The sequence below is a fragment of the Leucopleurus acutus genome (genome assembly GCF_964270905.1).
Source record: "Leucopleurus acutus genome assembly, chromosome: 11".
In the NCBI taxonomy this organism is placed as follows: domain Eukaryota; kingdom Metazoa; phylum Chordata; class Mammalia; order Artiodactyla; family Delphinidae; genus Leucopleurus; species Leucopleurus acutus.
Window position 1 is genome coordinate 44069379 of NC_139152.1, and position 71524 is coordinate 44140902.

At 48.1% G+C, this 71524-nt stretch overlaps 2 protein-coding genes across 2 annotated transcripts; both read left to right on the forward strand.

The window, feature by feature from the left end:
• Positions 1 to 41859: 41859 nt before the first annotated feature.
• On the forward strand, positions 41860 to 48469 carry HOXC13 (homeobox C13; the record flags this gene model as incomplete). Its single annotated transcript, XM_082849269.1, has 2 exons — positions 41860 to 42595; positions 48213 to 48469. 2 exons carry the CDS (start codon positions 41860 to 41862, stop codon positions 48467 to 48469), a joined length of 993 nt encoding a protein of 330 aa, XP_082705395.1.
• Positions 48470 to 57898: 9429 nt separating this feature from the next.
• HOXC12 (homeobox C12) lies at positions 57899 to 59505 on the forward strand (the record flags this gene model as incomplete). Its single annotated transcript, XM_082849581.1, has 2 exons — positions 57899 to 58499; positions 59267 to 59505. 2 exons carry the CDS (start codon positions 57899 to 57901, stop codon positions 59503 to 59505), a joined length of 840 nt encoding a protein of 279 aa, XP_082705707.1.
• Between the last annotated feature and the right edge of the window lie 12019 nt (positions 59506 to 71524).

Genomic DNA, 71524 nt, shown 5'->3' on the forward strand with positions numbered 1-71524 from the left:
GGCCCCCGAACACAGGTGGTCACCTCAGGAGTCCCTGACCTACACATCATCTGAAGACCCTCCACGTCAGTGAATTATTTCTTAAATTCCTATTTAAGGTCTTGCTCTAATTCTGGATATGAAGCCAGCATTTGCCAAGAATAACGTTTTCTTGCTTCTGACATTAACTCAGGGTGACAGGGGAAGTGTGAGGGAGAAGAAAAATATGATTCTGGGGATGAACACAATTTCTTGGGCCAATTAACTGAGACAGTTCACATGTTTATTATGCTTAAACTATTGGGTGATTAATTAAGGGAGTTTTATAGGCAGTTTAATACTCTACTAGAATAAGGCATAGCTAGTTTACATAAAAGAAGAGAGAAACAGCCCTGAGATATATCTATATCTGATGATGACTATGACAAATGAAAGATGGGGACATTAAAGAAATTTCCATAAATGATATAGTTCAGAATGTGGGTACAAATAGTCAACTCTTTTTTTTTTTTTCTTTTGTGGTACGCGGGCCTCTCACCGCTGTGACCTCTCCCTTTGTGGAGCACAGGCTCCGGACGCGCAGGCTCAGTTGCCATGGCTCACGGGCCCAGCCGCTCCGCGGCATGTGGGATCTTCCCAGACCAGGGCACGAACCCGTGTCGCCTGCATCGGCAGGCAGACTCTCAACCACTGCGCCACCAGGGAAGCCCAAATAGTCAACTCTTAAACGTTGGCATGTCAATTATCTTCAGGAAATTTAAAAATCTAACTTGGGACTTCCCTGGGGCTCAGTGGTTAAGAATCCGCCTGCCAATGCAGGGGACACGGGTTCCAGCCCTGGTAAAGGAAGATCCCACATGGCGCGGAACAACTAAGCCCGTGGGCCACAACTACTGAGCCTATGCTCTAGAGCCCGCGAGCCACAACTACTGAGCCCACGAGCCACAACTACTGAAGCGCACGCGCCTAGAGCCTGTGCTCCGCAACAAGAGAAGCCACCGCAATGAGAAGCCCGCGCACCGCAACGAAGAGTAGCCCCTGCTCTCCGCAACTAGAGAAAGCCCGCATTCAGTAACAAAGACCCAATGCAGCCAAAAATAGATTTTTAAAAAACCACCTAACTTGACTGTTTCTTGCCTGTCAACATGCATCGTGGCTGCCCTACCAGTCATTCCTAAATCGGCATTGCAAACTCTTTCAAATGAATGCTTATATAAATTGTAATTGCTAATGTATAACTCCTTAGGCAAAACCAGGTAAAAAAATTTTTCATCGTCTACTTCATTTTTATTAGCACAATTGATCAAGAGTTTCCTTGGATTAAACCAAGAGTATTTATTGAGTACCTGGGATAGGTATGGCAGGAGTGGCAAGGTGAGGTCAGTTCAAGGCCACAAAGGAACTAAATCATGTTACTTGAAGATGTGGCTCTCTGGATGAGCCCCAAACCTTCCCTGTCTACAGCCTGAAATGCCCATTCTGTTCCACACCTTTTCGTCTGACACGTAGCTGGTTCAGTCTTTCTGACCTTGCCTTGCCTATTCTCTGCTTTTCCACCTCAGCCTTTTTGCGACTGCTGCACGTAACTACTCTCACGGAAAAAAGCTCTCTTCCTCCTCCCTTCTTTATTCCTCTCATTTGGCCGCTGGATATATGTGTATAATGCTAAAAGTGCCTTCTGGTGTTGTCAACTCTGTCATGTAATTGGTGATTTTAGTAGAAGGGAAACAGTGCTTTGGTTCAGGTAGCCCAACATAGATACACCATCAGCTTGCTTTCTCTGTATGCCTTTGTCCCTATTATTTTGTCTCTCTGTAACCTTTCATGTATTCAACAATTATTCGGTACTTACTGTGTGCCAAGAATTATATTATATTTGTGGTTTAATACTGACACAATATTGCTGTTTCTCTCTAATTACCAGATATTTTAAAAGCCTAAAGAGGGAAGTTATACTAGGAAAATAGCTATCAGAGGAAGTTGATTTCCCCCCTTATTCCTAGAGGTTTTATTATTTGGGGGGAAGGTAGTGGCGAGAGGGTCAATATCGCTGATCAGAGATTTCTTTCTCACCTTAGCTCCTGTCCTGGACCGTGAGGGTGGGGCTGGGTGGCCTGCATTCACTGTCCCCCCATACCTTCTCACCCTTATTTCTTGCCCCAGTCCTCCCACCCCCACCAACCAAGAGGAGTCTGCCACTGTAGAGGGTGCTAGGGAGGGTGGGAGGGAGACGCAAGAGGGAGGAGATATGGGGATATATGTATATGTATAGCTGATTCACTTTGTTATACAGCAGAAACTAACACACCATTGTAAGGATGTTAAGAAAAAAAAAAAAAAGAAAGAATGAGGCCAGTAATGCAGTGGGTGCTATTGATGGGGGATTAGTGAAACTCATGTGGTTTCCTAAAACTTTCCCACTTTCTGAGGAAGCGGGGGTGGGGGGGGTGGGGGGGGTGGAGAAACTGTTGACTCAGCACTCTTAGCATTAATCCCTGTGCTCTCCCCAACACTCCCAAATTAAACTCCATGCTGATGTTGGATGGGACACGGATCCACTGAGTATGTGAGAGCTTTGCTGGCAGGGTCACATCACAGTCATCTCCGTATACCCAGTGCTTGTACAGCGTCAGTGCCCAATAAATGTCCCCTGAGTGCTGGGAGAGGGTGGGCTGGTAGCACAAATTGAGCACAGGACCCAAGGGTCCTGCCGTCCTGCTCAAGACTTTCTCAAACAGACTGTGGCTCTGTTAGCATTTGGGTGAATATCATTGACTGAAAGGGCTCTTGGTACTAAGAACTATAGGCTCTTTTCCTACTCCTCCCATATTGAATCCTGCTTTTACTGTAATTACCTATATATGACGGCATAAGTCCTTGGAGGATACTGACCATTGCACACAGCCTTATATTGCACAGAGTGTATGTGGCGTGTTTCCAAGCCCCAGTAAAGCTCTCATGCTTACCTCGCAGCAGCAAGGATTGAGGCTAGAGGTATGGAAAAGCTGCCATGCCAGAAAGTCAAAGGAGAGATCCCCAGAATATCCCTTTCTATTAATTTCACTGAGTCCAGTGAAACAACAAAAGCTACACTGAGGACTAATCAATCTAGAAGTTCATGAAATGCTTTATGTGATCTTCTATGGCAAGGGAGCTAGCGCTGTATTAAGATATTGTTCATCCACTTTCCCAAAGTGAATTCCATGGAATCTAAAGGGCCTTCTATGCAGAGGCAGGAGAATGACCTCTCAAAACGCCTTTCAGCCCAAGGCTCTTAGATGTGCAACCTTAGCGTCTCTTGAGCTTGTAGTGTTTTTGCTTTTGTTTTTTTTCCCCCTTGGCCCAAGGATTAGAGCTGGGTGAGCCAATCAGGCAAAGATAGAAGTTCATGTAATTCATTCCTCTATTTTCACAATAGTGCCCCTAAGTTGTACAACCTCCTCTAAAGCAAAGAAAGAGTTTAAACTTCTTTCCAGGTAGAAAGTTCTTCTGCAGAAGGATACAGTATGAGGTGCTAGTTAAAGGCACAAGTTTTGAGTCACACAGGTCTGGGTTTCAACCCATTCTCCTGCTTAGTAGGGCAAGTTACTTAATCTCATCTCTGAAACGGTGGTAACAGTTCCTACCACGAAGGTTTGTGAGGATTAGAAGAAAAGAAAGATATAAAGTACCTCCTAGCATTGTGCCTGGCTGACAGTGAATGCTCAGAAATGGTTGTTAAGAAGAACAGAACTGGAACTTTCCTGGTGGTCCAGTGGGTAAGACTCCGCGCTGCCAGTGCAGGGGGCCTGCGTTCATTCCCTGGTTGGGGAACTAGATCCCCCATGCATGCCACAACTAAGAGTCCACACGCTGCAACTAAGAGTCCACACGCCACAACGAGGATCCCGCATGCCGCAACTAAGACCCAGCACAACCAAAATAAATAAATAAATAGACAAATAAATAAATAGAAGAACAGAACTAAATCTAGCTTCAATCCCTCCTTTTCCAAAACGTGCTGTGTAATTTTGCCTAGGTTTATGTGAGCTTTGAGATTGTTCTCATGTGTCTTTGTCTCTTGCTTCTCCACTTAAACTGTAAGGTCCTCTGGGCAGGGCCAGCTATTCTTTGATATTATTCCTTGATATTATTGAATATTTGATACCTGGCCTAAAACCATAGGAGATTTGGGGGCAGGCATCAAATAATTATGATTGACCCTTCTGCCATTTCAAGTTCACAAAATGTATTATTTGATCTGTGTCAGAGGAGCTAGCTCTGTATTAAGATATAGTTCATCCACTTTCCTTGAGTGTATCCAGTGGAGTCCAAAAAGCCTCCTATGTGGTTTGAAGGAAAAAGGAGATCAGGAACGTAGGTGCACACTGAAGGTGGTAGGGAAGAAGAGAAAGCCTGCAGTGTGGAGTAGAGCTGGCTGAGAAAATTGGGCCTGTTAGACTTGCTGAACCCACACACTGAAGAGAACCTTCTCTGCCAGGACTGTAGTCATCAACCTTGCAAGTCTGAGAACATAACCCCCTGAAACCACAGCTGCAGGGTGATGCTGGTGCTAGGGGTCATCTCCATGATCTCCTTCCCTTCCCAAAGCTAGAGCTCCCTTTCCTCTTATTTCTTCTTCCAATGAGAATATAATTTTGGTGAGAGCTGATCTTTTCCCATTTATTGTCTGTTCATTTTGCCATTATCTCTGTCTGTGAACGTTTTGGAATCGTTTGCAGCAAATGTTTTGTCTTGACCCAGCTTGTTCCTGTTACCCTGCAACCTTGGGCTTGGCCATCTCCTTACTCTATCATTTGGTGAGAGCAGAATGAAACACTGCTGATAGCCACTCCTCCTAGAGAAACCCTTCTTGCTGGATCGGACCCCTCAGAGAACACCTTCTCACTGCATCAGAAATCTCCTCTTTTGGCTATCAGTGTCATAGTTTTCTACCAGTAATGTGGACAATTGAGATGACAGGGAGCCCTTCCTAAAAAGGTAAAAGGTCTTGGAAGCCTTTGGTTCAAAGGGCGTGGAGCTTAATCTCTGAGAATTTATGGGGGGTAGATATCTCTCCCAACCATCATCCTCCTTACTCCACAACATCAGCATTTGCACATTTAAGATTTGTACTAAAGAATATTTAACAAGCCTCTTCCCCTTCACCTGGCAGCTTATTGGCTGGTTCCATGATATGTTCCAAGGGGACAGGTTGATTTGGACAGTAGAAAGCCTTTGCTATTCAGGATATGGGAGTGGGGGAAATGGAGCCAGAAAGTGTTTCATGAGATGGTGAGAGAAGAAAGGGAGAAATACCCAAAGTACAGCTGACCTGCTTAAAAGCAGGACATATTTAAAAGACCCCAAAGACTGAGGCTTTTGTAACATGAGTGAGGAGTATTAAAGCCAAAAGGTCCCTGCTTTCAAATAGGGCTTTTCCTAAACCTATCAAGCAAAGCCGAACCACAACGCCCGTTGTGCTGTTTTATTTTGCCTGTATTGATGTGTTGCTTTATAATTGTTCTCAGGTCGCTTTTATTGTGTGTGTTTTGCCTTTCTAGGTAAACCCCTCCTGGACAGGACCTGACTCTTCAGAAGAGTCCCCCCCACCAGAGGTGCCCATGTCAAGGCTGTGCTAGAGCAGAAGTTCAAGGGCAGTGATTAACCAACCACAGTTGAAAGCACAGAAGATACAGCAATCAACATCCTGCATCTGAGAACTTTGTTCCAGACTAATATGTATGTAATCCAACCTTTTCCTTTTCATAAGACAAGTATTGTCTGAAGCGTTCTGTGTGTGATTTTGAGGGGAAAGGGCAGACGGAACAACAGAACTCAGGTCCCTCTTTGCCTTATATTTGAGCCTGGGAAAAAGGAAAAGAAGTGAACTCTTCCCTGCGATGGCTGGGCAAGCATAGAGAAAGAGCCTTAAGATTCATAGCGGAAAGAGGCTTCTCTGAGCCTTCCTTAGAGCAACTCAACTATCCTAGTTTTAGCCTATTCCCATTCCTTGCCATTCCCACCTGTAATTCTGTCTTGGAAAGAACCCCACGCTGAATATTCTCAAAGTACTTTGTAGACTTTAATTAGTTCCGTGGGAAGTAAGGCAAAACTCAAGCCTTCACTCTGCCAGCAGAGATGATGGTGGTGGGCGTGGAGGGAAGACGAGGAGAGGATGAACAACTAGAGCAACCGTACAGCTAACTGAAGGCCATGTGGTACAGGAGGGACTGGTGTTCAAATCCCTGAGTTCCAAGTCTTGGTACAAATTCCTTAGCCTTCCAGATTCCTAAATAAGTAATGGGCTCATCCTATAAACCTACTTTGCTGGGGTGTTGTTGATGAATGCTAGTAAACCCTATCCTAGATGATAGGTTTGGAAAATTGTTAAGGAAATCATGTCATTAAGCCCATACTCACCCCCTCCTCGACAAATAGCCCTGGAGGGAAGTGGGTGTTAGCCAGAACTGGAGGGCCTCCACTTCCATGGGATGACTGAGATTCAACAACAGGAGAATTTTTCCAACAGTGACGGAAATCAAGGGCCTGCGTTGCAGGTGACGCTGGGCGGGGGGTGGGGGGTGTGAGGAAGGCCTAAAATAGGTGACACATGGTCAGACGGTCCAGAAAAGATCATCAAGAAGTGATTGAATCCCACTCAAGTCATTGTGGATGGTTGCTTTCCTAAAATTCAGGACAGAATTTTGGTAGTAGTTTCCTTTCTTCCCTTTCTAAGAGCAGAAAACCTCTCGAGCCTGGGATTCTTCTGTGCTTCTCTAAAAGTATTTTAGATCTAGGTCTGAATCCATCTTCGTCACTTCCATCTGTTTGAACTTGAATTAGTTACTTAGCTTCTCTGAGCCTTGATTTACTCATCTGTAGAATGGGCCCAATAATAGTTCTTAACGCAAAGGTTTGTTATGAGGGTTAAATGCAACAATTCAGGTAAAGCCTTAGCACAAAGCCTAGTATGTAGTAAGCACTTGGTTCATTTTAGCTGCCATCATGACCTCACTCTTTTCTCTGTATGGGTTATCCACTTTGGAGTTCACCCATTGTCCTTTCTTTGATCAATTTCTGATGGTCTCCCTGGCCTCTTGGCTATCTTCTCCCATTCTTTTTTTTTTTTTGCGGTACGCGGGCCACTCACTGCTGCGGCCTCCCCCGCCACGAAGCACAGGCTCCGGACGCGCAGGCCCAGTGGCCATGGCTCATGGGCCCAGCCGCTCCGTGACATGTGGGATCCTCCCGGACCGGGGCACGAACCTGCGTCCCCTGCATCGGCAGGCGGACTCTCAACCACAGCGCCACCAGGAAAACCCTCTTCTCCCATTCTTAATCAATGAGAAGTCAGGGAACACTAATACCAAATTCTTTTTCATGTCATTTAGGACAAAGCAGAATTAGGAAGGTTAATCAGCTGCTGTAAAAAAGATTACATAGATTAACACAGCTCCACACACTAGATATGTTCTCATAAAGGCTATTAAGTGGCTATTTTTATGTTGAGTAATTTTTAGATGACTTTATGATTCTGAAGTAATATTCTCATAGAAACAAGAATCACTGTTAAGGGAAGAGAAGCTAATATCTGAATGTGAGACACCTTCCATGTCCAAGTCTAGTTGAATCCTCCCAGTCACCCAATAAAGAGGTCCTTATTATTCCCATTTTATGGGTTAAACAACTGAAACTCAGAGAGGTTAAATAATTCATTCAAAGTCACTCTTCCAGGGATGACGGAGCCTAAATGTGCATATAATTCTGGCTCCCAAACCAATCCATCTTCTACCACATCACACTCAGAGGAGCATTCCGATTTTATCAACGGTCAGATCTATGTGCGTTTAAGTTTCCCACACAAATTCCAGAAGAACTTGATTAATCAGTTCACTTGATCTTGAGTATTAATTTAGTTTTAAAATATTTCCCCTTATGATTTAAAATAGATCTATATCCTCTTTAAGAAATTATCCACATTTCCTTCCATTAGTCTAGTCTGTCAAAAGATGACTGTTGCCAGGTAATAATGAGAATATATTATATGATTCTATTTATGTAAACTCTAGAAAATGCAAGCTACTCTGCAGTGAGAGAAGTTAGGTCAGTGGTTTCCTGGGCAGGGTAGATGGCAAAGGGGCAACATTGTAAAGCAGCTATACCCCAATTAAAAAAAAAAAGAAACTTCTGAGGGGGACAAATATGTCTATTACTTGATGCTGATTTTACAAATGTAAACTTATGTCAAAATTTATGAAAATTTAGAAGAGCTGACTGTATATTAATAATCTATATGCAGAAGAAGTAATGCTGCATTAAAAGTAAAAACAGAGCACTGGGCTTCCCTGGTGGCGCAGTGGTTGAGAGTCCGCCTGCCGATGCAGGGGACACGGGTTCGTGCCCCGGTGTGGGAAGAGCCCACATGCCGCGGAGCGGCTGGGCCCGTGAGCCATGGCCGCTGAGCCTGAGCGTCCGGAGCCTGTGCTCCGCAACGGGAGAGGCCACAGCAGTGAAAGGTCCGCGTGCCGCAAACAAAACAAAACAAAACAAACTTAAAAACTTCTGTGCAGCAAAGGAAACAATAAACAGATTGAAAAGGCAACCTATAAAATGGGAGAAAATATTTGCAAACAATATATCTGATAAGGAATTAATATATAGAATATATAAAGAACTCAACAACTCAACAATTAAAAAAATCTAATTAGAAAATGGGCAAAGAGCTTTAATAGATATTTCTTCAGAGAAGATTTACATATGGCCAAACAGCATACGGAAAGATGCTAAGCATCATCATCATTAGGGAAATGCATATAAAAACCACAATGAACTGACACCTGAACTATATGAAACCTGACACCTGTTAGGAAGGCCACTGTCAAAACAATAACAACAGGACTTCCCTGGTGGTCCAGTGGGTAAGACTCTGTGCTCCCAAGGCAGGGGGCCCGGGTTCGATCTCTGGTCAGGGAACTAGATCCTGCATGCCGCAACGAAGATCCCGTGTGCCAAAACTGAGACCCGGCACAGCCTAAGTAAATAAATAAAATTAAAAACAATAACAACAACAACTACAACAGAAAATAACAAGTGTAAGTGAGGATGTGGAGAAATTGGAACTCTTATGCCTGGTTGGTGGGAATGTACAGCCACTATGGAAAATAATATGGAGGTTCCTCAAAAAAATTAAAAATAGAGCTATCATGATCTAGCAATCCCACTTCTGTGTGTTTTTTGTTTTTTCTTTTAGGAGGTAAACCTGATTGACTATTTTTTTTTTTTTGGCTGTGTTGGGTCTTCGTTTCTGTGCAAGGGCTTTCTCTAGTTGCGGCAAGTGGGGGCCACTCTTCATCATGGTGGGCAGGCCTCTCACTATCGCAGCCTCTCTTGTGGAGCACAGGCTCCAGACACGCAGGCTCAGTAGTTGTGGCTCACGGGCTTAGTTGCCCCACGGCATGTGAGATCTTCCCAGACCAGGGCTCAAACCCGTGTCCTCTGCATTGGCAGGCAGATTCTCAACCACTGCAACACCAGGGAAGCCCCCCACTTCTGGGTATTTTTAACCAAAAGAGGTGAAAACAAGATCTCATAGACACCCATGTTCATTCCAGCATTATTCATAACAGTCAAGATATAGAAACAATCTAGATGTTCATCAACAGATGAATGGATAAAGAAAATGTAGAATACACACACAATGGAATATTATTCAATCTTAAAAAAAGGAGAGACACTGCTTTGGGAAAGCAAATGTTCTCCTTACTGCCTGCAAGTAATAAATCCTTCCTTCTCTGGAAAAAAAATAAAAAAGAAGGAAATCTTGTCTTATGCTACAAAATGGATGCTTCAAGGATATCATGTTAAGTAAAATAATTCAGTAACAAAGAAACAAATACTGCATGATTCCACTTTTATGAGATGTCTAAAATAGTCAAACTCTTAGAAACAGAAAGTAGAATGGTAGTTTCCAGGGACTGGGAGAGGGGGAAATAAAGAACTGTTCAGTAGGTATAGAGTTTCAGTTCTGCAAGATGAAAATGTTTTAGAGATGTGTTGTGTGCATAGAGTTAACACTACTCTACTGCACACTTAAGGTTAAGATGGTAAATTTTATGCTTTGTTTTTGACCACACACACACACACACACACACACACACACACAATGAATAGAATTCCTCTCTGATGGGGTGTGAATATCTTCAACTTTAGAATATAAAGCTAAATTGTTTCCACAATGGCTGTGCGAGTTATACTCTCACTAGCAGTATATCAGAATTTTGCTCCATTATCTTCATCAACATTTGGTATCGTCACGCTTTTAAAATTTTGCCAATCTATGGATAATTTTAGTTTGCATTTTATTGATTACTATAGAGTTTGAACATCTTTTCCACTTAAGTGAATGACCTATTCATGTCTTTTGCCCATTTTTTATTGTTCTGTTTGTCTTTTTCTTAATGATTTTTATCAGTTCTTTATATATATTTTGTGCACAAATCCTTTACAAGTCATTTAATAGCAAATATCTCCCAGTTTGTGGCCTGGCTTGTCACTTTTTACATGGAGGTCTCTAAAGAAAACACGTTCTTATCGTAGTCAAATTTATCCATCTCTTCCATTAGGATTTACTCCATATCTTGTTTTAAGAAATCTTTCTTTACTCTGAAGACATAAAGACATTCTATATTTTCTCCTAAAAAAGTAAGGTTGTGGCGGAATTGATTTTTGAAGAGGTGTGAAACCTTGGAATGGGAAACCATCAAAAGAAGTATTTTTTCTTTACATAGAAGGCAGATGCCAAAGGTGGTCTATCTACACAGAATTAGAGATGAAGCTGCTGCAGAGAGGGTTGGTCTAACCGCAGGAAGGGTTTCCTGTCTATGACGGTTTGCAGTTTCATTGGCTTATTGAAGCAATGGGGTCTATATCACTTTGTTTGGTAGCAGAGGACGGTTGCTTGGGGGTTGTCAAACACTAGAGAGATGAAAATTCAACCGGAGAGGAGAGGGGAAGTGTCAAGGGACAGACAAAATGATTCTCCAGCTCTCGATGAGCCTAAATATATCACTTACAGGCTGCAAGGCACAAACTGAAAACAAGTATGTACCTCTCCATTCAGCTCTCTCTGTCACTGCTGCCATACTTACCCGTTATCCTCCACCTGGAACTTTCTGTCTAGTGAAAATAAAACAATCTCAAGAGAACATGGTCAAAACCACAGTAGAGGGACTTCCCTGGTGGCGCAGTGGTTAAGAATCCGCCTGCCAATGCAGGGGACACAGGTTCGAGCCCTGGTCCAGGAAGATCCTACATGCTATGGAGCAACTAAGCCCATGCACCGCAACTACTGAGCCTGCACTCTAGAGCCCGTGAGCCACAACTACTGAGCCCGTGTGCTGCAACTACCAAAGCCCGCACGCCTAGAGCCCGTGACCCGCAACGAGAAGCCACCACCATGAGAAGCCTGCACACCGCAACGAAGAGTAGCCCCGCCTCGCCACAACCAGAGAAAAAGCCCGCGTGCAGCAACAAAGACCCAACGCAGCCAAAAATAAAATAAATAAATTTATTTTAAAAAAAGAGGGAGTTAAATTTTGATTCACTAGAAATGGAGACTGAGAAGGAGACAACGTCACTGAACAGATGCAAAAGACGAGACTCGGAAATTTCAGATGAAAAATTAGGACAAAAATTGCAAAGACCAGGCAGATTGAACCTGAGGTAATGTGTATCTGTCTCCTGTCTCCTTCTTTCTATTTCCAAATTCCTGGGAGTCAGGGTGCAGCCAGGAGCTGGGGGAGAGGGATTTTTGATCTCATGCCCTTGCGTGCTCTAATGAGAAAGGCTGCCGCCCTGTCTGGGTTTCTCAGGAGCTCACTCAGAGGCCTGCAAACAAGGGCTTCTGAGCCAAACCTATGGCGACGTCCTGGCTGTTGTGAAGCAGCCTCCTGGACAAACTGAGAAAGGCAAAAAGGAAGGGAGACTTAGGGTGCTGAGAGGGCAACTCAGCCATTCCCCCCCCCACCCCCCAACCCCACGGTGGCTGCACACCACCCTACATTGATCATGACCACTCTTTCCTAAAAAGCCTTGCTTTCTTCACTTGATTTCAATGTTAATGGTTGGGAAGGGATTTCCAAGCACTCGTGCTTCAGTGGTAACAACATCTATAGGATGTGCATGCAGAAGTCTTTCATATGTTTAAAACAATGGCAGAGTCATCATAGAGCCTTTTCATATGATCATTTCAGTTGTATTTGTATTTCTTTGCCATTTAGTGGTTGAACCATATGCAATTGCTGACATATTCGACCATTTTGGCCTCCAAAAACAATCTCATAGGTTTCAACTGAATATTAAGAACCTACTGTGTGTTTAATAAGGGCTAGGAGGCGATTTGGTGTAATGGTTAAAAATCAGAGCCAAACTGCTTTTCTTCTCCCAGATCAGCTCCACCATCTAGTCTTGATACATTACTTAACTTTTCTGTGTTTCCATTTTCTCATCCTTAGAATGGAGATAATAATATTCGTTACTTCAAAGGCTTGTTGTGAGAATTTAAATGAGCTGTCACATGTAAAGCACTTAGAACAGTGCCTAACTCAAACCAGGCTCTATATAAATATCAACTATTATTACACACCAGTCCCTATTATCTCATTTAGTTTTATTATTAAATAGTTCAGGCATACAGAAAATTAACACTTATGTGCCAACGTTTCAGCTTAGAAATAAATTATTAACACAAATATAAGGAAACCCCATGGGTACACTTCCCCTATCATATTAGTGTTCCTCTTTCACAGAGGTATCCTCCAACCTGAATTTGATGCTTATCGTTACCATGGAAGTTTTTCCTTTTTAATTAGTTACTTAATTTGTTTAAGCAGATTTTGTTATTTATTTATACCACACTGTGCGGCCTGCAGGATCTCAGTTCCCTGACCAGGGATTGAACCCAGGCCACAGCAGTGAAAGCCTGGAATCCTAACTACTAGGCCACCAGGGAATTCCCACCATGGAAGTTTTTTAATACTTTTACTACATATGTATGTAACCTAAGCTACATACAGTATTGTTTTATGTTTCTTAATTTGCATACCATATTTATCCTTCAACTAGCTTTTGTTGTTCAATATTGTTTTTGATATTTATCTGTGTGGCCACACGAGACTTATTTATTCATTTTAACTGCTGTAGAGTATTCCAGTATAAAGAATTGCCACAGTTTATTAGCCATTCTCCTTTGGGATACCTTGAGGTTGCGTCCAAGTCTTTGCTATTACAAACTTGTTATTAAATTTAGTCAGCCAACTTTTATTGAGGACATGGCAAGTGTGCCTAAGTGGCATAAGTGTGGGGAAGAGTGGTATGTGATTACTTCAGAGAAGTAGCTGAATTTTATGCTGTGATGGGAAATGACTGGACGATGTTGAGCAAGGGAGTGATCTATTTTTTAAAAGATCATTATGGCTACTATCATAATGTCCAAGAGGTAAAAGTAGAAGCAAGAAGACTGGGTAAGAGTTTATTGCTATAGTCTAAATGAGAGGTGGTGATGACTTAGATAGTGATAGTAGCAGAGAAAATGGTGAGAAGTGGTCAGATTCAGAATATTTTTTGAAGTGAGACCTAACAAGATTTTCCAATGGATTTGGTAAGGATTATATGAAATAGAAATCAAGAATAACTCCAAGTTTTTTGCCTGAGAAAATGGATGAGTGATAGTGCTATTTTCTTAAATGGGGGAACGTTGCAGGAGAAGGTTTGCTGGGGGGAAATGAATACTTGGTTTTGAAGACGCTAATCTTGAGATGCTTATTAGACATCCAAGTGGAAATTTTGAATTGGAAGTTGGATGTATGAGTGTGGTGTTTAGGGGACAGGTATAAGCTAGAGATGTAATTTAAAAGTCATTAGAATAATACTGTTTCTTACTTTAAATTTCCACATATTTTCCTCTAAAGGTGTTGCACTTTTCGCATTTCACATTTACATCTTTAATCTGGTTGGAATTAATTTTTTTGTTTGGTGAGAGAAAAGGATTTAATTTCCCCCCTAAGGGTGCCCATTGTCCCCAGCAGCATTTAGTACATAGTCCAGCCTTTTCTCTAGTGGTTTGAAATATCAGATACCAGATTTAAATAGCACAGGTCTGTTTCTGGGTTCTCTATTCTTTTAAATTGGCCAATCTGACCATCCCTATGCAAATACCACACTATCTTAATCATTATCTGATTTAGTCAGGGCTTAATGCAAGAACGGAAATAACTCTAGATATTCTAAGCAGAAAGGAATTTACTACAACGATTTAAAGAAATTCGAGGCTTACAAAATTGTTGGAAGGGCTGAAAGAACAGGAGTCAGAAGGTACCACTAAACTTGTTAGTTGAAGAACATACCACGGTGGTTGTGATCAAGAGGCCAGGAAGCTGCCGCTCCCACCATCATAGCTGCCAGCACCACCCATGTATGCCCCAAGGCTTCAGAACAAAGCTGTAGTTGCTATTTATAACTTTCTTAATCAACTACCCATTCCATGTTCTTTTGTCTTCAATCAGCACCTAGCTGGTTCGGGTTCCTAGTGGAGAGGTCCAAACCTTTATTCCTAAAAAAGCTAGCTTGTAGTGGTTCTGCCTGCATTGGAGGTGCTCTAATCCTCCGTTAGCTCTACCCTGGTCATGGAGGTACTGTGAGGCACCCCAGAGGATCCCCTGGGTTTTAAGCACACTCTTCCCTGCTCTCATTGCAAGACAACCACTCTGTTTCACCCCAGCTGTTGGAGGAGCTCCTTTGCCTGTTAGTTCTGTGGCATGAATATAAAATGGCCAGAAAGCCATAAAAGTCTCCTAGGAATTAATACCTCTAAATCAGCAGAATCCAAAGTTAGAGGAATGAGAGGCAAGAAAAATGTTTAAGTAGGTCATTACGTGTAACAGTGAGAGAGGTCAGCCCTACATACATTCCTTGGTACCTAGACCCATATATTCTGGCTATGGGAGAAATATCTCCAAATATGGCTCTCCCAGTCAGTCATATTAGACAGCACCCCAACATCACAAAGTATTTTCTCCCATCTGGCTCTGTACTAGAGTCTTCATTAGGCCCTTCTACCATTCCATAAAGTCTGCTGTCTGTGGATGATGGGAATACATGTTAAGACTGTTGAATCTTGTGAGCCTGAGCCCACTGCCTCACTTCTTTTGGATGGAGAGATACAGTGTGGGCTATCATAATGGTGAAGAACACACTAGTAAATTCGGATGATGGGGCTGACAGAAGCATTGTGGGCAGAGAAGGCAAATCCAAAGACAGAAAAAGTATCTATTCCAATGACAAAACACTGCCTCTTCCATGATGGAAGGGATCCACTATAATCAACCTGCCTTAGTTGGTTCCCTCAGGTACAGTATCATATGGCTCATTACTGGTCTGTGCTATTGGCAGATTATCCTCAGGATGTATATCGTAGCCAGATCTACCTTGGTGAGAGAAAAATTTGTTGCGTAATTTCCAACCTTGTCCTCATAGCTACTGTGTTAATGAGCTCTCTTGGCAAGCCCTGAGTGGTTCAGTAGAGAGTGACTGACATTTACAGACCCAGGTGATTTTGTCTACCTGATTATTGAGACCTCACGGTGCCTTTTGGTGAGTGAGCATTTACCAATTTGCAGTTTTGTTGATGATCCCTATTGTATCCTTGTTTTCTAATTTTTACTTTTACAATTATTATTTCTTTCCATCTGCTTTGATTGGAGGGAGGTTCTGTGACTGTCTTTTTTTTTTTTTTTTTTTGATAATTTCTTGAGTTGGAACTTAGCTTTTTCTTCCTCTTTCTTCTTTTGTAATGTATCAAGGCTATAAAGCCCTTTCTAATGCTACTTTAGCTGTATCTCACATATTCTGATTGTGTATTTTCTTTATTGTTCAATCTAAATATTATCTAATTTCCATTATTAGTTACACTTTAAAATTTTTTCTTACATTTCCAACTATGTGGGAATTTAATCTTTTTGTTATTCCTATCTAAATTAATTGCTTGTGTGCAGAGAAATGTGGTCTTGTGTAACCCTGATGCTTTTTATTTGTTGAGATTTGTTTTGTGGCCCAGTGTTGGGTCAGTTTTTGAAATGCTCTGTATATTCTTAAAACAAATGTGTATTCTCTAATATTTGCATAAAGCATTCTATGTATATTCATTAGAGAATGATTGCTAATTGTGTTATTAAAATCTCCTATGCCTTTACTAGTTTTTGTCTACCAATATACCAATTACTAGAGAGTTATTTTTTAAATCTCCAACTATTATGGTGAATTTATAAATTTCTTCTTATAGCTTTGTTTTATGTACTTGAAGTGACCGCACAAAAGTAAATAATTGCTATATCTTCCTGGTAAACTGTTGCTTTTATGATTATGTAGTGATTCCATTTTTTAAATCTTAAGGTCTAATTTTTTAATTGTGGTAAAATCTAAATACCATAAGATTTACCATTTTAACCATTTTTAAGCGAACAGTTCAGTGGCATTAAGTACATTCACATTGTTGTGCAATCATTACCACTATCCATCTCCAGAACTTTTTCATCATCCATCACAAACTGAAACTTTGTACCCATTAACCAATAACTTCCTATTATCCTCTCCCCCCAGCCCACAATAACCACTTTTTCTATGTATCTTAAAGTTTATCTTGTCTCATCTTAATATAGTAATACCAGCTTATTTGGTATTTTTTCTATTCTTTTAGTTTCAAGCATTCTATGTCATTATGACATGTAACAGCACATAACTAAATTTTAAAATTCAGTCTGACAATCTCAATCTGTTAACTGGCAAGTTTAGTCCATTTATATTTAATGAGTTTACTGATAATTTTTGTTTTATATGTACCACATTATTTTGTGCTTATATTTTTTCCATGCATCTCTCTTCCCGCTTTCTATTAAATTGATGAAAGTTTTTTAAAAAATTCCTTTTCTCCTTTACTAATTTGCAAGTTGCATATTCTATTTCTATTCTTTTCATGATTATTCTAATTTTTAAAAAATAATCTTACTGGCTTAAACAATATCCCTATTATCATCCCAAATAATGCAAGAACTTTGGAATACTTTAATTCTGATTGTATCTCACTCATTTTATATGTTATTGTTGTCCAGTATTATAATACCACCTTATTTTTATATCCCCAGATTAGTCACTCTTACTATTGTTTCCCTAGTCAACACTTAATATCCACATGTTTTCCAGTTTCTTTACTCAACAAAACTATTCTCACTATTCTTATTTTTATCTCACTTCATCCTTCTGGGTTGAAATTTTCTTTAGGAAATTCCCTAAAGTCCTAAGGCATACATACCTTCAATCTTATCAGGTAATGCCAAACTGTTCTTCAAGATGTACTAAATTATCCTATCAGCACTATATGAGTATCCCCACTGCTTAGCAACCTCACCAATACTTGGTATTATGAGAATAATTTGAGCCAATATGGTGGGTATATAATAGTATCTCATTGTGGCCTTAATTTGTCACTAGTAATTTCAATAGTTACTAATTAAATGATACACTTCTATTCATTTGGTTTTTATATTTAGCTACCCTCATAGATATGGTCTATTTGTGCTGACCATCCATTTTCATTACTTTATCTTTTCATATAAGAGGGTCTAGAAAGCAAAACATATAAACACCTACCTACATTTCCCAAGTTCTGGATACAAATTAGGTTCCACCCAAGAGATGTATTCATGAGAGATTTAGAAGGCAGAAACAAAGTAGAGTTCACCCTTCTGCTACTTTTAGTGCTGCTTTTATTTTTGTCAGTGTGAAAAGCAGGTGTGATAAAGACAATGAATTGACTCAGGCTTCTACTCCTCTAGCCCATTCAATGATTTGTAAGCAGTTAGTTCCCTGATTTCTTCCTGTTTAAAATACCTAGAGAGATTTCTTTTCAGTCCTGAATCCTGACTCATACAAAGACTATTGTACTTCACATAGCCTAAGATGATATCAAAGGTAAGAAGCACCATTATTTTACTGACATTAAAAAAGCCATTACTGGGCTTCCCTGGTGGTGCAGTGATTGAGAATCTGCCTGCCAATGCAGGGGACATGGGTTCAAGCCCTGGTCTGGGAAGATCCCACATGCCATGAAGCAACTAGGCCCATGAGCCACAACTACTGAGCCTGCGCGCGTCTGGAGCCTGTGCTCCGCAACAAGAGAGGCTGCGATAGTGAGAGGCCCGCACACCGCGATGAAGAGTGGCCCCCACTTGCCGCAACTAGACGAAAGCCCTTGCACAGAAACGAAGACCCAACACAGCCAAAAATAAATAAATAAATAAATAAATTTATTTTTAAAAAAAGCCATTACTGCAATTAAACTAAGACAAATTGTTTCTTTTTTAAATTAATTAATTAATTTTTGGCTGTGTTGGGTCTTTGCTACTGCGTGTGGGCTTTCTCTAGTTGCAGTGAGCAGGGGCTACTCTTCCTTGCAGTGCACAGGCTTTTCATTGCGGTGGCTTCTCTTGTTGTGGAGCATGGGCTCTAGGTGCGTGGGCTTCAGTAGTTGTGGCAAGCAGGCTTCAGTAGTTGTAGCTCATGGGCTCTAGAGCGCAGGCTCAGAAGTTGTGGCACACAGGCTTAGTTGCTCCGAGGCATGTGGGATCTTCCTGGACCAGAGCTCGAACCTGTGTCCCCTGCATTGGCAGGCAGATTCTTAACCACTGTGCAAGGCAAGTCCCAACAAATAGTTTCTTAACCACTGTGCAGGCAAGTCCCAACAAATAGTTTCTTAACACTTAGAATTTTTTGCTACTTCAAGAGCCAGTTCAGACTTTGGACATAGGTTTTATAATTTATTTATTACTCTTGTGTGTACATTAGAAAAGAAAATAGGGAATTTCCTGGTGGTCCAGTGGTTAGGACTCTGAACTTTCACTGACGAGGGCTTGGATTTGATTCTTGGTCAGGGAACTAAGATCCCACAAGCCATGTGGTGTGGAAAAAAAAAGAAAAGAAAATATAAGGAAAATAAATGTGTTAGGGCACTCCTGAAACTTCTTCACATTCAGAGTCTATATCTTCTGAATGTCTTTTAAATTCCATGCATGTCCACATAATGGCATCCTCTGTGACATCAAGAGCATTTCACAAGAGTGCTCCATATATATAGCCTCCAGAATTTGTTCAAAGTCACTGTTATATCTCCTGCAAATTTTGATGCATATGAACAGGCAGTGACAACTACATCAAAAGAGCTGCCTAGTCCACAGTAACTGTAGGAAATACGCTGATTTCAGAAATGTTAAAATGTGATCAAAGCTCATCTTAGAACTGATAAAATATGGTATATTTTTCATATCTAAAAATTCTGCTAGATTCTTTTTCAAATTAGTCTGTTCTTTCTGATATTTTTTTCTTATTAAAAATTATTCCTTTGTATCATTAATCATATGAACATGCTTCTTTTATTATCTGGATCTGATGATGTATTATCTTAAGTTCTTAGGAGTCCAAATCTATTTGATGTGTCTGCTGACATTTGTTCTTTCTGGTGGTTTCTTTGTGCCTTCGCAATTTTGATTTATGAGTTTATCTTAAGCAAGACTTTATCTGTAGGAATACTGTATAGCTTGGTTGAGGTTTTATATGTTTACTCCTGCCAGGCAGTCAAGTCTGGGATCACTTTTTTTTATATAAGTTTATTTATTTTATTTTTTATTTTTTAATTTTTGGCTGCATTGGGTCTTCATTGCTGCGCATGGGCTTTCTCTAGTTGCGGGGAGCAGGGGCTACTCTTTGTTGTGGTGCGCGGGCTTCTCATTGTGGTGGCTTCTCTTGTTGCAGAGCACCGGCTCTAGGCGTGTGGGCTTCAGTAGGTGTGGCGCGCGGGCTCAGTAGTTGTGGTTCACAGGCTCTGGAGCGCAGGCTCAGTAGTTGTGGCGCACTGGCTTAGTTGCTCCACAGCATGTGGGATCTTCCAGGACCAGGGCTCAAACCCATTTTCCCCTGCATTGGCAGGAGGATCCTTAACCACTGCGCCACCAGGGAAGTCCCAAGCCTGGCATCACTTTTAATATTAATTTCTCAGCTAAGGAATTCCTACACCATGCACATGATAAAAAAAATTGAACCCCAAACTGGCATGAAGGGAGGCAAAAAAAAAAAAAAAAATTCTCATAGGAGACTGTGTTTTGATATGTTGGAATTCTTTTCCAGCCCAGAACCCAGACCAAGATAGATAAACTTCCTTGTCCTTTCCCTTTACCAGGCAGCAGATATTTTTCCTACTCTTCCTTTTTCTTTGGGCCAAATTTTGATTCCTAATCTGATATGATCATTAAAACCTTAAAAAAAATAGTGGGTACTGACTGGAGAAATGGAATACAAATTACTTAATCTAGTTAAACATATCAAATTGGAAGAAGTAAATAAGCCCAAATAAATCTAAAGTTTGTATTCCTGTATTTATAATATTTAAAAATTAACATTCTGATTAGTGTTTAACTTTAAAACAGAACAAAACAAGGCAAAAAAAACCCAATCCTTTCGGTTACCAAGATGAGCAACCACTCCTAAATATGCCGTAGGGAACCTCCAGGATCAGCTCTCTCATTTACAGTTCAAGTTTTCAGTTCTCTTCTTATTTTTGGTCCCTTAGGAGACTTTTCTTTCTTTCTAACAAGCTCAGCTATGCATTTTAAAATATTTTATATTTTATCCCATATTTCTAAGTGTTTTATAGTAAAGCATTTTTACTTGCTCTAATGCTGGAAACAAAAGCCCATTTTATTAATATGTTCTACAAAATTTCCATTTAATAAATGAGAACATTAAGTCTCAAGGAGATTAAATCATTTCCCGAAGTTTACACAGGTAACAAGTGGTGGAACCAAGTTTAAAACTCACCTTTTGTCTTTAAACCCACGCTCTGAGCATTGAACCACAGCTAGACAGCCTTGCAATTGTCCATCTGCTGATACTCCAGTGATCATTTCCATACTTCCAGCTAATTGAATGATTACATTCTTATGTATTATAACAGAGTTAATTTGTACTTTATAAAAATGCCACTATGCTTCAGTAAGTGGTATTGGGAAAGCTGCTCGGCCGCATGTAAATCAATGAAGTTAAAACACACCCTCACACCATACATAAAACTAAACTGAAAATGGCTTAAAGACTTAAGTATAAGACATGACACCAGAAAATTCCTAGAAGAGAATATAGGCAAAACATTCTCTGACATACAATGGTGTGTTAGTTTCTGCTTTATAACAAAGTGAATCAGCTATACGTATACATATATCCCCATATCTCTTCCCTCTTGCATCTCCCTCCCTCCCACCCTCCCTATCCCACCACTCTAGGTGTCATAACAATGTTTTCTTAGATTAGTCCCCCAAGGCAATAGAAATAAAAGCAAGAATAAACAAATGGGACCTAATCAAACTTATAAGCTTTTTCACAGCAAAGGAAACCATCAACAAAACGAAAAGACAACCTACGGACTGGGGGAAAATATTTGCAAACGATGCAACCAACAGGGTTTAATTTCCAAAATATATAAATAATTCATACAACTCAATATCAAAAAAACCAAACAACCCAATCAAAAAATGGGCAGAAGACATTTCTCAAAAGAAGACATACAGATGGCCAATAGGCACATGAAAAGATGCTCAACATCGCTAATTATCGATATTAGAGAAACGCAAATCAAAACTACAATAAGGTACCACCTCACACTGGTCAGGATGGCCATCACTAAAAAGTCTACAAATAACAAATGCTGGAGAGGGTGTGGAGCAAAGGGAACCCTCCTACACTGTTTGTGGGAATGTAAATTGGTGCAGCCACTATGGAGAAGAGTATAGAAGTTCCTTAAAAAACTAAAAATAGAGTTGCCATGTGATCCAGCAATCCCACTCCTGGGCATATATCTGGAGAAAACCTAATTCAAAAAGATGCATTCACCCCAATGTTCATAGCAGCACTATTTACAATAGCCAAGACATGGAAGTAACCTAAATGTCCATCGGCAAATGAATGGATAAAGAAGATGTGGTACATATACACAACCGAATAGTACTCAGCCGTGAAAAAGATTGAAATAATGCCATTTGCAGCAACATGGATGGACCTAGAGATTATCATACCAAGTGAAGTAAGTCAGAAAGAGAAAGACAAATACCATATCACTTATATGTGGAATCTAAAACATTGCACAAATAAACTTATTTACAAAACAGAAACAGACTCACAGACAGAAAACAAACTTATGGTTACCAAAGGGGAAAGACGGTGAGGGAGGGATAAATTAGGAGTTTGGGATTAGCAGATACATATTACTATGTATAAAATGGATAAACAAGGTCCTACTGTATAGCATAGGGAACTCTATTCAGTATCTTATAATAAACCATAATGGAAAAGAATATGAAAAAGAATATATATATGAGGGCTTCCCTTGGTGGTGCAGTGGTTGAGAGTCCACCTGCCGATGCAAGGGACACGGGTTCGTGCCCCGGTCCAGGAAGATCCCACATGCCGCGGAGCGGCTGGGCCCGTGAGCCATGGCCGCTGAGCCTGCGCGTTGGAGCCTGTGCTCCGCAACGGGAGAGGCCACAACAGTGAGAGGCCTGCGTACCACAAAAAAAAAAAAAAAAAGAATATATATATGTATATGTGTGTGTGTGTGTGTGTGTATATAACTGAATTGGGACTTCCCTGGTGGCGCAGGGACTAAGAATCCTCCTGCCAATGCAGGGGACACGGGTTCGAGCCCTGGTCTGGGAAGATCCCACATGCCGCGGAGCAACTAAGCCCGTGCACCACAACTACTGAGCCTGCATGTCACAACTACTGAAGCCTGTGCGCCTAGAGCCTGTGCTCCGCAAGAGAAGCCACCGCAATGAGAAGCCCACGCACCACAACAAAGAGTAGCCCCTGCTCACTGTAACTAGAGAAAGCCCGCGTGCAGCAACAAAGGCCCAATGCAGCCAAAAATAAATAAATAAATAAATTTATTAAAAAACAAAAAACTGAATCACTTTGCTATATACCAGAAACTAACACAACATTGTAAATCAACTATACTTCAATTTAAAAAAATTTGTAGAACAAAAAAATAAGCCACAATGAAACTTTGATGAATTTTTTAATATTCTAGTTTTTAAAATAGACAATAGACTTCTGGGCTTGGAAGCCAATTTTAAAAAGTATCTTGTCCATCCCCTTGCTTCCAGACAGAACCACCCTCCAACCATTAATCACAGTCTTTGCTAGATGATAATTTCCCTGGGATCTAAGGTGCTATAGAAGACAAACTATAAATTCTTTTAGTCAAACTCAGGCTGAGCAAGTCTCACTGGCATGGTTTTTCTTCCTTATCTGAACTCATTCTCTCCTTCTGCACCTTCAGTCACTCCTGTTCACAGGGGAGAGACAAAAGAGCTTTCCTTGTCCTCTTTAAATAACATCTTTGCCCTCTCCCCATTACTGAGTAACCGCAAGCCCCTATGGAATCACTCAAATCCTTTAAACTTTCCCTTCTTTCTTCCTCTTTTGTCATGAATTTTTTTCTCAGCTGTAACTCCTGGTGAGTTATCTCCCATTAATGATGCTGACGTACAGAACCCAGATAAAGTGCTATATAAATGCTAAGTAATCACAGCCAGTCTTGGCTTTGTGATGCAGGTTATCTCAGACTGTTGTGTTATGGGATCAGACCCCTGTTGACATTCAGGATGAAGTTTACCAGCTGCAGACTTTTTTTTTTTTTCATTTTTTGTAATGGACTATTATGGCAAGTGCCAGTGCTCTACTAGGAGCCCTCAAAAAAGAGCATGCTATTATTTGACGGTTTGTATGTTCAACATGCATACATATGTGGAACGTTACGGCATGCTAATAGGTTTTCAGAATGTGGCTGCTCTGGGAGACCAGAGCAAAGTCTCTGTGTTGAGTACTGGGATGAGGGTAGAGAGAGATCTAGAGAGAAGAGGGCCCGAGCACTAATTGTGGAGGAAACGGGCACACATCCATAACACAGAAAAACAGCCCATCTGCTTAAAATTTAAAAAAAAAAAAGCTGTTTTGACTACCCAATGCCAAATGGCCAACATAACCGATTTTCTCACTGACTTATCTAAAGCATTCCATTGTGTAATCTACCATCATAATCGCCAACATTTGTGTAGAACAAGTGACTATAGACCTATTCATTCTCAGTTTCATTGTCCATACGACACCAACTCAGCTCTTGAAAGGTGAAAATTTCTGTCATTAACCCCTCAGTCCTCGCAATATCAACATGTTTGGAATTTTGTCATTAGAAAACAGAACTGAAAAATTATTTGGGCATTTGTAGACAACTACGGTCATCTAATTTTCTTTTCCACCAAATTTTCTGGGCACTTGGATAACATTGTGTGATATATATGTATATATTCTGACTATAGCTAAAATATATAAATATATTCTAAGACTATAGTTAGAAGGAAGCTTAGATTTTATAAACAACTTTCACACTTAATGGATGAAGAAACAGGGTCAGAGAGAAAGTGGCTTACCAAAGGATACTCTGGGGACTTCCCTGGTGGCGCAATAGTTAAGATTCCACGTTCCCAATGCAGGGGGCCCGGGTTAGATCCCTGGTCAGGGAACTAGATCCTGCATGCACGCTGCAACTAAGAGTTCACATGCCTCAACTAAGGAGCCTGCATGCCGCAACTAAGACCCAGCACAACAGAATAAATAAATGTTTTTTTTAAAAAAAAGAAAATTTCTCTTTCTTATAAGAAAAACAAAGCATACTCTATATTAAGTGATAGATGTGGATTAATAATTCATATATTTTGATTCCTACAGGATTCAGTGCACTTTCCTCTACAGCATACATGCTAATGCAGGTTAGATATCGGACTAATTTTTTGTAGTTCTTTAAACAGGCACTATGGTGCTTGAAGTAGTTGGTTAGGTGTATTCTTTCTTATAGACAAAATAATAGATAGGATGATTTAAACACCATTTAATGTCTGTTATTCTCTTAGAATGTGAAATGGATAGCAGTTAATAGCACTTATGTCTCTGTACAGACCTGAAATGGTGTATCTTCGTATATGTGCATTTGTAATATATATATGAATGTTATCCAGTGTGTGTGCATGTATACTGAGTGGTTAGTATTACATTTTCCTCCATGGATATATATTTCTCAAACTTTATCATCTATCTACCTACTAATTTAATGCACTAGTCTATTTGTTGGTGCATCTTTTGTATACTTTTCTAAAGTGTTCAAGAAGAAACACAATCAGAACATACAAAGACATGTACCTGCAACCTTTTTTTTTTTAGAATACTTTTGTTGTTGTTAACCAATTTTATTTTTGGCTGCTTTGGGTCTTTGTTGCATGCAGGCTTTCTCTAGTTGTGGTGAGCGGGGGCCACTCTTCCTCGCGGTGCCTGGGCTTCTCATTGCGGTGGCTTCCCCTGTTGCAGAGCACGGGCTTCAGGCGCGCGGGCTTCAGCAATTGTGGCACGTGGGCTCAGCAGTTGTGGCTCGCGGGCTCCAAAGCGCAGGCTCAGTAGTTGTGGCGCACTGGCTTAGTAGCTCCATGGCATGTGGGATCTTCCCGGACCAGGTCTCGAACCCGTGTCCCCTGCACTGGCAGGCGGATTCTTAACCACTGCTCCACCAGGGAAGTCCCCATGTACCCGCAACCTTAAACACTCACATGGAGACATATACAGAGTCACACGCTACCACACATTTCTTGGCTCTTCCCTGGATACTCCTGCTATAGCTGGAAGATATTTTTGCTACTTCATGCTGGAACTGGTAAAGCAATGTGCTTTTTCTGTTGGCCTTATGTTTCTGACAAGAGATGACTGCATCCCCCCTCATACGCTTGGATTTTACTTCTAAAAGGTAGCCAGGGGCTTCCCTGGTGGCGCAGTGGTTGGGAGTCCGCCTGCCGATGTGGGGGACACGGGTTCGTGCCCCGGTCCGGGAGGATCCCACATGCCGCGGAGCGGCTGGGCCCGTGAGCCATGGCCGCTGGGGCTGTGCGTCCGGAGCCTGTGCTCCACAGCGGGAGAGGCCGCAGCGGTGAGAGGCCCGCGTACCGCTAAAAAAAAAAAAAAAAAAAAGGTAGCCAGAACAAAAGCTTCTCCTCTTGTCAGCATTATTGTCACAAACACCTTTACCCAGAAATTCATGTTTGATTCATCTTATCCTGCCAGATTTATAATTCAACAGTGTCCAGCCTCTTCTCCCGTGACTTCGTGTTGCAGCATTTCTGCTCAACCAGGCTCCTGTGCTGCCCACAACAACACATACCTTGTCCTCTCCAGTCTCTACACTGCACAAGCCATTGCCCAATCTGGGACACAAGTCTTTTCCCACTTCTGCCCTCAGCCCCTTTTCATGTCTCCTCCCCAACTCCGAGGGATCGACCCTCCCCGGGGATTCCTCTCTTGTCTGATTCCTCCAGCTGCAGCTTCCTCTCCTCCTCCCCCTGCACTGATGTCCATCACCTCTCTTGTCTCTCAGTCTTCTCATCTTTTTGTCTGGGTCCTAAGCCTATGTTCCATCCCCCGCACAGATGGAATAAGGTTCCCTGTGTGCAGGGAACAGCCTCGCCTCTTGTGGTGTCTCCCCTCCCAGTGCGGGAAGTGCCTTGTTCCTGATAGGGGTGTTGACTGACAGACTGGCTAGGGTAGAAGCTTAGCCTTAATACCTCTCTTATCGCTTTTCTTAATTAATTTGATGTGTTTGGCATCAGTTCTAATGCTTGAGGGGTATTTTCTAGGAGGAGAGGAGTGTTGGAGGCCTTGCTCCTGTTCTTTCCCTTCCCAAATAGACTAGTATTTCAACCTGACAGCTCCCAGCCGGTCCTCTGGCGATGGAGCATTGAGTGTTCATTTTCCTGATGTTTTTATTCCAAAGTCTTTGCCAGGGTCATGTTGTTGAAGTCTGCCAAGTGACAGCAGCCCCTGACCCTGCTACTGAATCTGACACATTTTACAGGTACAGCTGTTATCAGAAAATTATAGAAGCCAAAAGCAAAAAAGAAGGAAAAAAAGGGGTCTTGAGAAGTCATCTTGGACATGCCCCTGTCTCTAGTCTAGTACTCATCCATTTCTGCTCAGGTAAATTAGAAAAGATCTAGTATTCAAAGTGCTACACAAGGGAATTGTATATCACACTCTTCTATTCCCACTCCATTGTCTAACAGCCCTCACTGTCAGAATAATATGTTTCATTAAAGAGACCCACTACCTCTTCTTTTGAATGTAAGTCCCTTTCCACTTTGACTGTTCCCAGAAAGTGCATGATGACGAATATAACCAACTGTACACTTGAAAAAGTGAATTAGAAGATTGGACACAATCTACAGAAAGTGGATCAAGTCATCATCCAGGAGGGATAATTCAATATTTAACCCAATCTACCATTCTTTCCAAAGACCAGGCAAATTTCCAGACTGATTTGGTTGTTATCTGTGGACATCTGAAATCCCTCCTGGCTCACAATGGTAAGCAGGTTTCCAAGTTTAGTTGAGTCTCACCCATAGATTTCAATGCTTTTTTTCTACCCACATCCTGCGCTATAGCTCTTTGCTCAGAGAATGCCACTCAATAACATGCACACTTAATTAGGTCTGTGTAATGCCAAGCAACTGTTTGTAAGCAGGAAGAAGATGTCTTCTGGCTAATTGATCCACTCACTACCATATATCTAGATATTTGGAAATAACCCGATGAAGGATTGAAGTTTTTCCTTTATCAGCATGTAGACAGGCCTAAAATCTTATAGTCAAGCATTATCCACAGACAAAGTTAACTGCATTATTAACACTTCTGCATTTGGCAGGCTGTGGCCGGACAGGATTTCTCCCCCACTGGTGACCCCAAGTTTGGCCTGAATGTCTTGGCACTGGTTATAAAGAGGGATGCCAATGTCTCAAAAATGCCAGAGAGTCTGACAGGCATTCTAACTATCTGACTTAGCGGCTTTGATTTCCATAAGAGAAGTGGAATGCCTAACAGAACTTCAGGACGGAGAGGGCCCGGTTCCTAGTATCGGAAAGGGCCAAAAAATAGGAACTCATTTCCTGAGACTGAGTCTAGTCTACAATCTTAGGGAAGATGATGGGGGTAATTTGGGTGAACCAGTTCAAGGCAATGTATCCTCATTACCTTTGGAGAAATGCTTTCATACCAGCCACTTTTGCAGGGGACCAGTTTGGGCCATGTCTACACAACCTAGTGAATGAACGGTGATTCTTTACTCAGATCTGGAAATATATCAAACCAATAATTCAGAAAATCTACTTAAAAATCCTGAATTGTCTAGATCTACACTGTCTTGTCTATATGTCAAATTAAGTAACGAATTGCCAAAGTTCTGCTTCATTTAGTGCTATGCAGTTTCCACTACAGTAGCCCTGGTCTAGTTAGCTTATCTCCACAACTCAAAACCACTAAACATTGTTCCAACCAATCCTCCACTCTCTCCGCCTCTTGAACCACTAGTTGATCTGAAACAGCAGCTGAAGATGGGCGGGGGGGAAGAAACCCAAGGTTAAGAAATAAGCCAAAATCACCCCCTCCTTCCCTCTACAGGCATCTAGGCTGAAGCAATCCTGAATTAGGGAGAGGAGAAGATTTCACATTAAATCAAACTCAGGATCTTGAAGATACGCTGGACTGGACAATCTAAGTACAGATCTGAAATTGTGTATATGACTTGAAGCTGTTTTCGGACTGTCACATAAGAAGAGGCAGAAGAGTCTTAGAGCCTCTTAGAGTTTTAATCCCAAGAAAGATTACCTACCATCCATTGACACTTATAAGGGATGATGGAAGACAAAAATCAAGTTGTATTTCGTCTGTTAGTCAAGAATAAAATCCAAAATGTACAGTGAAACAAACACAAAAGAAGGTTATTTCTCCCTTGGGTAAAGTCTTAGGCAAATGATTCCTGTCAGTGGGCAGTTCTCCTCCACATGTGATTCAGTGATCCAGGCTCTTCCCATGTGAGTCTCCACTATTCCTTAGGGCCTCAAGGTCAGCATCAAATGGAGGAAGTGGACAGAAAGCATTGGGAGAGGGGATGGGGACACATCCACTTGCTAAAAGCTTTGGCCAGGAAACGGCATATACATTCCATCGACTAAAACTTAGTCACATGGCCACATCAAACTGCAAAGGAAGCTGGGGAATGTAGTCCAGCTGTGAAGAGCTACCAGATTTAGGGAAAATAGTTGCTATAGAGACCAACCTGGAAAATTCTCGAGAAGAACCAATGGTTCAACTACTATAGAGAGCATCTTTGTGAGAATACTTCTTTCTTCAAAAGGAAGATCATCACTGCCCAAAGAGACTTTTTTCCAGATGGTTTGTGTTGATGAATGGGAGAGAGAAAAGATGGGGAGGAAAAGAGAGGACTTCTGTGAAAGAACAGAGGTGACCGCCATCACATGGCCACGAAGACAGACAAGATCCTGTAGCTTGCCTACCTAGATCTTCCACTCTCAATAGACTGGTTTCTTCTCCCATGGAACTTCTGGCCTCTTGTGTAATGAAGATGTGCCTGAAACCCCCGGGTCTTGGGGAGCCTGGAAGTGGACACAATCCTAAAAATCTTTTTTGTTATTGAAAACAATCTAGTAAAACTTACCACTGGACACAGAGGTCAGGAAAATTCAGTGAAAGCAGAAGATTTGCCTGGTCTTTCAACCCTAGACAAAATCATATTTTACACTCGATTAATTCCAAAACTGGATTTAACATTTTTTACGTGTTCCATTCTGGTAGGATCAAAAGACACATCTGGCAGGGACGAGGTCCTCTCAAGAAGAGTTTGAATATTTACAATTAAAAACAAACAAAACAAAACAAAACAAAATCCACTCGCTTCTCTCGAAATCTCACCCCTGGTGGGAGCAGCTTTTAGGACACGTCACCGAAGGCGAAGTTTCCAGCAACTTGATCCCCTCTGTTACCTATATTTCGAGCCTCTAGCCCGCTATTAAAAATAAAAGGGCATCTCCATTCTCCCCCAGACGTACCATTCTGCAGTGACACTCACTACCTTATTCATGTATGTGTGAAGTGAGTGTTTTCCTGTCCCCCTAGTTGCCCTGGAGTTTTACATTAAGCGCCCTTCCCTGCTGGGTTTCTTGAGATGATCTGGAACACACGCTGGAAAAACACACTGGGGGAGCGGGAAGGTCTGTTAAATCCCAAAGCAAAGAGCAGCCGAGGCTTGCTGAGTAAAATGAAAGAGACTTAAGGAGGAAAGAATCCGTTAGTGTAGACACTTAGGGGTTGAATTTACTCCCCCATGCCCGCAATGCCATAAAGGAGCAGGACGTCGGCGTCGGCAGCTCTGGGGGTTCCAAAGCTGCGAAGTGCGGTCTTTGGAGGCGTCGGGAGTCAGTAATCCCTCAGTTCACTCCCGCCGCTCCTTCTTGCCCATCCACGCGAAAGCAGAGCCCAAAGGCTTCGAAGATCTGGTGACCCTGGTGCTGCGCCCCGCGGGGGCGGGAGACCGGTACCCGCCGTAGGCTGCGGAAGCTCCGACGCTGCCTGGACAGGGGGCCGAACTTCTGGAAAAACGGCTTTGGGGAGCGATCGGTCCTGGAAGGGCGAATGCGGGAAAGTGACTCGGTCCCCTAAAGTGGAGACGTTGCAGCGGGACCCAGCTTCTGGGAAGTTCCGCTAGTTTCTCCCCATTCGAGGTGTTTTGTTTTGTTCCTTCCTTTAAATCTATTCCCTTCAAAAGAACAAAGATGTGAACGGGCAGGCGCCACCTGGTCTGGGAACTGAGCTTGTGACTCCTGAAGATTTCGTTTGCTTCAGGTTGAGAAAAGAACCTGACGTCTGCCTGGAACTGTGCAAACCGTCTGGGGCTCCTTCGGAGAGGGACGTGCTCTACCCCAGCCGCCCAAAGCCTCGGAAGGTTCCATGGAGGCGGCGTCGGGGCCGCTGGACCCCAGATCACCGGGGGGTTAGGACGGAACGAAAACCCAAAGCATCACAGCCCGCACCCCTCGAAGTCGCGGTCCCGAAAGCGCGGGCCAAAGCACGCGGCTGCGGGGCGGGAAGGGAGGGCGAGTTCTCAGCCCAGAGCTCCCTGCTCAGCTTCTGCCATTTCCTCCGCCTGATTTCGGCCGGAGGAGGTCATCAGTTTTCGAGGGCAGATCGGAAGGCAATATTCCCGAGCAATTTGAACGGCCCTGGGAGAGAAGAAAATTAAATAATTGGACTGAAGTCTAAAATAAAGATCCGGAGCGAGATTATGACCCCACTGGATTTTCTGCTGAGAATCCCCCCCTATTAGCGTGTACCTCCGAGCTGGCTCTGTCCCCGAGGGCAGAAAAAGGGGCCTTTTAGGCCTTGAGATGGGGGACTCTCCCCCGCAGCTTTAGATTCTTGAAACTGAAGTTACCTTGTAACCAAGGCAGATTTTAAAGTTGTTACAGATAGGTTTCCTGTTCAAATAGCGTGGACCTCATTCTCCAGGTTCACCGTTTGGGGCGGGTCACAGCCTGAAGGCTGTCCGTGGGACTGGGGGGACAGTACTAGAAAATACCATCACAGCGAGATTTTGAAAACATTCCCACAACTCTTCCTCTCAACTTTTGATTATTTGTGTAATTCAGGAAGAGGAGAATTCTGATTGCTTCTGGAGGCTCATCGTCCCGGGCAAGGAAAAAGACAGAGGAAAAAAAGGAAAATCTAATAGAGACCGGTGCAGTGTGCTCCAAGATGTTGGAACGGGTCCTCTGTGCATTCTTCCTGGTTTAAAAGGACAGAGTCTGTCTTTCCGGGGCATCAGTTCCTCAAAGGATATTGCTTCTGTTGCAATAAAAGGCATAGAACTAGATATAGTTATCAAAATGCATATATATGGAGAGAGAGAGAGCTAGAGAGAAAGAAAACACTGGTTTTCTCCTTATGTCGATGGAAAACATATTTCCTCGCCCTCCAGGTATTTTTTCCTGGATGATCAAAGCTGGGCGAGGACCAGCCCCTTCCACATAATTCTCAGGCTGAGTATGCACTTGCAGAGTGGATTTGGGGCGTCTCTCCACTTGACTTCAACTGACACATTCAGCATCTGAGAGATCCCTGCCGGGTTCAGATCCTAAGGAGTGAGCCTTGAGAGGCCAACATGGAGAGAGGAGGGATGTCTCTGGACCTTGCAAGAGGCACTCTTCTGTCTGCACCCAGAGGCCAGAACCCCGAGACTAAGTGAGCAGTCATCTTGAGGGGAGAAGGGATGGGATTGGGCTTTCTTCTTCCTAGGACAAATCACATTTGGGAAACTTCTTTTTTCAAGGGTGGGGCTAAGCTTTAAAAGGTAGTGAGCCTGCTTTTCTTGCAATGTTTGAAAAGAGAAATTCACCCCTGTTTATGAGCCTGTCCCTGTTATTTAAAGTATGAAGTATTCTAAAGGAAAAACTTAATATCGGAAATTGGTAGACCTACAGTGCACCATGTTTAGAAGTATAACTGAAGCATACCCAACTGTATGGGGATATTGTCATCATGAGTTTCTATATGAAACATGACTATGCCACTTCATATGTACTATAGGAGCAAATGGCAACAAAAACATAGCCACCTGGAATTTAATACTGAGATCCCTAACATCTGAATAATTTGCTTTCCTCCTTTATACTTTCACCAACTGAGATTTAGCCAGCTTTACAGAAGTCTGTTCTCATGGCTTCCCTGCCTCTGGCCTGCAGCCCTTCCACCCACCCATCTACCCATCCACTTCTCTGCACTTTTTTTTGAACCAGAGATTCTCTCAACTATTTTTTTTTGAGAAATCTTTGTCAGTGTATGATTACACACGCACACACACACACACACACACACACACACACACACACACCCCACTTCTCTATCCGAAGACTGGGCATAAGAAACAAAATAGGGGGAGGGTTTCTTTCCCCATTTGAGAGGTACCCTTTCCACAGGAACAAGCAGACAGGCAGAGAAGGAAGGGAAAGCTGGCTGATTCTTGGTCTTGGCAGTGGTGGTTAGCAACAAAAAATCCTCAGTTAGGATGTGTCCCTGTAGATAAGCACCGGAACCCTCGGAGGCACAGGGTATTAACTTGCAAAACCTCCGGATCGGTTCGCAGCAGCATGTCCTTGAATGCCCGGGCACCCGCGCCGGCTCGCGCCTCCCACATGCCCAGAGCTCTCCGGGATCTCATTAGAGTCTGCTCTGCCCCACAAAGAAAAGTACCCACCTGTGTGCTCAGCTATCAGTGCCCATAGAGCGCACGCAAGTGCATCAGTGAGGATTACTGGTGTGATTGTGCCTGGCTCGCCGGTTCTGCTCGGGCGCCGCAGGAGCGGAGCAGGCGCTTCCCAGCGCGGGCCCTCGTCCCGCTGTCCTCCCGTGTCGGCCATTGGTTGTCCTGCGTGCAAGCGGCTTTCGCCAAGCTTCAGTTTAGTCGAAGTTAGTGAAATCCAATACTAAATAATTACTACATGGAAAAACAAACAAATAAACAAACCAAAACCAAAAAAAACCCCACCAAACCCCCCTCCCCTAAAAATCAGCCTGTTATAATTAACGAAAGAACTCTCGAAGTCCTGGGATCAATCCAGAAAGAAAAGAGAAAGGAATTAGATGCTGGCGCCGTGTTCCCGGCGGAGCCAGGCGGCCGCTGACTGCTCTGGCTGAAGGGACTCGCCATCCAGGCTCCGGAAGTGACCCGAATCTCCTAAAAATCTGTGCAGAGAAAAGAATTGCGCTGAAAGAACAGTGCCAACGCCAGGATTCTGCCAGATTTGGCCATACGGCAATTTGGTTTCTGGCAGGCGCGTAATTCCGCTAATTATGGCTGAGGGGAAATGGGTCTGAGAATTAAATACTGCAAAGTCGTTCCTGGATATCCTCAGACATGGTGTCTTTATTCTCTTTTAAATATAAGATTTTTAACAAAATCGGTAATAAAAAAGAATTTCTGCCTGACATATGCCTGAATACCATGTCTGCTTAATAGCTTTCTGCATCAGAGAAAACACTGGTGGAGGTGGATTAACAAACCTGTGTGTCTGTGTCAACATATATCTTTGTCCACAAAACCACAGTTCCACCAAACCGCACACACACATCTCAGCAATGGCATAAAGACAATAAAGGCTTTCATTTGTTTTTAATTTAAACATGACTATGTTTCATATTCAAGGGAAATATTTTTAAATTTTTTTACAAAGACTACCTAATTAGATGGAGATGGGTATCTGAGGGCACGTATCTTACGTTAATATTTATCTAAAGTTCCCTTAACACCAAACAAAGCATATATTATATACTTATTTGTCTAGAGATGATAGGTCTATAATAGATGAGAGAAATAAATCTGCATTACTTCTTCGGAGAGATATTCATTAATACACCAAGCACTGAAAAGAGAGTTAAAGTGCTTCAAATCACAAATGCAGATTCTAGCAGAAAAAGGTTTTCCTAAGGCCTCAAAGTAAGAGAGGAATTGCACAAGATTTCCTTAGTGCATTAGGAATAGCATCTCTGCAGAAACGTGAGGATGGTCTTTTTTCCCATTTTGCTTATAGTGGCTCAGCTGAAGGAGAGAAGGCCCCCCCTGCAGAGAGCTGGAGTTGGAGGATTCGAGGGGTCTTCCCCAAGCTCAAATCCTCACTGTATTTCCTTTTCTTTCACCATCATCAGCCTGCCCTCACCAGCACCCCTGTCATGACCAACCTGTAAATGTCTCCACGCTAGCACAATGCACACCCGTCACAATACACGTTCCCCCAGCCTGTGTACTATCCAGCAGTGTTCAAAAACCAGGACTCAACAGTCATGCTCCCCAGAAATGCTGAAGGCCATCAAGTGCACGAAGTCTGAGGTGGTCTCTATACCTTGAAAGATATTTCTTCTTAACTGAGTTAAATTTTCTCTGACTATGCAAGTGAGTGCAGCAATCTTTGCGAGGAGAGAACATGGATGTCCCCATCTTCCTTTCTAGTTCTTTAGATTTCATCAACTTTGCTTCACGTATGTATAAAACAACACCACAACCAAGAGAAAAAATTCTTCTAAATACTCCCTAGAGAAGGATAAATATGGGTGAGAGGGAAGAGACAGTGAGGGAGAGAAAATCTAGCAGCCCCCTCCGTTAAGATATCATAGGGATAGTTTCCCTCCAGTAACTAATATTTCACCAAATTATATCTTTTTAGGAAGGTGGAATTAGTTGCCACCAGCAGGAATCTCGTCCCAAGTACCCAGACATTCAAGCTCCTTCCTGCATTTTTGCTCCATAGATCCCAAGCAAGATTGGCTATTTTAGCAAAGAGGGGTTCTCGCCCTTTAGTTGAGTCTTAGGTTTTCATTTCCCTCTTTTTGGAGATAGGAAAATTAAATTTTCTTTCTTTTGGTAAGGCATCTTTTTAAGGTCCCTTAATTTCTGGTGTCAAGCTCAATTATTTTCAAATTAGAATGATTAGAATGTATCTTCTGCTGTGACTTCTGAGGGTATCTGGTCATGGGGAGAACTAGGCTGTAATCCATTTAGGGTATAATTTTTCTCCTTCCTCATAATGAAATATACTTACGTCCTCTACCATCTGCCTCTTAGGACCCACTAAACTCCAGGTCTCAGCATCATGGTGGAATTGAGGGCAGTATTTCACCTAGTTAGAGATGAAATGTCCAGTGCTTCAGCTATGTCTTTTATATTTAGTCATTCTTATTTAAAAGGATATATAAGATAAACAGTCCATTTTGATCCAGAAGAATGCGGTATTGAAGTCTACAACCCCTTCTGAGAAAAATGTTATTTTCCATTATCTTCTTTTAAAGTAACTGGAAATCCTAAAGAGACACACAGAAAGAGAGAGAGAGAGAGAGGGAGAGGGAGAGGGAGAGAGGGAGAGGGAGAGGGAGAGGGAGAGAGAAAGGAAGGAAGGGAAGGCAAGGGACGGCAAGGCAAGGGAAGGGAAGGGAAGGGAAAGGAAGAGAAGAGAAGAGATTGATCTGTCTCATTTCTAGGAGCCGCAAATTTAAACTTTAAAAGATGGAGGAAATGATTGAAAGTGATAAATACCTTTTCCAAGCATTCGGTTTGTTGGCTTTCTGACCAAAAGGGCCCGTTTTTAGATCTCTGAAAGGAAGCCAAATCCAGCCCCCTGCAAACACTCCTCCACCTCTTCCCCAACCCCCCTCAACTCCCTTGTCTAACTTGAAAATGAACTTGGACTTCCCTCTCAGACAGGCCCTAAAACCAGGAGAGATTTTATTTGTCTGTTTTTGAAGGACTTCCTAAAAGGAGGAGGTGTCTGGGGTGAGGGGAGGGGAACAGAGGGCCCTCTCCCACTGCAGGGATGGGGTAAGTGTAGGGGCTCTGGGGAGGCAAGAAGCCGGGAGATATATTTTGTTAATTTCTTAACTCTGTGTTTATTTCCGGAACTTCTGTCATTGGGGGTGGGGGGAGGGCAAGTGACTGGCTGAGATGCTGCTGAAAAAGAAAAGGGAGTAGGAGGGATGAGGATTAGAAAGGGGATGGGTCTGGGGAAGGAGAGGATGAGGAGGGTTGGGAAGGCTCTCTGTGAGGAGCTTGGCAGGGCTGAGAGGACAGCGATGGAAGCAATGGAAGAATGAGGGCCGAGGTAGGGACACTGGAGGCCACTGGAGGAGGCTTCCTGAGACTTCCGCATGGAAGCAGCTACCTGATCTCCCCACTCAAACACAGAGCACCACAGGTGTGGTTGGGGGCAGGCTGGAGGAGAATCCAGGAAAAGATTGGTGATGGCAGCCTAAACCCCGACCCTCGAGTGGATCCCTGCAGAACCACAGAGGAAAGTTTGATGGGACTTCCCAAACCCTCAGCCAACACTGCAATCCTAAACTGACAGCAGAAGAGAGTGGATTTCCCTGATGTCTAGGAGAGGGAAGTGAATAGGGCCTGGAGGAAGGCAAGTTTGGGTTTGAGAGCAGAAAACTCTGAAATCAGGAGCAAAGCGATGCCTCAGCCCATCCTGGTCCCATCTTCCTCAAGCTGGGGGCCCAAGGAGGAAGAACAATATAGGTGGAAGATGCCAGGGTGGTAGCTGCTGTCCAGGGGGTGAGTCTCAGACCGGGAGGAGAGGCCTGGGTGGCTCTCCTCTGAGTCCACACTGTGGGGGTGGAGAGATTAAAGTGGAGCAGGTTCCAGAGGGATCCAGGAGCCTGGGAGTGGCACCTGCATCTGCACACTCCTTGGGCCACCCCCAACCTTTTAGAGCCAAGGGAGGTGGAGGGAAAGGAGGCGAGGAGGGGACTGGGCAGGGCCAGGGAGCCCCAGGATCAGCCACTTTTCTTTCCTTCCCCACCAGTATCACCCTTTGTGACCCAACAGGAATTAATCTCCTCTGAGTGTGTAAGGCTCTCCCAGCTCAGTCACACTCCCAGGGGGCTCTCTCATAGTTCCACCCCCCCACCCCGGAACTCCTAACCCTTCCTGTAAGTGACCTCTCTATCCCAAACATCCCTTTCTTTCCTAGATAGCTCAAGCTCTACATCCTCAATCCTCCACAAATCTCTTCCATCCTGCCTGCAGCCCGTATCCTGGACAGGAAAGGGCCCCCCAAACTCTATGCCCGCCCACCAAGGCCCCAAGTCTGGGCGAGAATCCAGACCCCATGGTGGTAAGGCTCTTTGTTCTCCTGCAGCCTCAACCCACCCCCTCCTTTTTTTAAACTGGAATTTCTCCCATAAAAAAAAAGCGGGGGGCGGGGGGGGGCAGGAGCTTCAGAGCTTCAAGCTCTTTTTTTTTTTTTCCTGGGCAATATGGAGGAAACAGAGGAAAGAGAGGGAGGAAGGGAAATCAACTGATGCTTGCTTTCCAAAGAAGGCAATCTGGGCACTGAATAAGGGGCACACCAACCTCATTTCTCTCATCCCCTTCTCCCTCGCCTGGAATTCAAGCTTCACCCAGCCCTCGAGTGTGTACAGCAACTCCTGCTGCAAATGCTGCTAGCTTACCCCACCGACTTGGTCTCTAACACAGCGGGCCAGGAATTTCACCCCTCAACTTTAGAAAGACACAGACATCTGCCTCTTCATTTTCCTGGGGATGTCTAAGTAGAGAACAGGATGAGCACATAAATCAAGTGTGTATCCAGAGAAATAAACAGACCAGCAGAGATCTTTATTTGCATAGAGAGGATTTCGGCGAGGGCTGGGTATTTTCATGAATACACTTGGGCCGTATCCACAAAGGCATGTGCTGGAACAGTGCATGGAGCCTGCCCACAGTCACAGACCCACAGGCCGGGCGTGTGCACATGTATACCGTGCAAACACACACACACACACACTTCCAGTGAGACGGCACATTGAATATCTCCTTTATATATTGGAGTCTTTGAAAACAAGAATTTCAGAGTTGAACTTAGCGGGGAACTCAGTCCATAGAGGAAGCTGAGGGCAGCGCGGCTCCCGTGGCCTCGCCATCACAAATGTCCCTTTGAAAAAAGAGCCGAGAGCGCAGCCCCGGGCTTCTCGACGGGGCTAGAGGGGCCGTTTTCCATTTTCCTTTGGTGTGATGAAATGCTCTGTCCTTTCCCGCACACACCAACATCATCACAGCTAGAGACCGGTCACATTCCTATTCATTCCTCCCGATTCCCTCTCAACCAGGTCCGCAGTCCAGCTCCATCGGCCCACCCGCGAAGCCCCCGGTGGGGCGAGGTGTGGCTCAGCGGTGGGGGGTGAGCGCCGAAGCCGAGGGTTTCAGCGCCTGGCTTTCTAGGGCGGGATCGCCTCATCGCTTCGGCGATGTAATTACTATGTTTCCAGTAGTGCATATTCTCCTGGAGTGCTTAATTTGGTTTTATTTGTGTCTCAGCGAGATCCACATCTTTTTTTTCGGGGGAGCAGGGAGAAGCGACCCCAGGCTTAAAGTTAATTAACCAACAAGGCTCTACTTTGAGGCGCCCGGCCGCAGGCTCTCGCCTCGTCGCCTCCCTCCCTGCTCCGGGTGCGCCCCAGTCTTGGAGTCGGCAGTTTCAGGCGCGGAAGGTCTTGGGGAACCCAGCGAAAGAGTGGGAAATCGTTCAGAGCATGCGGACCCTTCTCTGACGCTTTCAACGCCCTGAGTCCTGAACTTTCGCCTCCCACTCTCTCAGGTCTCTGGAGGGCCTACATCTTCTTCGGCTGGTCTCCTTGACGAAGGGAACTTTTCCCTCTCTTTCCGCTCGTCGCTAAATTTTGGCCGCATAAAGCCCCTAATAAATGGAATTGTAAAATTGCTGGGTTAAATCTATATCGCATTGCAATAGGAATAGTTAATGCCCTTATATAAATCTGGAAAAGAACCTACTATTGATTTTATTTATTGCTGGGCCGCCTGCACCCAGAGCCTTTCTGCTGTTCTGCCCCTTACTCCCAAAGGCTGGGGGACCCGTCTTTGGGTTCTGGCCCGTGAAGACGCATCTGGCATTGAGCTAGACCATTCCCGGACCCGGGAGGGAGCCCCAGGAACAGGGTAGCCATTTCAGGCCCTTTGTTTCGCCCGGCTGCCCCACTCAGCCCGGTCCACGTCGCCCCGGGTTCTCCACGCGGAACCGGACCCCGCACTGCACAGGAGGGGAAGCTAGGGCCTCCGCACCACCCCTACACCTGCGGAGGGAAAAAACGGCAGACCTCTCCACCCACCTACCCCCACCAGGCAGGCCGCAGGCAGACGCGGGGGGCCAAGGTCACACGACCCAGTCTAGACTAGCCAGGCCATGTTTGCTTTCCTCCTTTTACCTTGACCTTGGGACTCCGGAGGCAGAGAAGCCAGTTTCCTAGCCAAGAGCCGGCTCCCAGCAAGACCCACCTTCCTCTCCACTCCTCTCTCCTCCATCCACCATCATCGCCCTCAACACACACTCAAGCTAGCCTGCTCATGTTCCAAGCTTCCTGATATATTTTTCCTCCTACTGCCAGCCCAGCCCAAAGCCTGCTTTCTGGAACTCTGAGGTGACCCTTCCGAATGAAGAGCACCCTGATAAAGATTGCGTCTCTTATCCTAAGTCACCCCCGCCAGGGCGCTCTCCATCGTCCAACACCACTTTGCCCCTACCGGTAGAAGGGAGGCAGCCCGTGGGCCAGATCTCAGTACAGACCTGGCCATTTGCTTTCAAGTTGAAGGGATCCAGCGGGTTCGGCTTAGCCCGAGGCTATTTCCTGGCCGCGGTCTGGACAGGAGCACCCAGCATTTAAAATCTTTGGCAGAGGCAGGAAAGAGGGAGATGCTGTAGCCCCTCTCCCCTTTTTTCTCTCTCTTTATTACCTCTTCTCCTCAGGGAGGCCCTGTGCTGAAAGGGAACTTGGCTCAATCCCACGGAGATGCTCTCTGGAAAGGGGTGCCTCTACTTAGGCACCAAACTGAGCACAGGAAGCCTGACAAGTCTGGAGACTGGGAAGAGAGGAGAGGGGGGCTCTTTTAGAAAATTAGTAAGTTGGTTAATTTTTTCTTTGAAAAGATTGGGTAGTTTCAAAGCATCGAAACACTTCACGTTAAAAGGAGGGGATGCTATGGGAGCTAAAGTTGGGGTTATCCAGCTGGGAACTGCGTTGATCCCGGCTCTGCCTGGCCCCTCAGCCTATGGCCGGCTCAACCCTGGCGGCCGAGGGCGGAGGCGGATCCGCCGGGCTCGGATCGGGCCTCCTGGGGTCTCCCAGAGTAGCGCCTGGGAAATGTCCCTCCAAAGGGGCAGCGCTGCCGACTCTCCCTCATCCCACGTTTCCTTTTGTACACGGATCTGAGAGCGCGTGCTCTTCTTGTTCGCATGAAGAGCTTTTCAGCTTTCCTAGACCGAATCCCTGCTCCTCCTCCCCCTTTTCTTTGAAAAATCTCACTCCGAGTCTTTTAATTTCTATTGTATGTTGAAATACCCCTCTATTCTATTGCCCCCATTTCTCTTCTTTATTCTATCTCAATTTTTCGTTGAGAGCATCCCGCCCTCCGTGTGATGATGTTTGTGTTTGGGGGCTATTACATCCTCCTAGCCTTCTCTGCTCCGGTGGAGGAAGACCTGCGGGCAACGAGCCTAGAGAGGGTCCCTCTTAGACAACTGGGGCTTTGGGGAAAGTGGCTGAAAGTCGGAAATGGAAACACAATCCCGGCATCAAAGTCTTGCTGCTCGGTGTCGGGTTCTTTCCAGCCGGAGCTCCCAGGGAGTCAGCCAAGGCCAGACCCAGGGCTCCCCACGCCCTGCCGGTGCGCTTCCGCCTGCTTTCCAGTTTTTTTATTTATTAAGAAAAAAAAAATACGGTGTCTCCCCGACCCTTAGCTCCAAGCCCCAATCCAGTCAGCGATCTTTTGGGGTAGGAATCAGTCTCCCCCACACGCCTTCTAAGCCTAGTGGGAGGCTCCCAGGAAAAGTCCTGGTCTTGCCAGACCCCTTTGCGTCGGCCAAATTCAGCCTCCCCCTCCTCATTCTCCCTCCCCGAGGCCGGCCAGGGGGCGTTACCCTGTCCCTTTAAATCTCCCAGCTCCCTCCTCTTTGCCCCTCCTGAGAGCCAATCAGCAGAGACCTCTTCCCTTTCGCCCCGCCCCACCTCTAGGGGTGGGAACCCCAGGAGACCCGGCCAAGGCATCACGTGCACGGGTGGCGTCACGTGGGCGCGGGAGGGTTGCCGAGGGGAGGCTGGCGGGAGCCGGTGATTTCTTAATGAAATGTCCCCGCATGCGTAGAGGACATGTAGGGAGGGAGGTGGAAGCACCAGGAGGAGGAGGGGAGGGGTAGAGAGAGAAGGGAGGAGGGATGGGGGAGGGGAAAAGGGAGCGAGGTGTCTCCCCAGCTCGCAGCCTCTGGCAAGTGGAGTTTTTAAAAAGCTCGAGCAGATCATGTCATGACGACTTCGCTGCTCCTGCATCCTCGCTGGCCGGAGAGCCTTATGTACGTCTATGAGGACAGCGCGGCGGAGAGCGGCAGCGGCGGCGGCGGCGGCGGGGGAGGCGGCGGCGCGGGCGGCGCGGGGGGTGGCTGCAGCGGAGCGAGCCCCGGCAAAGCCCCGAGCATGGACGGGCTGGGCAGCAGCTGCCCGGCCAGCCACTGCCGCGACCTGCTTCCGCACCCCGTGCTGGGCCGCCCGCCGGCTCCCCTGGGCGCCCCTCAGGGCGCCGTCTACACGGACATCCCGGCCCCGGAGGCGGCGCGCCAATGCGCCCCGCCGCCGGCGCCCCCCACCTCGTCCAGCGCCACCCTGGGCTACGGCTACCCTTTCGGTGGCAGCTACTACGGCTGCCGCCTGTCGCACAACGTGAACCTGCAGCAAAAGCCTTGCGCCTACCACCCGGGCGATAAGTACCCCGAGCCGTCGGGCGCCCTGCCGGGTGACGACCTGTCCTCCAGGGCCAAGGAGTTCGCCTTCTATCCCAGCTTCGCCAGCTCCTACCAGGCAATGCCCGGCTACCTGGACGTGTCTGTGGTGCCTGGGATCAGCGGGCACCCGGAGCCGCGTCACGACGCGCTCATCCCCGTCGAAGGCTACCAGCACTGGGCTCTCTCCAACGGCTGGGACAGTCAGGTGTACTGCTCCAAGGAGCAGTCTCAGTCCGCCCACCTCTGGAAGTCTCCCTTTCCAGGTAAGGAAGGGGCCCGAGCGCCGCCGCCGCCGCCGCCGCCGCCGCCGCCAGGGACCCGTCCCAGCCCCGCCTGCCCCGGGGCTCCGCGCCCCAGCCACCCCCGCCGTCTGGCCCCGGCGCGCCGGCTCTCCTGGGCTGCCGATGGAGCCGGCCGGGCGAGCTGCGCTGAGGAATGCGCCGGGGAAGAAATCTGCTCCGACACGTTCCCCGGAGCTGCCGGGCGGAGAGTGAAGCAATCACAGGCGCCCGAGCGCCCGGCCGCCGGCTCCGCTCCAGTCGGGAGCTTGTCTCCTCCTCCCCCAGCGGGCTCCAGTCTCACGCACGGCTCTTGGCCTCCTAAGCCCGCTTCCGGCCAGGAATGGGGGGTGGGGTGGGCCTTGGGTGCCTTGGAATCCAAAACCACTAGGACAAAACGCTCAACCCACCGATTAATTGGGGAAAAAAATTAGAACCCCCAAACATTTGGTTTGCCTGAATGTCCAAGATCATTCAGGCACTGCAGGCACTGGACAGTTTTTGTTGTTGTTTTTAAATAGGGGTCTAATTTGCCGGGATCTACAGAAATGTAGGGTGTTTTCTTTTTTCTTTTCTTGATGTATTTTAAGAATTTGGCCACGAATTTCCTGATTTTTAAAGGAACAAGAGAGCTAAAATCTCTAGAGAGGGTGTGGAGAAAAGGGAATTCACATCCCTCTCCTGGATTATAAAATTCGTTGCCTCTCTGGTGTTCTGAGCTCAAATACTGTGGGTGTTCGCACTACCAACTCCCCCAGATGCGGGGGAGAAGGAGAGTTCCCCATGCCTTAGACACAGGGGAGTGTCTCTTTCTCTTAGAGGGGAGTGAGGATGAGGGTGGGGGGGAGACCTGCTTTGGAAGGATCTGAGGTCCAGGCCCAGGCAGGGGACCCCTCTGTATTGTCTGACTCCATATGCGGTGGGGGATTGGAATTTACTGGTGTTCTGTTCCCTTTCCAATTGAGGCTATCTCTGAACAGGAAGGGATCCTGCAAACCACCCCCCCCCCCACTCCACAGGGGAAAAGACCAGTTCCAGGTTTCTCAAAACCACATCAGGAGCTTCGTATTCAGCTTTGTGCTGAGAAATCAGGATTCAGGGTCTAGTGAATCCAGAGCTTGAGTCTGCTCTGGCTATATATGAGCAGAGCTCAGTGGGAGAGGGCTGACTGGCTCCGTTCTGATGCCTACAGGGGTCCTGGGGGCCCCGACCAGCCATATATGGCTCCCCACACTGCCCAGAGCCCCCCCCTCCCCAACTCTACATGTGGACCCAGGGACATTTTCATTGGGAAGTGTAGACCTGAAGACCTCCTAAGGGTGGGCCTGAAATTCCTCTGCATCCGGGATTGGGGCAAGGACAGATGGTTAAAAAAAATTACTGAATGATATTAAAAAGTATAGCAAATAGCATTCTTGTAAATATTATAAGATGACTTAGTATAACACAACTGACCAAGGTGGGACCCACACTAGACACCCAATTTCTGGCTGCCAGAAGATTTAGGTTGATAGAATTTTAGTACATGGTGTCATGCGTTACCTACTCTGCATTGACTATATTTTTATATAATATGATTTCTGTTATTAACCACCTAATATGAAACACATAATAACACTTTTCTAAAAGATAGGCAACTCACATGTAGGTGTACAATAGTGTGTTGTGGAGATATGGCCCTTTAATTTCCCATCCCACCCAGATGGGAAGCTGTTAGGAGATGGAGGTTTAGCAGGAATTCCTGGAGCATCAGTAGCTGGTAGCCAACAGGCCATGCTAAGGGGCTGAAGGGCAGAGGGGCAGATGCCCACCAAGCCCGCTGTGGGCAGAGGCACAAGTCTAGAGCAGTGGGCGGTGGGTTTAGTGTGAAGAGGGGATGAGAGGGAGCTGCTCTGGCATTGCTGTGTATGCATGTGGAGCAAGGTGGGAGTGAGAGATTGGAGAGAAGCTCAGAAATATCTTTGAGCAAAATAAACATCTTAAAGATTCCCAGAAAAAAAAAAAACTAAAAGTAAGCACTTTTTATCACAGCCTCCTAGAGAAAAATATCTTTGACATAAAAATTATATAGCCCAACTGAGATTTAATACACTTGCAAATTATGGCATGGAAGTGGATATAAAAACCCAGTGTATCTCAACAGCTATGTGCTCACACACTCCCGGTGTGGAAATAGAATCGGGCTGGTGTATCTCAGTGAGTGCAGAGGTCCAGGCAAAAGGCAGATGAATAAGAAATTATGCTCAGACACCCTCCATCTTTCTACCCACACAGAGCTCCTTTAAAGTAGTGAGATTTCCAGATAACTCTGTCTATGCAATTGTGGTTTGTTCGGCAGCATCTAGGCATAAACACTACTGTCTCTTTTCAGTGCCTCTGGCTCTGAGAGACCTCATCTATGGCAGTCTGGGCTGGTGTGGGAGATGAAGGCAATTGTTCAGAAAGATCCAGATAATTAGGGCCCAGCTGAGTTGTGGCTTCTTCCTTCACCCAATTATCTAGACCCTTGCTTCTTTGCTCTTTTTTTTTTCTTCCTATAGTGCGTATAGACAGTTTTTAATTTTGACAGAGAGAGGCAGAAATTCCAAGAGAGAATCAGCAGAAATTCCAAGAGAGAAGCAGAGAGGAGGGGGGCGGGGTGGGGGAGACAGGGAGAGACAGAGAGAGATAGGATAGGAGGAGACAGTAAGAGAGAGAAGGAGATAATGGGCTCTTTGGGCCATACTGGAAGTCTCTACTGACAAGTCTTTGGAATTTGCTTGAGAAGAGTGGCTAGGATTTCTAGCTGAACAAGGTCCTCTTCGGAGGACCAGAGCCCTGTTTTGGGAGTGGGTGGGTCAAGAGCCAGTGGGCAGTAGGAACATGTACACAGGACCCCAAGAGAGAGCTGTGGCTGAGCATTGATCTGATTTTTATCTGCTCCTCAAAAGTGTCTATTAGGTTCCCAGGTATGAAGTGGTGTGTGTGTGTGTGTGTGTGTGTGTGTGTGTGTGTGTGTGTGTGTGTGTGTGTGTGTGTGCACGCCCACACGCTCTGAAGGGAGATTAGGGAAAGGTTGATTGTAAAATTAATCACCAAGTCCTCTACTTACTTTAGGCAGCATAGACACAACTCGAGGCCTAAGCTTCCAGATGTTTCCACATCTGCAGATCCCACTTCCTTTCCAGACAAGACAGCAGACAATGAAAGGGGGCTTCTTTCAGAAGGCAAGACTGAAGGTATTTCCCCAGTTGGCCAAAACAACCAGCCGTTAGGTCTGATCCATGAAAAACTTGGCCACATCAACTCTTGACATTCTGTAGAGAAAAATAAACAATTTAGACCAGCTATCTGCTTTTTTTAAACTGATTTTTTAGGGTTTGTTGATTAAGCCTCATTGGAAATTTATAGTTGGGGTTTAGGAGACCCAAAATTGGGTAGATAATTGTGAGCATTTCCAGAAAGTGAAGTTTAAAAAAATCAGGGACAATTATCTGGTTAATTCAGGAACCCAAACCCACTTTTATCCCATTTGCTCTCCAGGAAAAAGGAGGTATTTTAAAGCTAAATTGTACCAAGTGGTCTGTTTCCATTTTAGAACTTACTGTGTCATTATGTTGAGTCCAAAAATCTGGGTTTGAAATCTGGCTCTGCCACTTTAGTTCCTTTACCTACTCTGAGCCTCAGATTCCTTATCTTGTAAAATGGGTTTAATAAAATAAGACTGGAAAAAATGTTCCGAGGATTAAAAAAAAGCCTCACGGTATCATTACTGACCCTCTCTGTTTTACTCTTATTCCAGAATCATCAGTTTCTCAAATTATAGTTACATCTGTAAGAGTAAGACACATTTAAGAACTGTGAGACTTTTAAAAATTATCTTGTGCAAAAAAAAAAATCCTTTTTAACATAAAGGATCTGCTCTGCTAAAGTGAAGTTGTTTTGTTTTGCAGATTAAAAAAAAAAAAAAACTTGGCCTGTTCCTACATAGGCAGAGAAAAGTGACAAGTCCAACAATTTTCCTGAAAAATTGTCGTCATGAAGACAGCCAAACCAGGCCATTGGAACCCCCTCTCTCCCATATTCTTTCTGCGTACTTTATTCGCCCCCTGCATTTGATGGTGACCTCTTCTCTCCCCATCCGGTGTAGACAAGGGTCCCTGAGAGAGAGCAGACCCAATGAGAATGGGTATAAGGAAGGTGTTTCATGAGGGCGGGATGGGGGGGGCAGTGAGAACAAGCATTTCAGAAAGAGCTTTGTGTCCTTATTCTAGACTGTGTCTACACTTCCAAAGGGCAGTAAGAATGAAGGGGAAATCTCAAATATTCAGTCCTACTCATTAAATCCTGCATGAAGAAGTCTGCCAATTACGTTTTTAAAAATTGAAGGGTGAGTTACTCAGATAATTTCCCTAGTTCCCCACTTCCCCTTGAAAGTGTTGCTATGATCTTTTTATTGACAGAGGTGAGGGTGGAGTGGAAGGGGGGATATAAGTGACACGTATTGCCTGTGACATTCTCAGAGCATGAAGAAATTGAACTAGTAGTGGGATGACAAGGTATTTAGGATTGGGGTTCCCGCATGGGGTGGGGACAGTCTCCTTCAGCCTCAGAGGAATGACAGGGATAGCACATGGGAGCAGGATTTGCTGTTTTGCTGAGTGGACATTTATGGGGGCAAGGGAGGGGCACTGATTTCTTTTTATAGAAGACTTACGTGAACAGCTGGTTTCAACCCAAGAAGGGCTCTCTTGGTGTCTCCTCTGGTGGGCACACACCTGGGTGTGGACCCTCCACTTCTAGGGACCTGATTCCCTACATCTCAGTGCTAGGACTTCCCACCTTGGATGTTACTAAGTGGCTCACAACACTGGACTCCTAGAGATTGGCTCCCAGGCAGTCTGGCTTCACCTGGCCACTTTTCTTCTCTCTAGCTGTCGGTGCTGGCCTCAGATTCCCAGTGCAGAGCCAGTGACCAAAGGCAAGAGGCCCCACTTGGGGGTCTGTGCCCACTGAAACTGTCTCCCTGCCCACCATGCCCTCCCTCAAACATACAGAAGAACACCTTCCTCTGATAATGGGGCAGAGTATAAACTGACCCATGCCCAAATGACCTACCTGCAGGAAAGAGGGATTTTCCTGAATACCTGCGATCCTGCAGGCTAGCAGACCAGGCTGCAATTTGGAGGGACCCCTCTAAGGGAACAGGGATTCTAACAAGGAGTGCTGTGTAGAGCCATACTGGAAGCTGAGGCAAAAGGAAAAATCAGTAATACTGGTCCCGTATTTATTTAAAATTTTCATATTTTGTTCATCATGGATTCCTGGGCATTCGTTTATATATTTTAAAACATTGCATTAAAATATCATTCATCTTGGTTACTGAGTTTTGGGCGCCCCCTCCTTTAAAGTTTGCGCCAGAGGCAATACCCCAGGGTCCTCACCTAAGTCGAGGCCTTGCTAATAACAGAGGTGCAAAAGATTTGGGGACAATCCGTCAGCTCCCTTTGAGTCCCTGCTGGAACCTGCGCCTCCGCAGCCGCGCGGACTTGAGGCCCCTCGCAGGGTCCTGGGTCCATCCATGCCACTCACTTCCTGCCGCCCGCCTTCTCTCTCCCCCCAGACGTGGTCCCCCTACAGCCCGAGGTCAACAGCTACCGCCGCGGGCGCAAGAAACGCGTGCCCTACACCAAGGTGCAGCTGAAGGAGCTAGAGAAGGAGTATGCGGCCAGCAAGTTCATCACCAAAGAGAAGCGCCGGCGCATCTCGGCTACCACGAACCTCTCGGAGCGCCAGGTCACCATCTGGTTCCAGAACCGGCGGGTCAAAGAGAAGAAGGTGGTCAGCAAATCAAAAGCGCCTCATCTTCACTCTACCTGACCGCCCACCCAGCTGCCCGCCCCGTCTATTTATGTCGCCGATTTGTACCATATCCGAACACACCGAAGGACGCTTTTCGGGTACAGACAAATATTTAATGTTAACCAGAAAGAGGAACCACTCCGCTGGGAGGCAGAGGGTATCAAAGGGTGTGCTCTGCTGCCCTCTACTCCCCACCCCATCCTCACCCCTCACCCCTATGCAGATGGCATCTACCCCGCCTCAGCGGCTTTGGAGGTGGGTCCCGGCGGGCGTGGGAGGAAGGCAGCCTGCCTCCACTCCCTCTGGCCGTTGCCCCTCGCCTTGCCGGAGCGCCGAGTGGCAGCCAAGAGCCCAATCATTCCAGCCAAAGCAGAGCTGGGGAGCCCCGAATGACCCCATTTTTGCCTCATCCTTTGCCCAGGCAGGTAGATGACCCCCCTAAGAGTGCGACCCCGAGCAGGACCTGGCGAGCTCCTACTTTCCGTCCAGTCCTTCCTCCCGTTCCCTGTCCCTCTGGCACTCTTTAGTTAGGCAAGATTTCCCAGTTAAGATGTTTCTGTGCATATTTTAAAAGTCACATTAATATTAATGATAAGTATTAGGGACCTGGCATCGTGATTGGAGTACAGACAGCGCTTAGGTTTTTTCTTTCCTGTTTCAACAAAAGCTGGAATTGGATGAGGAGACACCTACCCTTCTCCCCCACCTGGACCAAGGAACTGAGTTTCTGAGGAGCCACCTTTGCCCCCATGGCCTCCTCTGTTCTGCTTCTCAATCAACATGCAGAAATCCAGAGAAGACAGAAACTCCCACCATGCTGCTAAATCTGTCTTCTCTCCTTCTGTCTCTGTGGCGAGACTGAGGGTCAGGCCATGCACAGAAGCAGAACTTTTTGCTAGGGAACGGACAAGCTTCTCTTCCAAGAGGATGGAGAGCGGGTCCCCCGGTAGATTCCCTCTCCCGTTGCTTCTCCGTCAAGGCAGCAGCTGAGAAGGCCTCACATTTTCACTTTTACTCATTGTCCTGAGGACAGCAGTTTTTCTTCCAGGAGGCCAAGATAGCTGGCTCCCAGTTAGCCCGCTAACGTAGACACTGCCTGACATTTCCCTCCTCAAAGGCCAACTTGGTGCTGGGGGATGGGGGCTCACCTTCTCCCTTCCCACTGGTGCATTACAAAAGCGTGTTCTTTTGAAATGTTCATCCAAAACAGGCTTTTTAAAAATGTTGTGTATCTGTATATAGTATTGTGATGTCTGAATGACAATGTACTGAATGCAAAAAGGAAAAAAATACCACAAACCTGTTTTTAAAATAAAATCTTTTTTTTTTTTTGCCTTGATTTTATCGCTCAGATTTCTTCTGAAACTCCTTCTATCCACTGGTTCTTGGGGTAGGCTCTATTGCCCTGACTCAGCCAGAATGGGCAGGGGGAAGAGTAGAGAGAACACCCCCAGCTGGATAGATTCCAAATTTATATTCTGCTCCACGTAAGTTTTTTAAGTGAGGTTTTCAGATGGTTGATATGATCTAGACAAAAGAAAACTCTTTCCCATCCTGATGCCCCAAATAGATGAGTACGCTTGGGAGAGAAGGATGTGATCAGCGACGGAAAAGGCCTGGGAGCAAGTGAGTGGGTTCACTTCAGTTAATAGAGCTCAGAGCTGGATCTCTGTGCTGAGAAAGTGGTGTCCCAGCTGGCGACTGGATGCTGTGGTGGTGGCAGCGTGGCGGCAGTGGGGAGCTAATCTTGCTTCTGAGGCTCTACTGCCCCCAGAGGGTCCCAAATCCCTCCAGACAGTTCAGAGCTGGAGCTGGGAAGGGGTCCCCTCAGTCTGCCCTGCCGGGAGGCCGTTGCAAGCTCCGTATTCCCAAGCTGCTCCCTTTTCCTCTCCACCCACCTATGCAAGAGGTCGGGCTGCTAGGACCCCATGGGCCCCCAGTCCTCTAAGCCAATCTCACGTGTATTCTCCAGCATTCTCGGGAACCCCAGTCTTCCAGGCAATCAGGAGCCCTGTAGACTCTGCCACTAATTTGTTTTCCCTGCGCGTCCGTCTGTGCCTATCTCCCTATCTGGCTGAGTTAATGAGATCGTTAAGTTGTCAGGTTAAGAGACTTTTAAAAAGCGATATAGCCTAAAACAATGTTATCTCAGATTAAATCTTTACTGCAGCAATTTTTATTTATATATAATATTTTTTCGTTCCTGAGACACAGAAAGACTGGAGGCATTGGGTTGGAAATCAGAGTTCTCTGATCTCACTTTGCCTGATGGCTGACGTTCTTAAAATTTTATTTAAATAAATGTTTCAGGGGTGTGTGTGTGTGCCACACACACACACACACACACACACACACACACACACACACACACCCCGAATCTGAGAGACAAAGAGCCTGAGGAATTCACCCTCTGTGGAGGCTCCGCTACTGATACTGCTGCCAGTCCTTTTCTACTCCATTTCAACTCTGGGTTAACCACCAAAGAATCCCACGCTGGGCAGTACAGATCTAGGAGGGAATAGATGAATCTCCCAGGAATAATGTTCATTCTTAATTCCATCTCTCCTTTCTCTCCCCAATCACCACCTTAACCTCTCTCCAAAACCCCTGAGTCTCTCCTGAGATGGGAAGAATTGAAAATTAAATGTGTGTGTTTGGTCAGAAAAAGGAACTGAGTAGACAAGAGACCTGGGGCTCCCTTGATACCCCCACCCCTCTTGACTTGGGGGTACATTGGGTAGTCCCATGACACAGCTGTAGAGCCAGTGGAAGCTGGAGACTCAGTGGGGAAAGAGAATTCTATAGTTCTCCGAGGCATCCTTCCACTTCTGCTCACAAATCCACATGAGGGCAAATGAGCGAGTCTTCCCACATGGAGGGATACGCCCTAAGGCCCCAGAAGGGGGCGATGGAAAAGAGAAGAAAGCTTGCGCGGGCTCACTGGGGTTGCACTGGGACACCAGTGACCCAAGCAAGCACTGCGGTCCCTCTGAGTCCCTGTGAGCCCCAGTGTGCCGCAGGGTGTTTAAGATGCCTCCCATGCACTGGATCAAATATTCCTGGATCAGTTTTGGAGATGCCTCTTCCATAAAAGTAAGCACGAGAATGGAAAGTCCTAGGTGAGACAGGTATTGTGTGAGTATGCGTTCTGGGGACACACACTTCCCAGAGTTGGGAAGAAGTATGATTCTTTCCCTGATTGTGTTGCTTCCTTACCTTTCCTTCCTCTGAGAGCTGGCATTCTCATTGGGGAACTCTGTGAGACATTCCTGTGAAGGTGTGTGTATACGTGTGTTTGTGTGTATGCATGTGTGTAGAGCCTCTGACCAGTGCAGAATTTCCTCAGCCTTTTCTGCCTGTGTGTGTGCATGTGTAGCAATGTTGTCAGCCGGCACTGATCTCAGGGCGTAGAGTGTGTTTTCTTTTCTTTATGCAAATCTATAGAAAGCCTTTCTTTCCAAGGCCAGTCCTCTAGTGTCTGTGTGAGAGTGAGGATGCAATAAATACGCGGGGGCAAGGGGATAGAAAATGTCTGAAGGATTGTGAGTATAGAGGCATCCCCGGGAAATGGACAGCTCTTCTCTGGGACTGAGGTTCCTGCTATCTTTCTCATAATCCGATGACATCCCCGGCTCCTTGTGGCTCCCCGTGGCAAGGGCTGGGGGGACCCGGGTGAGCTGGAGCCTCACAGGACTCTCGGTCTGGAGGGCTCTATACCAGGCTGCCAGGGAGGGCTCAGTTAGATATTTTCCTGAGCTTGGGGAGAAAACCCCTTCCCCACCCACATCTTAGTCCTCAGACCTAGGGCCAGCAGAATGGGCCTTTTGGCCGGTAGTCAGTCCCACAGCCAGGAACCCACCTGAGGGAGCAAGGCCAGCAGTTCTCGGGAGATCCCTCCAGGACTGTCTCCAGACCATCTGCTCCTGAGGCTTTTCGACAGGCGGCTCGGTCAGCAGGCCCCGTGTGGGTATAAGGCGGGGGCAGCCCCTGGGACACTCTCCATCTATCAGAGGATTGAAGCTGGGGACCCTGCAGCAGCCCCCTCTGTTCAGAAGAGAACTCCCCACCCTAGGATCCACCTGGGTCTGACTCGGATGGTGTCAGGAGCCCACTCCTCAAAAACTCCAAGTGCCGGATCAGGCAGATGTGTATCTAGACCCGCGCTGGTGGAGGATTGAGGGGCCCTGGGGAGCCAGGGGCTTCTGGGAGGAGGAGGGGGCCAGAGCCTTTTCGCAACCAACCAGGCTCTTCCTCTTTTAGCCTTGACCGTGACTAGGTCTTTCTGACCTTGACATCACAGGGAGCACAGGGAAGGGGGGAGGGTGGAAAAGGCCTTGATCTTCCGGTGGCCAGAGAAGGGGAGGGCCACTCGCCCCCTTGACGCGCCATCCCCCTTCCCGCCAGAGCCCGCCGCCTCTGTTTACACACAGAGGTGTCGTCTCCAGTCTAGACAGGGGCGCTAATAACGCCCATAAAAGGCGGCCTCTCCAGAGATGCTCTGCAACTCGGCTCCCGCGCGCCTACCGCTGGCCGCAGCCTCCGCCTCCTCCGCCCCGCCCTCCTCAGATACCTCGGCTGGGCTTGCGGGCCGCCTTGGGAGGGGGAACCCAGAGGGTTTCTAGAGGCTGAGAACCCCCGCCCCGCACCCTTCTGAACCTCTTCCGTCTCCAAAGGTAAGTGGACCCCCGCTCTTCCAGCTCAGCCAGCCTTGGGGATAGCGCATCCTCCCACCCCCACCAGCCTCCCGGGCCCGTTGCCCTTACCCCGATCCGCCCCTGCCCAGCGCCACACCCGCCCCCGCCCCGAACTGGAGGCTTGGATTTGGGTAGCTGGGCAGATCAGACCCCAGGCAGAACTCAGCCCCTCCCCAGAGCTAGGCCTGGTCAGAGGCCATGGTCACAGGGAGCGGCTGGCTGTGGGGCAGAGGGCACTCTGGGTAGTCCTCACCCCATACTGAGCATCGAGGTCCACGGAGACCAGGCCCTGGGCTCCCCGTACTTTGCTGGCGACTGTAGGTGTGGTGTTTGTGGAGAAGGTGCTTTTTTTTTTTTTTTTAATAACTTGGTCCCCACACCTTTCCTGATACTCAGTAATTCACTAGGTGGAAGAGATCCTCTGCTGGCGAGGGGGAAAACGTCAGAACCCCGAAATTATTTAACTATTAGTGCGCCGAAAGGACAGTGAAAATGGGGGAAGATGGCTCACTTAGGGATGCTCAGGTGAAGGGTGGAGGGATGGTCTCCCAGATGTTCCTGCCTGGGACCACCCCTATCCCTTCCCCACTTCCTGAGTAGCAATCGGGCTGGGATCTTGTGGTGGGAGGGGGACAAGTGGAGCCACTGAATGCTTGGAGGAGGTTAGGATGCTGCTGACCCCAGGCTGCCTGTGTGAGCCTGAGAGCCTGACTGGGCCCCCTCACCCAAGGTCCCTCTCACACCCCGCTCCTCCAGGCTGCAGAGCCCTGGAAGGCAGCACGGGGGAAGGGGCCTCCTCACCTTCTCCTTAAGTCCTAGGCACCCGTAAGGAGGCCTGGGAGCCAGGTGGGCTCGGACCCCTGGATGAGCTGGTGAAGCGAAGAACGAGGAGTCTGAGCCCCTACCTCCACCCGTCAGCCTTGGTTGACCCCGACCAAATCCTGCCCCAAGCCTAAGATGCCCTGAAGGGGTGACATATAGAGAGCCGAGGGGTCGGGCTGGGGCCCAGACCTTCCCCACCCGCCGCTTTCCGTCTCGCCTCTCCCGCCCAGCCCAGCTCCTGCTCACCTCCCTTCAGAGACCCAGGCCCTGCCTCATGTGCATAGGCGGCAGAACCGTTTTGTGCAAACTAGGCAGTGACCTTGAACTGGGCCGCCTTGGGCTCTCGACTGTTGCGGGAGAAGGCAGCACCGCGCGGTATAATTTCGACCTCGGTTTGCCTGGGGAGCCCGAACACTGCGGCTCACAGCCACTCCGCGGTGGCCTAAGCCTCCCGCAGCTGCTCTGCCCCTGCCACCAGAGCCGGCCGTAGATTTTATAATAACTCCTTTCGCCTGGCTCGGCGGCGGTGGGGACTCGAGGACCAGCGCATAGCCCGTGAAGATGCAGGAGGGACGGAGGCTTAGACAGAGTCGGTGCGGGAGAGGCGGCGGCGCATCCAGCTGGTGGATGCGAGGAAGCAAGAGGGCTGCCGCGGGTCTTCAAGGAAAGCCTTGGACCACATCCTGGCCTCCAGTTTTAGTTAACCCCTGAGTTAATGAGCGGGCCATGGTTGAGCCAGGCCAGCTGCATCAGGAACCTGTGGTCCAGGGTCCAGCAGGCAGTCCACCTCTTCTAATCTCGTGATTTGATGAATGTGCGGAAGAGCGGGCGCAGAGATTGCTCCGCGGGTCCAGAGCCTTGCCAGGCCAGTACAGTTTTCCATGTGAGCTTCGAAGTGCCGGCGGATTGAACCCAGCTAGAAGCCGCTGCCCAGTGCCTTCGGCTGCGGCGAGTCCTAAGCATTCTCCTCACCAAGTCCTCCGTTGGCTCCTGGAGAGCAGCTCTCGCCGAGGCTGGATTTAGATCTGAAGCTTTGCACCCGAGCCTCCCGCCGGTCCTGGGGACCCAGGCTGGGAGCGGAGCTCTGCAGCCAGTTAGGCCGAGTAGGGTTAAGAAAGGGGCGCCTGAGCTGCGTGTGCGGCGGGGAGCCTTAAAGGCGCACAGAACCGCGGTGGTACACGAGGAGGCTGGGCGCCTAGATTGCCTGGGTCCTCGCCGGGGTTCTGATAACCCCTAGGTTCCTAGTGATCCTCGAGTGGCAGGGCACTGGGGATGTGAATTTTGCTGATGGGCCTCGGCAGCTCTCCCCTAGAGGAATCAGGTCGGCTGCACGGAAGGAAGAGGGGGCAGGAAGAGGGGTTTGTGCGTGTGCCAGTGCCCAGGGTCCGAAACGTGGGGAAACTGGTCTTTTTTGATGGGGCCAAATCGGACCGGGAGAAACTGCGTGTCTGGAAGAAGGAAGTCCTCACTCCATCCTCATTTCCCCGGGATTGCATCTGCCGCCCTGTGGCCGCCTCTCTGCGTGCTCAGCGGCCTGGCCGGGAGGGCAGCGAGCACAGCTCCGGGCCTGAGATTTTCGAGCTGGCGAGTGATGCGAAAAGGCTAAGACCTTCCTCCTGGCGTCTCCCTTCTAGGAGATTGGAGTCATCTGGGAGGGGAAAAAGAGAATGGGGAGAAACCTCCACCGCACAAGGACTAGCGATTATCTCGCTAAGCTCAACTCGGCCTCCCCCACACCAACAATAGCGGCTGAGCGCGAGGCCTGGAGGCCTGGAGACCTCGCCGCCGGTGCAACGTTCTGATTGAAAACAGCAACGATATTAAAGTCACACCCTGTTTATCTTTATGACCAAAAATAACCCCCAAATAAATTTTTAAAATTAAATAGTCAGTAACGCTCATTAATGCATCTTGAAAAGAGGCATAAATAAGATGTTGGAGATGCTGTGACGTGGATTTTGCAGCCGAGGGATGCTCTGTGCAGCCGCGCAGCCCCTTAATCAATTAAGCACGAAAAGGCCAATTCAGGCTCTCTCCTGCCCGCTCCTCGGCGCCTCGGCTCTCGTGGTTCTGACTGAAGGTGACTGCGCCGGGGCTGGGATCCCACCGCTTGGCTTCGGTTCTGGCAAGTGGGCCCGGCGCGGGGCGGGCTCCTGGGGCGGGGGGGGGCGGGAGGGACCTTGGCCGGCCAGGGCAGGGAAGGGGAAGAGGGGCGAGGGGCGGGTGCCGAGCTGCGAGCTGTGCCGGGCAGGGCGAAGCCCGCGCGGACACATTTCTGTCCCAGCTATGGTTTGGGATATGAAATCGCCCAGGGAGCTGTGGAATTCGAAGAATCTGCGTTTCTCTCTGCCATGTCCTGCAGAAGAGAGAAAAAGAGGGAGATGAGAATCTTCTGCTTCGCTCTGCTTTTGTAGCTTCCGCTCGTTCTCAGATATTTAACTTTCACCCACATGGATTTCTTTCTCCCAGATTCTCTGAGACTCACGTCTCCCTCATTTTCTCCAAATCTTCTGGTGTTCTGTCATATTTAGACTTTTGCTGAACTATTGATCTCACCTGGTATTACTTAAAGCCATGCTTTTGCTGGAGCCCGAAGTAATCGCATAGAAATCTGAGTATTGTGTCTACTGGACTCCAATAGAATACACCTAGTTTTGAGGGTTTGTTTCCTTTTTCATTTTAATCTGTTTGGCTGTGTCTGTGGACTTGGTTGAGACCGGATTGTGGTTTCCAGATGTCGATTAATTTCGCCTATGGCCAGCGTTGGGTTCTCAGCCTTCTGTGGAAGGAGCTACTGAGGTTAGCACTATAAAAATAATTTTAAACCCCTAACAAGATAATTCTCTGGCATTCTTTCCCTTACTCCCAGCACACCTATTGGGCTGGGCACAGTTATCTGATGGTCCCAGTGGTATGCTAGGCTGGTTCTGGGGTGTGAGTGTCTCCTCCACAGTGGGAATCAGGAGCCTCTTGGGCCAGCCAAGCCCTGCTGGGAGCCCAGAGCCTCTTGCTGCAAAGTCTCCAAGAGACGCCCCCAGAAGCCCCCCTGACCCACAGAAGTCATGGGGAAGAGTAGTTCAGCCCCCAGATTTTCAGGAGCAGGCAGGCAAGTCCTCATGGAGCTGGGCGCTTCCTTTTTCTGCTGCTTCTGCCTCTCTTCTGCATCCCTCCTCTGACAGTGAGTGAAGGTGTGTGGCTGGGTGGCTCCCAGCTGGAGAATGGGGAAGACCCAGCATTAGTAATCCTCCCTGAGCCCTTCCTGGAGGAGAGGACCCCAGGTGTCTCCCTAAATTCCTGGGGAGAAAGAGCTGAGGAAAAGGAGCACAGCAGCGGCAGGGCTGGGAGAGACAGCGGCAGGGAAACCTGTCTTTACCCCCACTTCTCCTCTACTGTAAATAAACCCCGAGCCAAAGGGCTCATCCGTCTCCTTAAACAGCCAGTAAACTTTATATGACACAATATCTAATAGTAATTTATTGGGGAGATATTGTAAATTCCAACGGTTTTAGTTAATAAAGGAGCTAATTAAAGAGGGACGGGCTGGGCTCGGCCAGCTGTTGGTGAGAAGATAATACATCTGGGGGGGTAGTGCAGGGTGCAGAAGAGTGTATGTGCGGGTATTTTTGGTGTGGCTTTTTTCCTCTTGCCCCGTGTCGGGCGATTGCCTCGATCTCTGCGTTAGGTTTTATATGATTTTTTAAAAACCAGAAGCCAGAGAATAAATCTGCCCCCGCGGTTCGTTCCCTCCCCCCCCCATTGGGGAAGGGGGAAGTTGGAGTTGGTGCGGGGTGGGGGGATTCTCTGTCCCCACCCATCCCCCTGGCGGCGGCGCCCACGTGAGCTGGACGGCCAATGGGTGGCCGGTGCAGGTTTAACTATGTTTAATGTCAGATAGCAATAAAGTAGAAGCTGCCGGTCGGGCCCCGCGGAAATGGGCGAGCATAATCTCCTGAATCCCGGGTTTGTGGGGCCGCTGGTGAACATCCACACGGGAGACACCTTCTACTTCCCCAACTTCCGTGCGTCCGGGGCGCAGCTGCCCGGGCTGCCTTCGCTGTCCTACCCGCGCCGCGACAACGTGTGCTCGCTGCCCTGGCCGTCGGCGGAGCCGTGCAATGGCTATCCGCAGCCCTATCTCGGCAGCCCGGTGTCGCTCAACCCGCCCTTCGGCCGCACGTGCGAGCTGGCGCGCGTGGAGGACAGCAAGGGTTATTACCGCGAGCCGTGCGCCGAGGGCGGCGGCGGGGGCCTGAAGCGTGAGGAGCGCGGGCGCGACCCCGGCCCAGGAGTCGGGCCCGGGGCAGCGCTGCTGCAGCTGGAGCCGTCGGGGCCGCCTGCTCTCGGTTTCAAGTACGACTACGCGGCAGGCGGCGAGGGTGGCGCGGGACCCCCGCACGACCCGCCCTCGTGCCAGTCGCTGGAATCCGACTCCAGTTCGTCCCTGCTTAACGAGGGCAACAAGGGCGCCGGCGCGGGCGACCCCGGCAGCTTGGTATCGCCTTTAAACCCCGGCGGCGGCCTCGCGGCCAGCGGTAAGGACTCCGGCCCATTCGCGAGGCTACTCCGGACGGGACGTCTGACCCGGGGCGGGGCAGGGGGGGTGGTGGGCAGTGTAGGACTGAGCTAGGGCCTCCTGGGGTGACAGACTGTGCGGTGAGGAAGCGCTTCTTTTAAAAAAGGGAGTTGGGGGGGGCAAGCCCTATAAACATGTAAATATCCCCGTAAAAGAACTAGAGATTCCCTTTTTCCTCGGCCTGCAGCTGGAGGGGGCAGGGAGCTCCGGAGAAAGGGGATTCTGACAGACTTCCCCAGGCCTTGGGGGGTGGGGACCCAGAGGCTGGTCCCTGCCCTCCCAGGGCCTCTCTTTCCACCTTCCCACAGGCCCCCATTACCTACGTTTTTTTTGTTTTTTTTTTTTAAAGAAAGGCCAGTGGTTGTCTCTTGTCACTCGCTCATGTCTGTTCTAACTAATCAGGACCCCATCCTGGAGGATGTGAGAGGAAGGGGCCAGGATATCCTGGAGAAGAAGAGGTTTGGGGAGAAGTGAGAGGATAGGAATTTGGAAGGTTCTGGGGTACTGCAGTGAGAAGTAGGGGAGGCAAGGAGAAAGAGTGAAAGGGGAAAAAGAGATTGATGGAGGCAGAGGAGTTGGTGGGGATGGGAGTCTTCCTAAGAGAGGAGAGGAAGAGCCTGGGGTCGGGTGTTAGGCCAAGGTGAAAAGGGCTGGGGAAGGACCGACGGTACTGGGCTTGTCACCTCTTGGTCCCCTGGCCAACCCTGCTGGTTCATCTCCACCCAGGCGCGCCCTGGTACCCGATCCACAGCCGCTCACGGAAGAAGCGCAAACCCTATTCGAAGTTGCAGCTGGCGGAGCTGGAGGGCGAGTTTCTGGTGAACGAGTTCATCACAAGGCAGCGCCGGAGGGAACTCTCAGACCGCTTGAATCTTAGTGACCAGCAGGTCAAGATCTGGTTTCAGAACCGCAGAATGAAAAAGAAAAGACTTCTGTTGAGGGAGCAAGCTCTCTCCTTCTTTTAGGGGGCAAGACACGGGCGCCAGCCCCAGACTGAGCCTGTCTCTGGCAGAGAGCAAAGAGGGGGCACTGCCTGGGACACAGTCCCCGCTTAGAACGCCAGGCGTCTCTGGCAGGTCCTCCTGGGACGTCCTCTTGTCTGTTTTGTTCGTGGTTCCCTCCCACACACCCCCAGCAGACCCTGCCAGGTCCCAGAGAGAAAGGAAGAACCCAGCCAGGGAGAGGAAGCCCACAGCTGCAGGCAGGGAAGGCTGAGGCGCTGGGGAGGGGCTAGTTTGACGTGGGACCGGGGCGTTGGGCCTCCGTCTGAAGATCTGGAGGAAAGGTGACTCAGGCGTCCCCTCCCACCACTTTCCTTCCGTGGTCTTAGGTCTGTCTGCCTGCAGGAGTAGGCGAGGGTGGGGACAGTGGGACCAAGGCTCTCAGAACTTGCAGTTATTGGGGTTAGGAGAGGCTGCGAGGAGGGAGCAAGAGTGGAGGATGGGCAGAGAGCAGGGAAGGGGCCAGGGTAGCTCTGGGAGGGCAGAAGGAAGTGGGGGGACCTAGGAGGAAGTGTGGTTTGGGAGAACAGAATGACCAGCAATGTCCAGGTCCGCTGGGGTCTGGGTCCTCCAGGCCTGGACACAGAGCAGGCCCAGGCATAAGCATTTGGCAGACCCGGCTGTGGACAAGGTGATGATCAGGCTTTTGTCCCCTCTAGGGCAGGCCACCGAACCGTCTCCTGGTCCCCAGCCCTCTCCCGAGCCCCCTGCGCCCATTCGCTCACAGGTGTGCTGCCATCCACTCTTCCTGCCGCTGAGGCGGCTGCGGACCGGAAGCCGCAAGCGGGGAATTGAGAGCTGAGCGGACGCAGCCTCAGGTTCAGTAGCCACCCCAGGGACCCCCACCTGGCCCTCCGGGAAGCCCAGGAAGCTGTAAAAGGAGCTGCGAAGCGCGGCATTGATTGGCCGAGAGAGTTTCTGGCAGCCGCTGCAGATTCTCCCTTCGCCGCTGGCGTTCACGGTCACGGCCGGCCGGAGGCTGGACCGGCGCAATTTACGAGGCGGGAAGAGAATCCGCCCCTAAAAGGGGCTGCCGGCCGCGGAGGCCCCCGCTCAGCCCGGGTTTCCCAGGCTGGTGGCAATGAAGGAGGGGGCACTGCAGCCCCCCACCCAACTCCTTTCTCTCTTTTACCCACCCCTACTCCACCTGCTCCCCAACGGCGCCCTTTGTCTCAGGATCCGCTGTCTCCGCCCCCAGGCCAGGGAGACGCAGATTAGGAGGACCAGAGCAGAGGGAAGGGCACATCCCCAAAACCCACTGGAGGCCAGAAAGTGGCTTCTCCAGCCGAGGGCCTTTTATTCATAGCCCCCTTCAGGCCCCAGCCCCAGCCCAGTAGATCCCAGGCTGGCTTCCGAAAGAGAAGCTGTGAAGCAGCCCCCCTGCCTTCTTGCACTCTGTTTTGATTCCCCTTGGTGAGAGTCCCCCAACCTCCCACCTGCTGACCCACCCTTGCCAGGATCAAGAGGGCGAGAAGCAGGGGAATGATGGGAGTTAAGGCCAGCCTGGACAGTGTGAAACTGGCCCGCCAGCTTGGAGTTCTTCCCACCTGGGGAAAGTCTCTCCTTCCACACCCTGGAAAGGCAATCCACTCTCCCACCAGATTCAAGTCCCTGTGAAAGACTGTGCAGAGGCATGGGCAAACATATAGGCACAGCTGCCCAGTACAGCACTTGGCCCACACCACTCTCCTGACTGTACTTGCGAAGAGGCAGCCTCATATCCCCAAATACAGCCCTGCAGAGTAGCCGTACAATCACATACCCTCATCCCCCACTGGGCACCTGACACACTTCCCCACCCACATTAACCTATGTACACGTTTGCAGAAATCACCACCGTTCCAGCTGTCTGCACACTCCCCTGTGGGCTGGCGCTGGGTATGAGGCACTCCCCTCTTTGCCTGGTCACCCATGTACCCTTTCATACAGCCCCTCCTGTGACCTCTTGGTCTCTGGGGTGTTGGATTTGAGTTTCACCACTCCAGCCTGACCCTCCCAGCTTAATAAAGGAGACCAAAACACTCCAAAAGGGATGGGGGGACAAAGATATGCAATATTCTCTTCCTGTCGCTTTAAACTTGATTTCTGTGAGCTTCTCTGTCAATCTGTGTCCTGTTCTCTGTGTCTGTTGCTAGTACCTAGTGTGATCCCTGTGGGTAGATGCCCTCCTTTCCTCCCTCCCCGGTTCTCTGTAGTGTGCCCTCCTATGCAAACGTCTGTCTCTAGCACGTTTTCCCTTTATATAGTCCTTGTACAGAGTTGCTTCATCATATTAATATTAATAATAATAATTAAAACATGATGGTATGATGATGTGATTTTTTTGAGAGAAAAATTTTAAACTGGCTCCATACACACGGTCTCCTATGCCCAGAAAGAATGGGATCCCCAACCTCCTAGCTGTTCCCCCACTTTACTTTTTCCAGCCCAGGTGAATAATAAAAATAGTAAACGTATAATAATAAAGGAAGAGCGGTTGCAGGGGCAACAAAAATATACAAGCAACCAAGATCTGTTGATGAGCTGCCATCTCCAGTCCCAAGCAATTACTAGCAGAGAGAAAATTGGGGGATGGTAGATTAGGGGGGAGGAGAGGGATATCTGAGGAGTCGTGGGGTTGTAAAAATAATGTGGACAGCCCGGAGGAGGCTGAAACTACCTTCAGCACCACAAAAAGGAAGTCTGAGCTGCAAGATCTCCAAGAAGTGAAGCCAGGGTAGGGGCAAGAGCTGGTTGGAACTGGGATGGTGAGAGTGCCATGGGGTAGGGGCAGGGGTTGGTGGGTCCACACTTCACCCTGATGGTTCTAACCCTGTGGCTTCACTCTGAGAGCACATTTTGTGCACTGCAAGATGACTGAAGAGGGTACTAAAGACCCCTTGAAGCTGGTGAAATAGGCTCCGCCTCTGTCAGCTGCGGCCCCTCCAGGCCATGACAGAGAGAGGCCCAGGTCCAGGCCAGAGTCTAGTCTCAGCTGAGCCCAGGAGTCCTCTGCACCTCCACCTCACTCCTTCCTTATGGATGGGATGCCCTCCCTCTGCCTCCACCCGTGAGCCTCTGATCCCCGAGTTTCCCTTTCTCACAGCCAGGCTCCAATCACGGAGTCTCCTCCAAATTCCCCCTCCACCCTCCCGGGCCTCCTCCAGAATAACAAGAGCCCCCCTCTGAGCCCAGCCTCCCGAGCCACGCCTCCTGCCCTGAAATCTTTCTTTCTCTTTCTCCCCTCCTTTCTTTACTCCTGCAACTAGGAAAAGTAGCAGATTTAGACCAAATCCCATCCTCCCTTTGCCCCAATCCCCTGCTGAGTGTGCATCTGAAGGATTCAGGCAGGAAGGAGATCCCAAGCTTTAGCAGTACTCCTAGAAAGGGCCCACAGAGTTCAGGGCAGGCTGGGGACTGGATAGCTTCTGGCAGCCTTGAGCTGGTGGTGTAGGGGAGGGACTGAGTGGCTACCCTTGAGTCTGAATAAAGGTGGGGGGAGGTCTGAATCCCAGTGAATCCAGGCAAGAGACTACCCTCTTCTTAAGCCACATCTATACAGGAAGAGTTAACAGTGAAGGCCTTTCTGGCTAAATAGGAAAGAGGGAATTTAGAGAGGTCAGGAATAACTGGCCTTTAATTTATTCCCTTGGTTTATTCCCAGAGACACTGCAGATCTGAGAGAGAAGGTTCCTTGTTGGGTTTTGTCTATGCAGGCCCTGAGACTCAATAACTGGGGAAGCTGTCAGCGAAGGAAAAACACTATAACCTCCTCCCAACGGCTGAATAACAAGTCCTTGGGTCTCCTGGCCAAAGAGAAGGTCATGGCTGCAGCCACAACCCAAATACCCAGGACCTGGCTGAGCTCTGGATCTGGGCAAAGATTGCATCTATTTTGCAAGTGTTTGTCTGGCTTAAGCCCTCAAACTACAATTTACTCCACTGATTTAAGACAAGGCACCCTGTGTCTCTAACTGGGTCTTGAGGAACAAGAAAAGGAGAGAGTTATCTGGATAATCCAGGTAGAAAAATAATTTCACTGTTGTGTATGTGTAAGCTTATGCCATTCAAATGAGTTGTGTATTTGGCCCTGATTATCACCCAGTTCTACTCCTCTCTGAGCTGCGTACAAGCAGCTAGGGTATTTAAAGCCACTATCGAGCGGGCGGGAGATGGGCCCGGCAGCCCGGGCTCTGTGGATGCTAATGCAGCCGGAAACCCGGCACGATCGATGGCTCAGACCCAGAGCGGTGCAGGGACCGCCGGCCCCGATCTTCGAAAAATCAAACCCCCGGGACCTTGGGTTCCGGACCGGCCGGAGCTCCCGCCCATCCTCCCCGCCATTACCAGTAAAGTAGGAGAGGTTTTTAGGCCCCCGACCCGTGGGGGAAACGCACCCCGGAGCCCCCAACCCTCTCTGCGCGGCGGGCACAGGGAGGCGCCGAAGGTCTCGGTGAAATTTAGCGCGAGGTGGGCTGCAGGCCTGGGATCCCGCAGCCGCGTATAAGCCGAGCGTTAGGCTCGAGCGGCCGCCCTTCGGTATCCGCCTCCGTCGAGACGGAGCTGCCGGTTTTCCGCGGAGAAGCGTGCGTCCCGGGCCCTCCGCCACCGGACGCGCAGCACCGCGGCAGCTGGGGTCCGAGCTCGCGATCGCCGCTCAGGGGAGGCCCCGAGACAAAGGCCCGCCGGCCGCTGGTGGCCGACGCGGGCGCCTGGCCGCTCGCTCCCCTCCCCGCGCCCGGAGCGCTCCGTGCCCCGGCCCGGCGGACAGGGTTCCGGGGCCTCAGTCCAGTTCCCCGCCCGCCTGGCCCGGCCCCGGCTCCGGTGTGCCCGGGGTCCCGGGGAGAGGAAACCCGGCGCGCCTCCCAGCCCCGGCCCCGCCGCCCGAACAGAGCCGGCAGTTCCGGTCGCCGCGCGAGGGCCGCCGGCTCCCGCGAAGGACCGGATGACCCCTGCTGGCCAGATCCGCGGAGATCGCGAAGACCCGGACCCGCCCAGCCGCTCGGCCCTGAGCCACAGCCCGGGGGCGGGGGGGCGCTCCGTGGGTTTGTGGGTGACCTCAAAGAACAGCCCGAGTCCGAGGCGCTGCCGGGCTGCGGGAACCAGGCCTTTCTCCCAAGTGCCCTCCCTCTGCTGGGCACGCGGCGTCCCCACAGCGGCGGCCCGCCCTCCCGCCGGGTTCGTCACCGCCGGCGGCTCTGCCCCAAGCTCCGAAAGGCTGTGCCGCCCGAGGGAGCCTGGCACCGGAGCCGAGGAACTGGGCTTGGATGAGACCAAACGCAGCGGACCTTTAGCCATTGTGACCCAGCCGGTTGCCTGGGGGTGAGTTCTCCTCTCTGAGCCGGAGCCGCTTCCTGGGGACTCCGAGATAAGCCTTCCGTTTGTCAGTTTCCCTGAACCGGAGTGGAGAACTTCCTTCAACGACCGGTCTGTGCGGAACTCACCGGCAGTTGTTGCTAGAAAAGCTCCCTGTGAAAGACGCACAGTCCACATTCGGAGCATGGAAAAGCCGTTCCACAAAATGCACGCTTGGCCATACTGCCGACATAACCGATATACTGAAACAGTCTAAAATGCACAGTCATCTATATTACATGTACTCTGGGCATGGAAAATATATTTCTCTAGAAAATATACATATGGAGGCACTCTTATCTATTGTATGGGAAAACAACCTCCTGGGAAAAGATTACATATAGCATGTATACCAATCACATGTAAAAATTCATTTACATAGATTAAACAGTACACTTGCACACATCCTGCGCAGGGAAGGTACAGTCCTACATCTATTTAGCTCCATGGATGTACACACTCCAAAGGGCATATAAAATCAGTACATGGACAATGCATCCAGATATTAATATATCCACATTAAAAAGCTGCATGAAAAATATACATCATGTTATTATATATACACAAAGTGCCTATCAACCCAGTGTATGAAAAATATATTCTGTGAATTATGTTTGTATACATGGTGTATGTGTACCAAATACATTGAAGTACATACTTTGATTTCACATATTACTGTATTTATAATACACATTTCTCTGGCAATCTTAAAAACAGTAGCAGGAGGAAGCTCAGGCATTGGCAATGACATTCTCTATCAGCTGAACCTCTTTTCTGTCCTGTATTTCTATTATTTCTGTCTTTTACAAACCCCCTTCTGTGTCTACGTGGATTATTTATATGAGTGGTCTTCTATCTCTATTTAACTGTTGCTTCTCTTGTCTGAGGTCAGGGTCTATATTTAGAGCCCTAGGTCCTGTTTGCGGCAGGGTCTGACTGCATAACCACTCCTGTATGAAATTAGCATTGTATAATTACGTTACCCCTTCTGTCTCAGGATGTGTTCTTCTAGATATAATATAAATATAGTTACTCTGAGCTGCCAGTTAGGAAAGGGGGAAAGAAGGAAGCGCAGCAACCAGGTGAGGTGTGTAACAGGTAGGTTCCGGCTGTGTGCTGGGCATGCAAGGGCTTCTTGAAAGCTAAGGTTTGTTTAACTTTTTAAAAATTTACTTTAAAAACTCAAGTCCAGGGAAGTATGAAGTAAAGGCTGGACCTTGTCTTCTATGCTCCTCTCAAATCCGAGAGCAGCCCCACTCCGTCCCAGACGACCGGGAAGAGGACTCCGGCCTGCCCAACTCCTCGACTCCAGTTCCCATCCTTAACCTTAACCAAGCAACTGGGAAAGGTTATCCAATAACCCAAGTTTTTCTCAACAAAACCCATTCCCAACGCTTTTTCAGAGGCAGTCATAAAGTATTTTCTGGAGCTGAGCTAACTCCGATCTGGCCCCCTAAAAATGAAACCCACTTGGGTCTTTCTTTAGCAGCTAAAAATCCTGGACTACATGACACACGCCTATGGAAAAATTCTTTGAGAGACAATACACACACCCAACAGAGATATTGTTTATGAGTCGATAGGTTCCATGTAGATGCGGCCATACTTTACTGTCCAGAGAAATCAATTAATTAGTGCCTCGCCAGTCCCCTCCCCACCCCGCCCCCGCCGGCCGCTGCTTGGCTGAGCTCGAGCGGCAGAGATAGATGTGCGTGGCCAGCTCGCTGGTCTTGTTAACAAGACTCGTCATAAAGATGGAATGATAAGGAGAGCGAGGAAGCCCTGGTGGCCGCGAGGGGGGGCTTCGATAGCCCAGCCCGACGGGCTGTGGGACGGCGGCAAATCGGAACCAGAGCGAGCCCAGTGCAGCTCCTGCTCCAGCACCAGCACCGGGGATCACCGAGGATCTGGTGTATCCAGTGTTCTCCCCTTCTGGGGTGGTCACGCTGTAACTCGAATAATCCCCTCTCCCCTCCCCTTTCCTGAGTCATCCCTTCTCTTCACTGAGCCCCAAATTTTAAAAAAATTTAATAAAAATACATAAACCTCTGTCCTTGAGCGCCTGTCTTGCCCTCTGCCACGTTTGTTCCGGGACCTGCCGCCTCCTTCTTTCCCTGCATTTCTCCGCGTGGTTCCTTTTCATCTCCATCTGGCGCTCTCTTCCCTCCTTTGGCTCTCTCTCTGGCTTCATGGTTGCTTTTTCTACCAGGTTGGTACTGGCTCAGGCCCCAATGAGCTTGTAAAAATAATACAAATACCCCCTGGTTATCTCTCGGCAGAGTAAACACTCCCAGATAAGCCCAATGGAAAACAAAAAAACAAATAACAACGAAACACTCCCCCCCAAAAAACCCTTGGATATAATTGCTGGTTTGGGTTGCAGCACTTAATTCTGTTTATTCTCACCAATGTGCATACTTAACAGAGAGATATTGATATTAAAAGGCAGGGGGGAATTAATTTTACTTTTATAGTCATCTATTAAGAGCAGAGGATGATCTGGGTCTCCTTTAAAGGGACCGGAAAAAGGGAGGAGGGAGAGAGAGAGAAAGGGAGGGGGAAGGGAGAAATATGACTGAAAGCGAACAAAGATCTTTGCCTGAAGAAACAATGTAACACTAGACAGAACTATAAAGTATGGGAATGTAAGAACACAGGACTCTCTCTCAGCTTCCCCCATTTGGAATCCTGTCCCTTGCACTTCCTGCTGAAATCTCAACCCTGACTACACAGCAATGTTCAAGGAAGAATTCATGCAATTATCTGGATAATTGTAGGGGGAGAGAGAAAGAATTTCCCTTTGATTGTCTGATCCTCTCTGGTGTCTGTGCAAAGGAGGAGGAGAAGTGGGATGTAGGGGGGAAAAGGAAGTGGTAGCGTCTCCCAATATGACCCTATCCCCTACAAGATGGCTACTTCTAAATCCAGGAGGTCCTAGCAGGCTTACAGATTCTGGAACATACTCAAGAATGGACACAGATTCACTTTCATTTTCCAGGATATCTGCTTGGCTTTACATTGTCTGCATAGATCTGCCTCATCCAGTATTTTAATTATCACAAGTAAGTGAATAATAGATAATTATAGGGGTGTCCATAATATCATTTATTTTATAGCCACACAAGATATGATTAGAGTTAATGTCCGAGGCTTTGTTGGAGCATGGGAGGCAACAAGAGGCAAAGCAGAGAGGCCTGGATAATCTATCTCTTTCCTATTTTCATGTGTGTGGGAATCTCCAGAAATCCCTAATTCTCTAAATTCCCTCCCCAAAGGTCTTAAGTGAAATCTCTAGGATTTTAGGGGCTGGAAGCTGAGAGAAGGGCAAACAACAATTTGGTCCTTAAGTCTCCCCCTTAGTCTCAAGAGCAGTGGTCTCTGCTCTCCCCATACTGCCACAACAAGGGCTTCGTCCTCCATTCAAGACGACTAGGGTCACAGAGACTTGGCGGGTGAGTCCAGTGAGAGGAAAACAGAGTCTTACCAAAACCAAATTCACTGCCATCCTCAAGTGGGCACTGGGCCCAGAGTGAAGCCCCTATAATCCTAAATCGGCCTTCTTTCCTGGACCCTCTTCCCCAGGGATACCTGGATGGGGGCAGAGGATAGGGCTGTGGAGGTCAGCTGGGGTGGGGATGGGAGAGTACTTAAAATATTTATTCTTGTTTCCGGGATTCAAAAGATCAGGAGAGAGAGAGAGAGAGAGAGAGAGAGAGAGAGAGAGATTGCAATAGAGAGCTGGGCAAGAGAGAATCAAGGGAAGCCATGAAACCAGTGGGCAAGAATAAAAGGAATGAGTGAAAGGAAAGGGACAGGAAGAAGAAAAGCAGGGGAAAAAGAGAAGGAAGGGAATAAGAAAGAAAAAGGTAGGAAAAAGTGAAGAAAAGGACAAAAGAGAAAAAGATGAAGTGAAAAAAAAGGAAAGGAGAGATTTGACAGAGAAAAAGAAGCAGGGAGGCAGAGGCCAGGGTCGCCTGGGCTCTGCCTGGCCGCCTGCAGCGGTCTGGGTGGGCGGGGGGCGCCCTGACAAAGTGAAGGTCAAGTTAGCATCGTACCTTATAAGGAAGGCGTCAGTCCTCCATTTCAGCCTTTCTTTCTGCCAGGACGTGGCCGTGGCATTTCTGGTCTTGTAAACACTGGACTCTTTGGGGCCTTAAAAAAAAAAAAAGACCCCCCCCCTCCTTCCTTTATTGGGGGTGAGCTCGGCCGGCTGGGGGAAGCAGTGGACAGAGAAGTCAACTAATGAAGACTCCGGGAAACTTTTCTCTCCTTTTCTCTCTCTCTGGCTCCGCTCCCGCCAGCTGGGGCCCCCTCCCTCCCGCCCTCCCTCCATCCATCCCTCCCTCTCCCTCCCTCCTCTCCCCACCCCAATCCCTTTTTTTCTCTCCGTATCTCTCCGTCTTCCGTATCTCTCGCCACCGCCTGTAACTCTGGGCTCCATCTCTCCACTCACCCCCTCCCATACGCAGACTTCTAAATCCATTCCATTCCACCGCGAAGCGGAGCAAGACGTAAGAATTGGAGAGAAAATTAGCCGTCACAAAGAAAAAAAATGTTCATTTACAGCTTAGATGTCTGACTATTAAGATTTTCTTCGAAAACAAGGCGGTACACTCGGTAAGGAGGAGGGGGAGTGAGGCAGCAGGAGTGGGGAGGGCTGATGAGGCAGGAGCCGTGGATTTATTTATTTCTCATATCCAGAGGCGGAAAGAAAGGGGGAAGAAGCGGCAAAGCGAGAGAGAAGCTGTTGAACCCGGCAACTAGCAAAGTAGGGGGCTGCAGCTGAGGGACGGGGAGCGAAGCGCGCCGCGCTAGGACCCTGTAACGCGGCTGCGATCCCCCAGCGTTGAGCCGGCTCAGCCTAGACAAGTATATTAGATATCTGTTGGTCTGAGACGTGGGGGAAAGGCAGGGATGGAGGGAGGCAGGGAGAGAGGCGGAGTAAGGCGACGCCGCAGCCTGCACGCTGGAGGGAAAGTGAGTTCCGGAGTGGAGGCAGCGGCGGGCTGGGCTGCGGGAAGCCGGCAGCGGGCAGCGGGCAGCGGGCAGCGGGCAGCGGGCAGCCGGCGGACTCAGGCGAAGGAAGGCGGCCGAAGAAAGGAGCCTGAAGTAGAATCATTGGCCCTCTCCCTCCAGGGTACCAGGGTAGCAGCACTAGGGCGGAGGGGGGGGGGGGGGAGAGAGAAATGGGAATTCTAATGGCAAGGGAAGGGAGGGGTGCACTGATGGGGGGCTTCTGGTTAAATCTGATGCCCCACAAACCCCTGCTGGTTGTCACCTACACCCTTCTCAACTGGAAAACCGGACGGAGTCTGGGATCAGTCCCGTCCCACTTGACCTACCTGGTTGAGGGTGCCTAAGAACTATCTGGGACCTGAAGTGGGGTCTGGGGCCCAGGTGGGAGCTGCCAGGAGCGGTGGGGGCAGGCAGGGAGCTCCCAGGCCTGTATGCCTGGAGCCCTGCCACCCTGTGTTCTGATCATGAGAAACAAAGGGGGAGGATTTGATTATCTCTGCTGGTGTTAAAGGAGCCTGGCTTTCAAAAACAGCCTCTGACCCTGAGATCTAAGGTGATAAGTGTCTCTCCCACTGACGTTTAATCTGGGCAAACGTCCTATGCCTGGGCTCAAGGGGCGGAGGGGGTGGCCAGGGTGAGGACAGTTGCTGCCGGGAAGCGCCAGGGAGGGAGTGGCAGGCCCTCTCTGTCATTATCTGGAGTTGTTTGGAGAGTATCTTTAAAGGTCAGAGTGGACTGGGGAAGCCCTTTCTGATGTCCCCCTCAGCCCAGAGAAGGGGAGCCCCAAGAAGGGAGGGAGTTCACTACGAGCTGCGACATTTCCCCCTAGTGTGGGAAAGGCAAAGATAGCCAGACCTCATCCTGCAAAAATGTATTTTGTGTCTGTGACAGAAAATTGGTAGTCACTTGGGAGAGGCAGGGACTTGCAGTGAGCGAAGCAAGGCAAGACGTGGTGGTGAAGGCAGAGGCTGAGGTGTGATTTAGGCTGAGGTGGTGCAGAAATCTGAGGGAGAGACCGGAAAGGTATCACCCAAACCCATTTTCTCAGAGAAGCCAAACACACACACACAATGGGCCCAATACTGAAAACCACCAGATGATCTGCTTCCAAGGGACATAACAGGCCAAGCGGATACAGGTTAATAAAACCCGCAAAAGCCCAGACAGGAACACTTAAAATGCCCGAGAAACGAAGCATACCGTGACAAATTCTGACCCAACACACAAGGACATGCACCAGAACGTTCCCAGGCACAGACAGACCTTCCCCATTTCGAGCCCTCACCCTTGGACACTCAGGTATACCTGCCCAGCTCCAAGGGCACACGCACACTTGCGTCCCCTCCTAAACCTACCCACAGAAACCCCTGGGGGCAAGGGGGCAGGCACTCAGCTGCACGCACACCCCATAGAGCAAGGCCCGCGTCTCCTGAGCCTCAATAGTGCACGATCCATACCCGGAGATAAAAGTCTAGACAATAGACGGTTGTTTATGACAACGAGGCTCTCCAAGTTTGGGGCCAGGCGATAAATCTCCGGCGAATCTTCTTGTAACTCAACTTCTGGCTGTAGTGACCGGAGGACCACGGAGACCTCAGAGAGGAGAGCAGCAAAATGGGAGAGACTTTTGAAT